This window comes from Zingiber officinale, chromosome 8B (assembly GCF_018446385.1).
Source record: "Zingiber officinale cultivar Zhangliang chromosome 8B, Zo_v1.1, whole genome shotgun sequence".
Classification (NCBI taxonomy): domain Eukaryota; kingdom Viridiplantae; phylum Streptophyta; class Magnoliopsida; order Zingiberales; family Zingiberaceae; genus Zingiber; species Zingiber officinale.
In genome coordinates this window covers 22,857,228-22,912,573 of record NC_056001.1, presented here as the reverse complement: position 1 = coordinate 22,912,573, position 55,346 = coordinate 22,857,228, and the positions used below count along the sequence as shown (strand labels likewise).

Genomic DNA, 55,346 nt, shown 5'->3' with positions numbered 1-55,346 from the left:
GCCAGAATTTAGAGCCAACTAAACAAGTAGAAATTACTAATCTTTAGTATAGTAGTAAAATTATTATCATATGACTTAGAACTTGTCTAAAAAATACAGATTTAAATTTTGAAAATAATATGACTTAGAACTTGTCTAAAATTTATAGATTTAAATTTTGAAAATAATCTCATATAAAGTAAGATAAAATTGCATATAGTATGGATTGAACCGTCTTTTTTTTATTATTCAAGAAATGATCTTTATTTTCAAAAAAATAACTATGATTTAGAATCTTCTATGTATAATCGAATGAGGTTCATGGAATTTTCTTGCTCAACTAAAGACTTGAACTTTTTCATCTCTCACCATGTGAGCTTTAGATTCACAAGACATTTGTGGTAAGTTTAATTTAGGCGATTATATTCTAAAAACATATTTCATATTTACTTTCAAATATGATTTTAATAATACCACAAATAGTTATTTTAAATTTATAAAGAATTTTTCATTTATCAAATAATTAATTTTTAAAACTATTTTAGCAAAAATATATTTGACTCGCCTAATCAGACAAGCCGATTAACTTAGATGAGTGAGGTGGGCAAGACACGTTGGACGATCTGATTTGTCTAGATGGAGCAATATGTTTGATCGAGTTGCCTAAATTTGTTAGGCCAATTGATCCATTTAGGATGGCCAACCAATCTAATTAAATTAGACAAATTAGGCGAGACAAACAATTTAGTCAAATCAGTTCGATGGAGTGGGGGCATGTTAAGCTAATTAAGTTAGGAGAGTATACCAAGTTGATCTTATTCAGCAAGAGAGTTGAGTTTCAACTCAAGGGAAAGCGGTATACATCGAGGAATGCTCAAAGTATTTGAGGAGAGGAAGATGACATTGAAGAAAAGATTAATAAACTCGAGAGTTAGAAATCTAATTTGAGAAGGTGGTGGAATGACTAAGGTGGAAAGTTTGAATCGAGGAAGAATCAAACATCGGAATATATATATATATATATATATATATATATATATATATATATATATATATATATATATATATATATATATTTTGATCCTGTCCAAATGCTGAATCAACGGACGTTGGGCACGTGACGCTCCCCGACTGCTAACGTGGATCTTCGACTGGTTGCACGAACCTCCGGCGATCCTGTACAGAAGTCGGGCCGGGAAGGGATTCCCGGCGGCGACCCTCCGACGCTCAAGTCAGGCAAGCAAACAGTGAAAAAAGTGGCTCCAGGGATGTTTTTTGCGCGTACCTCCGGCGAAGTATAAGGCTCCTTATATAGAGCGGTGAAAGAGATGGGGGGACTCAGATGGTTCCCACTGATCCGACCGCCCCTATCTCCACTGATGACGCCGCACTCGATCTTACTACTACCGATCATGCCGAGGAGGAGGGCCGATCGGCGGATGAAATCCCTCTGGTGACTCGTAAACGCCGTCGGCTAGAGCAAGCCGCTCAACAACCTCCACCAGGAGAGCAGCTTTCCGAGCGGAGCGATGATGCTCATGTGGTTTTTGAGGCGGTCTCCTCGGAGCACACTCCGACTCAGCTTGACTTGTCGCCGACCATCCCTGAGGCGCAACCTTCCGCCTCTCGGACTCTACGTCGTCTTAGGCGACTGGCGACCGTCCGGTCCCGATCGGCGAGTCCTCTGGCCATGCTACTGCATCTCAAGATAACTCGAGCGGGCCGAGGGTGATTAAAACTGTCCTAAGATTTCCCTCGGAGGAATACCTACTATCCGCCGATCGGCCATCGATTCCCGAACAGCAAATCACCCTCACCGGTCCGCTCGCCAAAGTTTGGGAGGACCCGCGCGTACGCGTCGCGCTCATGTCCCCCAGTCAGCTAGGGGACAGTAACCTGCAGCAGGCGACCGGGGTATGCCTTTCTGCTTTACTGATACTTTTTATTTTAGCTTTTAACTTAACTGCCTTTATTCGCAGAGTTGGGTAGAGCAGATCGCAGTCAGCAATCGACTGGCTGAGCTGGAGGACGAAATGAAAAAAATCAAACTTTCGGAGGCAAACCAAGGGCAATCCACGGCTGCTCTGGAGAAAAGCAAAAATCTTTTGGAGGCCGAACGGAAACGAGCTTCCGATCTGGCGAGCGAGGTCGCTCGGCTTAAAGCTGTGGTCAAACAACGGGATAAAGAGATCAAGACGGCGACCACTCGGAAGCACAAGGCAATCGACGACATGGACCTAATGAAGGTGGAGATCAAAGGGCTAGAGCAACGCATCAAGGATCTGGATGCCCTTCTGGCCACCGAGAAGGAGAGCCGCTCGGCCGATCTGCTCAAATTTGAAGGAGACTTGAAGGATCTCCATGCCGCCAACGATGCTTCCCGAGCTGCGCTCAAAGGGTATCAGGATGGGGAGTCGACTCGCTCTGACGAAGTGAGGAAGGCATTTATCCGCTCGGACGACTTCGGAGAGAAATTCACCGACAAGATTTCCCTCACTTTCGAAGAGGCGATCAAGGCGGCGGTGGATTACTTGAAGACTAAAGGTCACCTTTCCGCCGAGCTGACCATCCCCCCAGAGGATCTGGTTAGCGTGATGGGCGCCATTCCTGATGCTCTTTTTGATTTTGACACGTGAGGAGTGATCATGTTTTTGTACTCTTGCTGTTCGGCACAACTTATTTTTGCTGTAACTTCTTTTGTTTGCCCAGCGTTTGGCGTAAATAGATCATCTTTCTGTTCTTGCAACTTTTGTTTTTGCAAGAAATTTTTCTTTCGTCATGTTTAAAGTGTTCTTTAAAACTCCTCCGCTCGACTTCATACTCTAACATGAGCTCAAGCCGATTGTCTTCAAAAAATGTCTTTCGCCATGCGACTGCATAGCCGCTCGGCGCGCGAACGTCATTCGTTCACGTGCTCACATCTTTAATTCTTATTAACCATCTTTTGGATTGCACCTTACCTCAAAGGGGTTTTCCATATATTTTTGCTAAGCGAGCCGCTCGGCCGTATGTTGGCCTTAAAGAACAGGCTATGTCGTCGGTCGGCTCTTACCGTCGGAATGTATCACGTGGATGGCTATCCGCTCGGACATTTATAGACGTCGGCTCGTCTCTCGATTTTTAACGTCGGAGCTCGACGGCCTTCCGCTCGGAAGTTTATAGACGCCGGCTCGTCTCTCGATTTTTAACGTCGGAGCTCGACGGTCTTCCGCTCGGAAGTTTATAGACGCCGGCTCGTCTCTCGATTTTTAACGTCGGAGCTCGACGGTCTTCCGCTCGGAAGTTTATAGACGCCGACTCGTCTCTAGATTTTTAACGTCGGAGCTCGACGGTCTTCCGCTTGGAGGGTTTATAGACGCCGGCTCGTCTCTCGATTTTTAACGTCGGAGCTCGACGGTCTTCCACTTGAGGGTTTATAGCCGCCCGTCTCTCGATTTTTACCGCCGGAGCTCGACGGTCTTCCGCTCGGAAGTTTATAGACGCCGGCTCGTCTCTCGATTTTTAACGTCGGAGCTCGACGGTCTTCCGCTCGGAAGTTTATAGACGCCGCCTCGTCTCTCGATTTTTAACGTCGGAGCTCGACGGTCTTCCGCTCAGAGGGTTTATAGACGCCGACTCGTCTCTCGATTTTTAACGTCGGAGATCGACGGTCTTCCACTCGGAGGGTTTATAGACGCCGGCTCATCTCTCGATTTTTAACGTCGGAGCTCGACGATCTTCCGCTTGGAGGATTTATAGACGCCGGCTCGTCTCTCGATTTTTAACGTCGGAGCTCGACGGTCTTCCGCCCGGAGGGTTTATAGACGCCGGCTTGTCTCTCGATTTTTAACGTCAGAGCTCGACGGTCTTCCGCTCGGATGATGACATTCTGCTCGGCGTTGAAGTCCCTTTTTCTTTGCTTTACTGGCCGAGCGTCCGGTCGGACGTGGAGCTCATGCTGTGCTATACTTGGTGAAATTCCGGGCAGCTCATGTGTCGACCAAACGAAGACATCATGGTTTTTTCGGAGGCATTGGATCACCTCTTCTTTCTGATTCGCCTCCAGATCGGACGCGATGAATGTCGTGGCCTCCGATCGGGTCGGGTGTATCTGCACTTCCTCTTTTTCTTCATAAACTAAAGAGGGAGGCTTTTCACTTATAGCGTTCACCTCGATCCGTGGCGATTTCCGGGCGGAATTGGCTTCAGCTCGGACCATCTCGACGTAGCAGCGCCGAGCTGCAAGTTGGTCTCCCCGTGCTTCTCCCACTTTGTCCTCCACGGGGAACTTGATCTTCTGATGGAAGGTGGAGAAGACCGCTCGGAACTCACTGAGCGCCGGTCGTCCCAAAATGACGTTATATGACGAGGGAGAGTCGACCACCACGAAGTTTGTTATCCGCGTCCTCCTGAGCGGCTCTTCTCCCAGCTAGATAGCCAGCCGGATCTGTCCAACCGGCTGAACTTCGTTACCCGTAAACCCGTATAGGGGGGTTGTCATGGGTAGCAGCTCGGCCCGATCAATTTGTAGTTGGTCGAACGCCTTTTTAAACATGATGTTGACTGAACTTCCTGTGTCAACAAATACACGGTGAATAGTGTAGTTGGCTATTACCGCTTTGATGAGGAGAGCGTCGTCGTGGGGTACTTCAACTCCTTCCAAGTCCCCGGGCCCGAAACTGATTTCAGGTCCGCTCGCCCGCTCTTAGCTGCAGCCGACTGCATGGATTTGGAGCTGTCGGACCACCAGCTATGATGTTGATCTCGCCCTGGGAAGTGTTCTTTCTATTCTCTTCCTCCCGGGCGGACGGTCTGGGCCGCTCCCTAGACTGCCGGGGATTGTCTTCTCGTCTCGGTGCATGATGCCGCTCGGGAGTTTGCCTTTGTAGGCGATCAGATATAGTCCGATCGGCTCCATGAGTTCTCTGTCGCCTGTCAGACGATGGTGATCGACGACCACCACTTCGGGGAACGGGATGGGCGATCAGGGGAAGACTCCGACAATCTCTGGTATTGTGCGTGTCCGTCCGGTGGAATGAACAAAACATGGGCGTCCATTTCTTCTTTGGCCTGGGCCGCTCGGCTGCTACCTCTTGCACGTGGGACCTCTCATGGGGGGAGCGGATTGCTTCAGCCCTTGGTCCTCTTGGTGGTTGATGAGCTGTGTGAGGCTTCCGCTCGGCAGGAGGAACCCGCTCGGTTGGAGTTTCTTTTTTCCGGGCTGCTTGGGCTTCCTCCACGTTGATGTATTCGTTGGCCCGGTGTAGCATTTGGTCGTAGTCTCGAGGCGGCTTCCGAATGAGCGATCGGAAGAAATCCCCATCCACGAGGCCTTGTGTGAAGGCATTCATCATGGTCTCCGAGGTGGCCGTTGGAATGTCCATGGCCACTCTGTTGAACCGCTGGATGTAAGCTCGGAGCGATTCGCGGGCTTCCTGTTTGATGGCAAACAGATTAACACTGGTTTTTTGATAGCGCCGACTGCTTGCGAAATGGGATTGGAAGGCCGTTTGGAAGTCTTTGAAGCTTGAGATAGATCCGTCCGGCAATCTACGAAACCACCGTTGAGCCGACCCAAAGAGGGTGGTGAGGAAAACCTGACACTTTACCCCATCTGTGTATTGATGCAGGGTTGCCGTGTTATTAAACTTGCTCAAATGATCATCCGGATCGGTGGTTCCATTGTATTCGCCAATCGTCGGAGGTACGTAGTGCTTGGGTAGAGGGTCTCGTAGGATAGCCTCTGAAAATTGGCGATTAATCTGCTCGGGAGATGAGTCCGCTCGGGGGGCCTTTCCTTTTCTGTCTTCTTGTCTAGGCATTTCATTCGAAGAAGATCCCCGATCTCTATTAGTCGTCGCGACTTCGGGGGTGCGGAATAGGGTCCGATGAAATGCAACGGTGGCCTGTGGTGCTTCCGCTCGGCCACCGGACGCTGACGTTGCTTGCTGCTCAGGCCGCTTGGCTGTTGCTTTCTGTTTTTGCTCCACAAGCTTGACGGCCCTCAACTCGATCAGAGCGTCGAGTTCCTCCGTAGAAAGCGTCACCGTGTGTTGTTGTCCAGCCTCGTCCATTGTTTCCGTTCGGATGCAGGAGCGTTCCCACAGACGGCGCCAAATTGATCCTGTCCGAATGCTGAATCAACGGACGCTGGGCACGTGACGCTCCCCGACTGCTAACGTGGATCTTCGACTGGTTGCACGAACCTCCGGCGATCCTACACAGAAGTCGGGCCGGGAAGGGGTTCCCGGCGGCGACCCTCCGACGCTCAAGTCAGGCAAGCAAGCAGTGAAAAAAGTGGCTCCAGGGGTGTTTTTTGCACGTACCTCCGGCGAAGTATAAGGCTCCTTATATAGAGCGGTGAAAGAGTTCATGCACGCCTACCGAGGTAAACACGTGTCCTTAGCCTATACCTTGGTATGTGTTTGTCAGAAAGCTTACCTGACACCATACTACTATAGTCCAGGCACGTCTTCGATGGGACAGCAGAACACCTCGTCGCCAGGCTTGGGGTATGGCCTAGTCATAGGACTTGACAGCTGCCATAAGATGTCCCTTGTCCTTCTCTCCCTATCCCATGTCAGGACGTCCGGCCGGCCGGCAGGACGGGGCGTCCGTCCGGCCAACATTCATCTTACGCCCGGCCGGACGGCACTTACAACACGTCCGGCCTTCTTTCTGCATCGGCATGCTGGGGAGATCTTCGGTAAGATGTTATGTAGGGATTGCTAGCAGTATGTTACATTATGTCTTCGGCCGAGCATGACATCCGCTCGGCCCTTCGTTCCTGTTCAATCGAGCGCCGGAACCCCGACTTCTGTCGGGGCCCCTTTTGCCATCGGCTATTCACAGGCCGGCCGGCCGGGAGGTCGGCTCATCCTTCTCCGGTCGGCCACCTGACCTTTTGACTCTCACGTGGCATTGACCCCTCAGAATGGGGGTCCCCTGTTCTAACCGCTGGATCATATATATATATATATATATATATATATGAGATTTGATATGTTAAGCGACGTTTTGTGCACAACCATGAGCGAAATCCAATGTGAGTTGTCTAACGCGGCTAATTTTTTTTTTAATCTCTCTCATCTGTATACAACAACTTTTCTTTTTTTTTTTTAAAAAATTAAAATGAAATGTTATCTTCTTCCTCCTATTATTACATGCAAAAAGTTATTGTGGTAATAATGATACAACGCACTAGCTGCTACAACGGTGTAGAAGCTGCTACAACGATGTAAAAACTGCTACAACAGTGATGCAGAAGCTACTACAATGGTGGTGCAGAAGCTGCTACAACGGTGCAGTAGCTGCTGCAACGGTGCAGTAGCTGCTGCAATGGTGCAGTAGCTGCTGCAACAGTGCAGTAACTGATGCAACGGTGCAGTAACTGCTGCAACGGTACAGTAGCTGCTGCAACGGTGCAGAAATTACTACAATAATAAAGTAGCTGCTCTAACGATGCAGTAGCTGCTACAATATAGTAACTATACAATAATATTGTTGCACGTTATAGCAGCTACTATATAGAAGTTACTATAACGTGTAGCAACTATTGTGTAGTAGTTGCTACAATGTTGTAGCAGCTACATCACTTTTAAAAATTAGCAGCACAGTGATTGTTGCATGCAATCAAATGAGAGATAAATGAAAATTTTATAATTATTGCATAAAAATAAGAGAAAAAAGTTGTTGCATGCAAATGAGAAAGAGGTTAAAAAAATTGAGTTGTGATCGTGTCAAATAGCTCACGTCGGATTTCGCTCATGATCGCGTACAAAATGTGATTAGTTAAGTGGTGAGTGAGATATCTAAGGCTTAGTTCTAAAGCCATTTTGGTGTTTAAAATGAGAGGTGAAAGTGCCGTTGGATACAAGTAATTAAGCCCTTGTAATGGATTTAGTTATTTAATTTTTTACATTTTCGTCTCTCGATCTAATAATAATAATAATAATAATAATAATTATTATTATTATTATTATTATTAACCTATTAAATACACCCACAAGACGTCAGGATTTGGCTATCCGACCGAGACACCCAAAACACGCGCCGCACGACTCACCCGCCGACATAATCCAATTTCCATTCATCTCAGGCCACGTGCCCTCCGTTGATTGCTTCCCCGGTGCCCCGCTGTCGGATTTCCGATTCCTTCTCTTCCAACTGGATCAGTTCGCCTCGCAAGTTCCACTTCGATTCCGGTAAATTAAGCGATCTAACTAATAATTAAGATCCTTGTCAAGTCAGTGTCCAAGCGTCTGCGATCTGGAATATCGAAAGTAAACGACAAAGAAGGCCAAGGAGTTGCAATTCCCTCGCCGCCGCCTCCATCTTAATCTTATCCGCGACTTTGATTGATCTCCTCTCTTATCCGTTCCCCCTAAATTATTGCATCCCTTGCCGTTAAGATTTTTCCGCTGTTTCAGAACTATAAATAGCCTTCTCTGTTTTCCCACTTCGCTCAGTTCATCACCATCATCCTCGTTGTCATCGGAGAAGGAAGAAAAAGAAGAGGTTACGGATGTTGATATCGGGGCTGCCCGACGATGCCGCGCGAGAGTGCCTGATTCGTCTCCCTTTCAGTAGCTTTCCAGCGGCCCGCTCGGTTTGTCGCCTGTGGAAGCTGGAGATCGACTCCCCGTACTTCCACTGCCGGCGAAAAGCCGCCGGCAGGACCCAACGCGTCATCGCCCTCGCCCAGGTCGAATCCACCTCTGCTTCTCCCACTTCCGCCGCTAAGCCCGGCGACTCTGATACCGGTGGCTCTCCCATCGCTTCCTACCATCTCGCCCTTTTCGAGCCCGCCACCGGCTCTTGGAGTCGCCTCCCTTCTCCCCCTTCCCTCCCCCGTGGTCTCCCTCTCTTCTGCCGCCTCGCCACGGTCGGCAACGAGGCGGTCCTTCTCGGCGGGTGGGACCCTGACTCGTGGGCCGCCACCGACGGCGTCCACGTCTACAACTTCGCCTCCGGCGCCTGGCGCCGCGGGGCCACCATGCCCGGCCCGCGTCGCTCCTTTTTCGCCTGCGGAGCTGCAACAGGGGCGGCCAGCGTGCTAGTCGCCGGCGGCCACGACGAGGAGAAGAACGCGCTGCGATCGGCGATGACATTCGACGTCGGCGCGGATACTTGGGCGGCGCTGCCGGACATGTCGATGGAACGGGACGAGTGCCGCGGGGTGTGGCTGCGAGGCCGGTTCCACGTCGTCGGCGGGTACTCCACAGCGGAGCAGGGGAGGTTCTCGCCGACGGCGGAGGCGCTCGACGAGACAGCAGCAGCGCGGTGGGATGTGGCTGAGCTGGAACTGGAGGAGGCGGGGCCGTGGATGAGGACTTGCGTGGCGGGCGGAGACGCGCAGCGGCTGTACATGTGCCGGGGCGACGGAGGGGGGCAGGTGGCAGCGTTGGTGGAGGAGGCAGCACGGTGGCGGTCGGTGGGAGAGGTGCCCGCCGATGTGCGCGTGGCGACGCAGCTGGTGGGGTGGGAGAGCGGGCTGATGGTGATGGGGTTGGAGACTCACGGCGGGACACTAACGGCATACGTGATGGAGAAAAGGGAGACGGCGTGGCGGAAGGTAGCGGTGCCGGAGGAGTACTCCGGCCATGTTCATGAAGCGTGCTGCATTGAGATCTAATATCTACTATATTTTCAATTCTCTGCCTTGTTCATCATCTGCTCTTCATCTTTAATTTTGTTCAAGAAGAAGATTTTGAGATCTGTAGAAGAAAGGCCGTTTGTAAGCATAGAACAGTTTTCAAGTTCGATCGATCGGCCGATCCTATAAAAACATTTTAAAGTTGTAAACAAAGTTGCCCTCTATTTTGATTTTTGATTCAAGAATATCCATTTTTGTATTTTTTTTTTCCGTATTGTTAAATAAGGAAAGATTGAATTCGTCGATTTTCTTACGCATAAAAAGCATATTCAATGTTCGTTCTGGATGGAGAGGGCTGACACGCATATCTCCTTTCACGCATAATTATATCGAAACGATGTTTATCTTGGATTTTAAAATAAATGTATAAAAATGATAATTTATGAAAAAATTAATGTAGGAAGGGAATTAATTGCAGGGAAGGGAATTAATTTTTTTTATTTAGAATATTAAACAAAATAATTGCCATGAAGAGAAATATTTTAATAATTTTTTTTAAAAATGTCCTTTATTTTTATTATTGGTAAAAAGGATTTTATCTTAAAAAAAATAAAAGAAAACCCGATCTTACCTTTCATTCTTAAAATATTTTTATTCTAATATCATAACAATTTTAGTTAGTAGTTTTCATTGGAATTATTTTAATTAGATCAATTTTATTCTAAACTTATTTAAGATAAAGTAATTTAGTTAAAATTGCTCTATAATATAGTAATTTTGATCACTTTTAATTAAAATTTCTTAAATTATAATATTTTTTTATTAAAATTGTTATCTGTTGTAATACTTTTGACTAAAATTATTATAAGCGTTTGATTAACTTTGATTAAATGGAGATTATTTTAATCAATATTTGAGTAATTTTGATCAAATTATTATAAATCTGATGAATGTTTTTTTTAATATATATTTTCTTTTCACCATGAGATGAGATGCTATTTTAAATTATAACGAAAATAAAGTGTGTCCTATTTTTTTTCAACATTCTAAAAGGCCAAGCTTAGAATGTTAATTCACACAAAATAATAGCAAATATTTGTTTCAAAGTGTGAAATGAAGCTGCTTAATCGCTAACTCAACATGTTTTTAATACTTATCTAATCTTGTCTGCAAGCAATCTCTACAGTGCATTGACCTGAAGACCATCACAATCTGTGCATCACATTGTTATAATTAATTGTTTCCTATCATCGACTTTAGTTGGATATAATTTTTATGGTGTTTTAAGTGGAGAGATCATCCATGGTGGAGTTATAATTTTTATTAGTCAGATATAATTTGTATGGTGTTTTAAGTAGGGATATTAGCCGTCCTAAATTTTATAGCCCCGAGCGATTTAAAAAAAGACATTTTTTCTCTTTCTTCTTGTTAAACTATATTCTTATTAGATTATCTAGATTTTCATCTAAATATTCATAATTTGATCTTCAGTTATAATACATTTGTAATAATTTTTCTTCTAAATAAGAAGTACAATCAAAGGATGTTGAATTTTTGAGTTGGTCGTAACTTGCACTTTCTGATTTATCCTGATCGATAGAAAACTTTAATGAAATCAGATCGATCATTCTTAAAGAATCAATGAAACTAATTAGAATTATTTTTTTTAAGAGCTCCATGAAGTAAGGGATAAGAAGTTTAACCGAGGAGTTGATTAAATGACTCCAAGGCAAGAGGCTCTTCTCATTTTATGCCCTCAAGATTATGATATAGTGACAAAGATATTCAGTTATCTTCTAAATATTTATAATTCGATTTTTAATTACGTTATATTTATAGATATTTTTTCTCTAAATGAGACTTGCAGCTAAAAGTGTCAGGCTTCTAGGCCGTTCGTCATAAGTACTGATTTATCCCATATTTGTAGAGATTTTTTTTGTTTCCAAATAAGACTTACAACTAAAGGTGCTTGGCTTTTGGGTTACTCGTCACAAATACTTCTTAATTTATCTTGATAGTCAATGAAAATTTTTTATAGAACTGTATTAATCATTCTAAATTTAATGTTATTATTAATTAATTTTGTTATGTAAAGATTTGAAAATATGAAAATTTTCTCCTTAGACTTACACAGATGATAAAAATATGATATTCTATCTGAATTGGATAAGGATCGATCTCATGATTTCATCCCCGTCGTCATGCACTTGTCCTATGTTCTCCTGGTAAACCTCATTCCATATGATGTGGGGTCAATGTAAGAACGTTAATGTGACAATTTTTTTTTGTTTTTTTTTTTTTGAAAATATGAGAACTTTATTTGTATAATTACAGTGATGTAATTATTTGAGTAATTACATCACTAATTCCTTACTAATTTATAATAAAAACTAGTAAGTTATACAAGTTTTTATGTGAAACCATAACAGGGAAGAAATGTTCAATTTCCAACTATAATGTATTAGAGATTTTTTTTTTTTTAATGAAGCATGTAATCATGAGATGCGAGCACTTTCCTATTTATTTAATGATCGAAAAATTATTTTTATAAAATTGAATCTCCCATGTTATAAATATTACCTGGCTCATCATAATTACACGAAGGAAGAAATCAGAGAAGACCCATAATCAATGCCATTGTTCGGAGAGCCCATTCAGAAAATACATCCAGCCCTTACCAGAAATAAATTGATTTTGATTTATAAATTAAAATACATCGAAAGAATGATTTATTCAAATATATAAATATTGAAAAAAATAAAATTAAGTTATTATCTATTTATAAATCCTCGGAGTTTCAACCGATGGCAGTGAATGGTCAAGATCGGTCCGAGGGAATATCGCGTACATAGGATTTAAGCCGCACAGAAGATTTTATGAGACATTAGGCGTCGAGAAGTTTACATCCTCTGTCCTAATAACTATCGTCCAATCATAATACATAAATATACATGCATATAATTAATATATGCATATGATATTATTAAAATCAGTAAATCTTGTTAGTCAGAATCTGTCCAGCTAGAAATCTGTATCACCCAATTATAATACATGCATGTGCATACATGTAATTAATATACACATCTGATATTACTAAAATACCCCTGAATATGCATGCTTGTATACATTCTAGCTGACCAGATTCTGGCCATTTAGTACTACCCTATTAAAATATTTTTGTACATACATACATGCATGAATTCTAGCTGGCCAGATTCTGGCCATTTAGTATTACCCATTTCTTTGAGTAAATCTTGTTGGCCAGAATATGGCCAGCTAGAATTCTCTATTGTCCATCGTCCAATCATAATACATGCATGTAATTAATATATGTATATGATATTACTAAAATACATTTGTACATGCATGCATGCATGAATTCTAGCTGACCAGATTTTGGCCATTTAGTATTACCCATTTCTTTGAGTAAATCTTGTTGGCCAGAATCTGGCCAGCTAGAATTCTCTATCGTCCAATCATAATACATGCATGTAATTAATATATGCATATGATATTATTAAAATACCCTTGTACATGCATGCATGCATGAATTCTAGTTGGTCATATTCTAGCCATTTAGCATTACTCATTTCTTTGAGTAAATCTTGTTGGTCAGAATCTGGCTAGCTAGAATTCTCTATCGTCCAATCATAATACATGCATGTACATGCATGTAATTAATATATGCATATGATATTACTAAAATACCCTTGTACATGCATGCATGCATGAATTCTAGCTAGTTAGATTCTGGTCATTTACCCATTTCTTTGAGTAAATTTTGTTGGTCAGAATTTGGCCAGCTAGAATTCTCTATCGTCCAATCATAATACATGCATGTACATGCATGCAATTAATATATGCGTATGATATTACTAAAATACCCTTATACATGCATACATGCATGAATTCTAGCTGACCATATTCTGGTCATTTAGCATTACCCATTTCTTTGAGTAAATCTTGTTGGCTAGAATCTGGCCAGCTAGAATTCTCTATCGTCCAATCATAATACATGCATGTAATTAATATATGCATATGATATTACTAAAATATCCTTGTACATGCATGCATGCATGAATTCTAGCTGGCCATATTCTGGCCATTTAGCATTACCCATTTCTTTGAGTAAATCTCGTTGGCCAGAATTTGGTCAGCTAGAATTCTCTATCGTTCAATCATAATACATGCATATGATATTACTAAAATACCCTTGTACATGCATGCATGCATGAATTCTAGCTGGCCAGATTCTGGCCATTTAGCATTACCCATTTCTTTGAGTAAATCTTGTTGGTCAGAATCAGGCCAGCTAGAATTCTCTATCGTCCAATCATAATACATGCATGTAATTAATATATGCATATGATATTACTAAAATACCCTTGTACATGCATGCATGCATGAATTCTAGCTGGTCATATTCTGGTCATTTAGCATTATCCATTTCTTTGAGTAAATCTTGTTGGTCAGAATCTGACCAGCTAGAATTCTCTATCGTCCAATCATAATACATGCATGTAATTAATATATGCATATGATATTATTAAAATACCCTTGTACATGCATGCATGCATGAATTCTAGCTGGTCAGATTCTGGCCATTTAGCATTACCCATTTCTTTGAGTAAATCTTGTTGGTCAGAATCTGGCCAGCTAGAATTCTCTATCGTCCAATCATAATATATGCATGTAATTAATATATGCATATGATATTATTAAAATACCCTTGTACATGCATGCATGCATGAATTCTAGCTGGTCATATTCTGGCCATTTAGCATTACCCATTTCTTTGAGTAAATCTTGTTGGCCAGAATCTGGCCAACTAGAATTCTGTATCGTCCAATCATAATACATGCATGTAATTAATATATGCATATGATATTATTAAAATACCCTTATACATGCCTGCATGCATGAATTCTAGCTGCCCATATTCTGGCAATTTAGCATTACCCATTTCTTTAAGTAAATCTTGTTGGTCAGAATCTGGCCAGCTAGAATTCTCTATTGTCCAATCATAATACATGCATGTACATGCATATAATTAATATATGCATATGATATTACTAAAATACCCTTGTATATGCATGCATGCATGAATTCTAGCTGACCAGATTCTGGCCATTTAGCATTACCCATTTTTTTGAATAAATCTTGTTGGTCAGAATCTGACCAGTTAGAATTCTCTATCGTCCAATCATAATACATGCATGTAATTAATATATACATATGATATTACTAAAATACCTTTGTACATACATGTATGCATGAATTCTAGCTGATCAGATTCTTATTATTTAGCATTACTCTATTTCTTTATCAATTGGATGGTTGCGGGGACAGAGGATCTGAACTAGGCGTCGAGAGTGCTCGGTGCAGGGCTATGCGGACGGAGAAGTAGCAGTGTGTTTAAATACGCGTTCGTCGGAAATTATGAAGAAATAATAATAATAATAATAATAATAATAATAATAAAAGGGTCTCCTCTTTTGTTTTTTGGTTTTCGTATCCCTCGATGGAGGTGGAGGAAGAAGCAGCAGCTATTAGAAGGGGAAGGCGAAAGGGATCACGGACGATCGTTTGATGTCGATATGTTAGGAAAGTGGAAATTGTCGAGCGTCTCGTTTCTTCTCAGAGATTTGCGTTCAACTGGAGGTATGAACGGATCCGTTATCCGCCATTTCTTCCGATAACTCTTCCTTCGCATTTAGGTTTCTGGTAGTTTTTTGTTCCTCGCGGAATGGATCTGGAAAATATGAATTTAGACCTCGATTTTGTATTGTTATGTTTCTTTATTGGAAATATAGATTAAGGGAACTTTTGGATGAACAATTGTATCTGCGAATGTGAATGATAGTCATTATCAGTCGTTTTTTTTTCTATTATGGATACAAAGAGTGAGTTAGAAGCCGGATTTCTTGCACCTTCGGATCAAGGATCTTCCTCTTCTTCTTTTTGTGCGTGTGTGTTGAGTTATTGAGCTCTCCTAATCGAGTTGCAGCCTGGTATGAATGTTTTGTGATCGAATTCGTTGCGATTCGATTGGTTCGGAGATCGAAGATTCAATTTATAAGTCGGTAGACGATTCATCTAACCGTTAACCGCTTTCATTTTCCATTTATATGTTCGCCTTTGTTTGTAGGGGAATCTATCTTATTTAGATTAACATATTTTGTTTGATAGTTTGTTGTTAAAAAAAAATCCAAAAAATGCATTCATTAGACCTGTCACTATTTGGTCTCTCAGATGTGTTCTTTAATTTGCTGCCTCATCTTCTTCGGCCGTGGTGTCAGCAAAATCAACAAGGGTCATCGATGAAGGCCTTCACAGATTCGGCGTCAGAGGCATTGTAGCCAAGCCTACCTCGTCATCAGGATGCATGCAGGTTAAGGCAAATGCCCAAGCACTTCCTAAGGTCAATGGTTCAAAGGTCGGTCTGGACGCTGAATACCAAATAGTTGAGATAGAAGGTCCCTCAGCCCCGAGGACCTCCTACAACCAATTGTCAGACTGAAGCTCTCTTTTTGCTGCCATAGCTACTATCTTCTTGGCAGCAGAGAAGCAGTTTGCACTAATTGACTGGAAGGCCAGGATGCAGGACATGCTTGCTGATTCATTTTGGCTCAGGAAGATCATGCTGGATGGAATGGTTTTCAGGCAGAATTTCTCCATTAGGTCATATGAAATTGGACAGATCAAACAGCTTCCATAGACATTAATGAACCATCAACACTTTGGCTGTAGATTATTGCTTGCTTCATTTATGTTTTTATTTTTGAATTTTGTTTTTCTAACTCCATTTGATATATGCACTAATTAGGAAACTGTTCTTAACCATGCAAGGAGTACTGGGCTCATGGCTGACTTTGGTTCAGCTCCTGAAATGAGTAAGAGAAATTTGATTTGAGTTGTTACGAAGGTGCAAGTCCTTCCCTCCTGGTATATTCCTTTTGATCAGAATTTTGTGGTTTCTAGTTAGTTAAAAGCAAAAAAAAAAGTTTTTTTTTTTTAATGGTCGATCCTTGATCGTTAAGAAAGTTTGTATACATGAGTAATTTATTTTGTGCTCCATTATTTGTTTTTTGATCGCTTGTTTTTCTATTTCAATCTTGCCCCAGAATTTGAAGGTACAAATTTCCAATTATCTTCTCAGTTCATAGTAAAAATTCATTGTAGTCTTATTTGCCATGACTTAACAGAGTTGCTGAACAGCTGACAACTTGATACATCTTTATGTCTGTATTCAGCTTTGCTATGCCGTTCAAATTCTAGTATTATGGTTGTTGGAAGAAATTGCCCTCTCCTGAGAAAAAGTATTCAAGCTTGACTGTAGTGTCACATCTTTAGTCAACTTCTTTCATATGTTGTATGTGTCAGACGGACCTGAGCCTACTTAATCTTTTTGATCAAGGAGCTTCAGATTTTTTAATATTTATTTTCTTTTGTAACAACTTGATACATCTTTAGCCTTGCTTTGCTAAAGTAATTAGTTTCTGTTGATTACCTATCCCTTATATGTTCTTAATTGCTTCATTCGCAAATTGATTTGTTATGTGTTACTGCCAATCGATTACCTATACATTAAATGTTTCTTAGTTTTCAATTGGAAAATTTTGATTTGCTATGCTTGTCTCCTATGACATCCTTAGTTTCCATGGCTTATAAATTTGTATTTTCTATTTATTTCCAGGGAAAGATGTTGTTCAAGTAGATACATGAGTAGCTTCATTTGGGAAAAATGGGATGCGTCCACATTGGTATAATTGTGACTACCAAACTGTTCTGAGAGTGACTAGGTTAATTTCTGCATGTTATTTTGATATTGTTTTCATAGCAGAACTTCACTTCAGATTGTTGAAAATTTACAAGTATGAATATTTAGTTATTGTTTGACAATTTGATGTCACTTGTCATATATATATTTCTTGTTTTTCTCATCTTTATGTAGTTGTGTGGGTGATGATGAACAAGAAGAGTAGGAGATTGCCAAAAATTCCAGAGGAGGTCAGAACAGACATAGGATGCTATTTTGTGGACCACAACCCTATCATAGATGACGATGGCATGACAGAATTGTTGAAACTGGAGGATTACACTGCTGATTACATTCAAACAGGGTTTACTGTAAGTAAGCGACTTGCATTTTCAGTTCTTACTGCATGTATATAACAGGCGATCGATCTTAATTTCATCTTTTTTATCCTTATCTTCCTCTGTTATCTAATGCAGTTTCGTTGGAATGGTTTAGATGTTGACAACCAACATGTTAACAATGCCAAATACATCGGATCGATTCTTGAGGTTATTTGTTTCATTGACATCAGGAAACCACAAGTATGATATTCATTTATTTGCTGGTCGGGGCACATGGTGTTGGGCCTATGAAATAGCGCTGTAGCACCACATGCTACATTTTTTTATTATTATCTTCTGTCTCTCAATTTGAGCACATTATGGGCCCTCATTTCTGTATCATTAGCAGCAAATCTATTTGGATGATCCTCTATATTCGCTGAATATTCATCCTGTTGCTTCGAGATAATGTTTCCGGTGCCTGCCAATCAAATCATCTGCATTTATTGTGGATGCACGTTTATATTCCTCCAGCTTTCTCTGATTTTCTAGTTGCTTCGAAAGGATGTTTACGGTGTCTGCTAATTAGTTACCTGCATTTATTGTTCATGCACGTTGTGTTGGATTTAAATTAAGGATGCAACTAGGTATCATGCTTTCTCTTGGGTTCTTTATTTCTCTCGGAAGATTAATTTTTTAAAAAAAAAATTGAAAAGGCATGACTTTATCTTCTAAGAGTGTCTTTATTGCAAATTCTTTGTTGAACTTTTTATTGAGCAAGTGCAATTCATTTTTTTCTCTTGTTTTACATGTCGGAGAGTGCTTACACATAATGATTTGCCCAATTTTAGAGAAATTGTGCATCTTGCGAGTCAATTGTAGTAATATTCACTTTCTAAAGGTCTACTTGCCAACATTTTAACTAATTCTAACTTTGTTTACTTTTATGTATACCTTTGTTATATTTTTCTGTACGACAATATTTTTACTTGTTTGGATTTTAAATTTTTTGATTTAAAAGTACTATTTTTCTGTACCACATGAGAATCAGTAGATCTATCTTTTGGTTACACCACAATAGGTTGCAAATGGATACTCAATGTATATTCAAATTCTTTTTACTAAAATTAAATATCATAATTTAATTAACAAGTGATTTATTAGCACAATGAGTCTTTTGTTTTGAGGATGACTGAATTTATCTTAGAGCTATTATTGAGTGTTAATGTCAGGTTTCATTGAACTCCAGTTGGTCAAGTTTCATTGGGCTGGAGTTTAGTCCCCTCGGATGGGTCTAGTGGTTAGCGCATGAGGTGTTGTCATAATAAGTTCTGGGGTTTGAATCTTGGCAAAGCCGAGATAAATACCTCCCTTATGTGCTAGTCACTATTCCAAAGGCTAGTAGCCGCCCGTGATTTACCTCCTTCGTGTTAGCCCTGGGACGGGTTGGCGGGGGCGCTGAGGGCGAGCGTATTTGCCTTTTTTTTTTTTTTTTTTGCCACAATTGGGCTTGAGTTAAGTAAATTTTAGTTGAATTTGGTGAAATCATTTAAGTTTTCTATTTGTCTTAAGGGTTGAAATGAGTCCAAAGTTTGGGTTTGATTCATCTATTCATAGCCTAAACCCCATAGTTGTGCCATAATGAAACCTTGAACACCTCTTGACTCTTCTCTCTTGCATGTGAGAATTCACTTCCACACTGTCACAAGCCTCTTCGACGCTGTTCTTTGTAGCAAAGTATTGTAAGCCCTCTTTTTCCGCCTTTCTTGGTCTCTCTCACTCACTCACAACGCTTGTCCCTACACACTGGCGCGACCTCAACAATTCCCTACGCCACACAAATTTGAGCAGTGACCAAAAAGCCCAGGCAACCTGACAATCCTTCTTCCTGTCTCATGCTCACAACTCTCTCTTGTGCTTGATCTCATCACTATCGCAAGTAAAGTAACACTCAAGCAATTTTGAATGTCACAACCATGCGGGTGATATTTCCCTTTATTTCTCTATTTTGTTATTTTTGCTTTAGTGTTGCAACCTCTTGATCTCCACCTCTATAATTTGGTTATTTACTAAAAGTTTTTGTTTTGTGTTCTTTTGAGGCAGCAACGAGAATGGTCTCCAATACCCCTCTACTAGATGTTGATGCTGGCATATTATCTTATTATCATCTATGATTTATTGAATGATTGTTGTTTTTTTAGTTGACATCCTATATTCAACTTACACCGATTAATCAATTCACTTGCTTTCTATGTAGTATAAATCAGTCAGTGAAGCATTATCAAGGAACCAAATATATTTATCGTTGAATAAAAGGAATATATATACTAACAAAAAGTATGCATATTGGTAAGTCAAACTACATTCATGCCATGTTTACTGGTTTGAAAACAAAAGCTTAGCATAAGAGTAAATGGAAAAACAGATAATTACAGACATAGTGATCAAAGGGAATAAGGATAAGCTAAAAAGAAAACCTAATTATTATTTGCAGAAAAAGAGAAAATCATTATAGAAAAGACAGGCAGAGAGATGTCTTTTCTCTAAGTAAAAATAATAATAGATAATCAGACAATCTAAGAGAACCTGAGGAAATTGTTCAGTTTTAAAAGGTGCCATGAGTACCAGGAAATTAGATGATGCTCACTTCTCTATTACATTATTAGATATTCCACGTGGAGTAACTGCTACAATACAATGCAGTCTTTCGAGAGTCTTTTAAGTTCTGATAGGTATACTTGCAGCAATATTCGGGTGCCCCTATCATGGAATATATATCTATGACACCACTAGGGAATTGGTATGACCATTATATATGATGAGATATAACTGCGCTTGGATCAAATCAACCAGTATATATTTCGACAAAATGTCTACCCAACTAGCTACATACTTTGGCAATTTCTACCCCAAGCCAATACCAGTTACCGGCTAGCTTAGCTAGGTCTGCGCTAAGAATATCAAGCTATAATTCTGAGACAAAGAAACTTAGTCCTAGTAAACCCACATGGAGTTTTTTTTTGGCATTGAGTTATGTGCAAGACAATGTTTTTATAAAAATAAGGTCTGGTCTGATTCTATCCCTACATATATCATTAATCCTAATTGCTTTTAACACTTGTCTAACTTAAGAAATTTACCCATATCATCTTTGTATTATCCCTTGTTGGCACCAAGCATTTATTGCCACTTTTTTTTCCAGTTATTATGCTAAGTTTTTGTATCTAACCTATGCTGAAGAGAAAAAGCAAGGTTGGTGATTAAATACTATGTTGTTCAGTAATAAATCATATTATTGAAGAACAAGTACAAACAGATGGAGGAAACAGTTATTTAAGTTAGAAAAAGTCTGTCATTAAACGGTAAAAAAATGACAAAGTTTGGCCTTTTCGGTTAGTAGCTTGTATTTGAGGATAACAGGTAGGATTGGAAGTGATAAATGAGAAAAAAATATGAAACCTTTTGTCCTCATCCTTCTATCCTCCCAAATGACCGGAAAAAAAAATTCTCTCCCCTTCAATTTTTTTCCCTCCATCTTCTCTCCTAATTTACTATCTCCTACAGTAAAAAACAGAAAGGGGAAATAAATTTAATAAATGAAGATTTGTACAGGGTGAAAATCCCATAATGTAGCATTTGGATCATCTCGCTTCAAATTTAAAGCCTTTTGGGCAAAAGCATCCTCCATGAATATGCTTCCACATATTGCTTTGACTACTCTCTTTGCTGTTTCTTTCTTAGCATTTACTTGAGCTTATTTACTTGGAGAGAAAAAACAAGGAAGATAATCTAAAAGTTGATGTTTACTTGTAGAAAAAGAAAAGTGAGAAAGAAATAAATGAATCATTTTCTTACCAATCTCAAACAAAAGAAAAGTCAAGAGAGACATAAGTGACATGTTTGCCCCTCTTTCCTTCAGATGGGTTGCTTTGAGATGATGGAGGATGTCGAAGCTAGCAAGCAGCCACTGAAGCACCATGGCCGCAACATTTATTGCAGAAATGAATTGTAGGACCATGAGATATTAATAAATAATAATAATTTTTAAAATCATATTTAACATTTACAATTTATCAGTTATTCAATGAAAGCGGATACTGATGAATATATATAATTACAAGGATAAGTAATTGGTAGTCTAAACAAAGAGGAGTTTCTGGGATCTTATGTAATAATCAAGTCCTCATGCTAAAAAGAAGATTTTATAACGGTATGCTACAACTTACCATTAGTACAAATGCGTGAAATTAATATAAATAATAAATAAAAAAATATTCGAGAACAATAGGTTAAGATAGTATAAACATATTCAAAACCAACTTCTACATGTAGAAGAGTCAAATCTATCAGAGTGGAAGGGTATGAGTGGCTAGAGAACCAAAGAAAACATTAAATAATACAATAAAAATGGTTTAATTAATTCAAATATTAATAGGGATATCTCTTTGCATAGAGCTACAAGATTCATTAGTGACTCCAAATAGTTGGAACAAGTACGGCTTGACAATGATGATGAAACAATTTACGATATGCATTAACTTCAAATCTAGTGTTTATTATGAATATTTAATCTTTTGAATCATAAGGCAATTTGGTAGGATCCTAAGATCATTGGGTGTAGATTAGGATCAAATAGTGACCGTGTGAGATCTAAATCAAGTTTAGATCATGCTTGGACCTTGGATCATTTAGGCAAAATTAGTAGGATCCTAAGATCATGAAGTGTAGATCAGGATCAAATCATGACCGCACAAGATCCAAATCAAGTTTAGATTATGCTTGGCTCTTGGATACATTTATGCAAATTTGGTAGGATCCTAAAAATCATAAGGTTTAGATCACAATTTTGACAACTATTGTCTAGACCTCCATGCTAGAGCAAGTGAATAATGAAAATAAGGCTGCTGCCAACATGATGGCGGCAACATCTAAATATTTAGAATATAAAAAAGTCCTTTAGAAACTCCTATCCTATTGGCAACATGAACTCAGGCAAATACTAATTGCTACAACAAAGTCCTTCATCTGATAGCAATGTCGGCATGAAAGGAGGGGCTCCCTATAGCATGAAGGTGTGAGGAGCAAAGACAATGTGACCATGGCAAAGGTGATAGCAAGAGGCAATAAGCATGTGTTCGATGGATTACAGCCAGGAACCGAGAAGAAGGTTGTTATAAAGAGAAAAACAAATGTTTTTCTCCTCATATTTTATCCACCTAAGTGAACATGATTTTGTTTTTTCCTTTTTTATGTCTCTCCCTCACCATCTCTCCTAACTTTCCTTCCTGTCAAACAAAAGACAACTAGTGAAAATCAACTGAGTACTTGATAGCTGAGACAAATTTACATAAAGTGAAGATCTTATTTGTAGCATTTGGAACATCACTTCAATAAGCCTCTATATTTAAGTTTTCAACAAGACTGCTCACATATCTCTTTGGCTCTTTTCTTCCTTCCATTTACTTGCTCTCCTATCTGAAAACATGGTGAGGTCACATCTTCTCTCATATAGAATTCACTTGCAATCCAATCCTCCTATATCTAAAGTATAACTTTATCTATAAATCTCCAAATAGGGCTACTCATTTATAATAAATCGTTCTATTTTTCATTTCAGCAAAGACCCACAATGGGTAAGACCTAGTCATATTCAAATCAACCTGCACCAGATAAATCTATGACAGAGATAAAAAAGAAATGAGCATATCCTTTCATCTACTTTGTGCTAACCAATATAAGATACCTGATCGTGAACTTGAGGAATCATAATACATGTACCATGCTAATTGTCATGCCTTTCGATGTTTCCAATTATCTTCTCTTTTTTTTTTCTTTTTTTTTTTTTTCACATGGATGAAATGGCCACATGCTCATGCGAAGACGATGAAAGGATAAACAAGGCAGTAAAGATTTGATATGAGACCTATAAATCCCTCCAGTGCTAATTCTTACTGAGACTGATTCGTGTTTGGAAATTAAAAGATATTAACGAATCACATACCTATCCTATAAACAAACAAGGTAAAAACAAAAATTTCAGTTGCGAAAAACAAAATCAAAGACAGAAGAAGAAACAAAGAACACCCAAATCAATAACAAACGTCATTCATGGTAGCGACCAAAAGGATATACCAAGTATGCTCCGTGAGCGAATGCAGCAGCCAAGGCGCCGAAGAACAACCTCTCCCTCAGCACCGGTTTGTGCCTCGGACCGATTCGAACTACTGTATGATGTCATCACCGAATTTAGAAGAAAAAACAATCAACACTAACAAAAGAGCAAGGACGAAGAAATAAAAACACACAATGAGAGGAAGAACTCGAGCGTATATGAGAGGAACTAGGAACTTCAACAGAGGCCCTCTGTCTTGCCTCTTGACAACGCCAACTCTTCAACAAAACAAAAGTGAACAAATTCATCAGCTCCATGACCGAACTGCGAACTCCAGTTTCAACAAGAAAGTGATGGGCTAGATGATTACCCAGTATAGAAATCATTGGAGGACGAAGTCATCGGGGGCGTAAACGGAGAGATCGAAGCTTAGATCTCCGACGAGGAGGAAGCCGTTTGCGCCTTCTTCTCTTTCGGTCGAGAGGAGGAACGCATAATCTGGGGCAGTTCATATGTTATTTCTAATCTTATAGCAGAAAGTTTGGACGGTCCAGATTGTATAGATGAAGATGATCAATTTGTGGGCTTTATATGGGCTAGGATAATTGGTCTTGCGCAAGGCCGACTTATTAATGGGCTTCCCCAGTTCATTAGAATACAAATACATGATATTGTGTATTTTTTTACAGTGTGAATCAAAAGAAGACTCAATAAAAATATATAATTTATTTTAATATAATAGGGTAACAAAAAAAATTATTGCATGTTCAAATAATAAAAAAATAAAAAAAATACCTTTTAATTATTATTTTTTCATATTTTGACTTGTGATAAAAAAAATAATAATTTCATACAAAACTATTATTTCTTGTGTTGGGGAGAAAAAGCCACTATCCTTGATTATCAATAGCTATCCTATTGCAAGAATATATTTAGAATATAAAAAAGAATAATAGATCCAATAATTACAACAACTAAATAATTTTGTACTAAGTTGTCTCTTTCTCCTTTTAGGAGAAAAGTAGAAAACTAATTTGTCCCTATTATACAAACAATCATCCAATTGCAACATCATAAATAATTCACTAAACAACAATATGAATAAACTATAAAGTATATTTTTTATGTGGGCAGATGATCAAAGGTGAACAGTTTAGTGTGAAAATCCATTCCTCCAACAATAAATAACCATGTTAGAAGAACTAATTTATCAAATTGGTTCTTTTTGAATAAAAGTGAACTATTTATTACACATGGGCTCTTTTTGAATAATTTCACCTGAATAATTACAGTGACAAACTTAAAAAGAAGATTTTGTGGTGGAGAGGATTCTAAGGAGTGTGCTTCCTTGTGGTTTGGCAAGGGAGAAGATATTTAGGAGGGAAGAATTTTCACAGAAAAGTTTGATGAGATAGGCATGAAAATGAAGAAGAGGGTTTTAATTAATTTGATTTGGAGACAAGGAAAAAATCTCGAGAAGGAGAGAAGAACCTTGAATTACAATGTGTTTTTGAATATGCAATTGATGGATCATACATTATGATTTATATTATTATTATTATAAAACTTTTTCATACATTAGAATTTTTAAATCATATATTATAAAACTATGATTGAACTATGAAAGAGTTTTTGTAGGGCTTTACATAGTTTTAGATTTATCAAATTAAGAATATACTTTTTTTTATTTTAACATTTTCAAAATACTTTTGTAAGTATTTAAATCTCTGAAATTATAAAAATATTTAAATAACTTTTGAGTGGTTAAAGTGATAATAACAAGTATGAAAGAATTATTATTTTAATGATTATTAAATTGTTTTTTGAACAAAATACTTAATATATAGGATAAAAAAGATTATAAGGCATAACAGACAATTTTCATAATAACAATTTTTACTCATAAAGGGTGCGCATACAAGTTTGTGTGCCTTTTGTCGTGCGTTTGATTTGTTTATGCACGCACCGTCTTATTCTTATTGAACAAAGCCCGTCGTCATGATTAGAGAGACGTGGTGCAAATTGAATGAACTGACACGACGTAGTCCATGGTGGCCCTGCAACAAAGGGCCATCGACGTCGCCGCTTCCTCCGCCACTCCATGGTCGGTCGCCGCTCCACCACTCGCTGCCGGCACAACGCTACTACAAACAAACTCCAGTGCACATGCTTTCATCCCGCCTCCGTAGGCTTTGCCCGGCTGCCGCTCCGGCCCACACGTCGCCGGCGGGCCCTCCCCTCCCGCCTACTTCATCCACCACCGCTTGCTTCGTGGAGATCAACGCACCGCACGGCACCGCACCATCGGCCGTGGATGGGATTGCGAACGCGCGCCGATAACCTGTTTGTCCTAATTCCTCTATGAGTCGCACCTTGACAAGTAAGTGTTCATCCCGCAGCACGTTAGCAAGACATCGGCATCATCACCAGAGGAGGTATTTAATTCCAAAGTAGTGTTTATGTTAAACTTTGCCTCTGATGGGGGGCCATTGAGCATGACCCAGACGGCGCAGAACAGGGGCTCACCCAACCCACCCCATACTGGCGCAGACAAAAACATTAAATAGAAGAGACAGCATAGCTACAAGGATGCGGATGGAAGACAAAGATGGTGGGGATTTTGGAGGTCCCCATTGTCGGCGGGTGGTCGGAGGCAACCTCCACATGCAATAGCTAGCTCCTTCTCTTGATATTATTTGAATGTTAAAGATTCAAGATAACGACATCTGTTTGGCACATCTCCATCAGGTAGTTAAAGCATTTTTAGATGTCCTAATATCTTTCAGTGTTCTCTTTCAATAAATTCTTTGATTTGGAATTTACATCTTAGAGTTGGACTGTGAGTGATAAATTTTGGCAACTAGTAATGATACTTTCGTATAACTAAATATTGCTCATCGTGAACTTGGAGTAAAAAAATATTTACTTGTTGTTCTTGTGTAAGGAATCGAAGATAGTTCTTGCCTTCTTGGAAGAATGCCACTTGCAGAGTCCCTGTACTTTTGCCCTTCTTACTCGCTCAAAAGTGGATCGACCTGAAACAAACCATTCAGTTTAGAGTACTACGATGATGATGATGATGATCATCATCATCATGCTCCAAAAGTATGTGAACTTAATATGGTCTCCTTATGTCTTGTCTTGCATCAGTCTTGATAAGGTATTAAGGTGTGGTCTCCTCTCCTCTTAGTGTTAGGTTTATGGACCAGCCATTTTTTGGACTTATTTAGCAGCTTACTTTTCTTGTTATGCTTTGAGATCTTTATTATAAGAACATGAATCTGTCAAAATCATTGTAGGAAGTTGCAACTCGCCAGGTTGGAAAAAGTCATCAAGAAACTATTGTAAGGTTCTCTTGAAAGCACACACTATAAATAAATAGAACTTTTTTTCTACAATTCATTTAAGAATTTTAAGTTGAATTTTTTAAACTGTTTTCTATGCTTATATAACCGTTTGGGTGCTTGTTCTTGCAGCTTGTATTGGATTGATAAAAGAATTACTGGCAGCATTGCTTTTAAAACCTGATGCATTCCCCTTATAGAACTGGATTAGTTTGACCTTCAAATTCTGGTTTAACCAGCCAATCCAGTGTTACAAGCACTGAGTAGTAGATCATCAAAACTGGCATGGGTTAGTTCAGGTAGAATTATTGAACAACCTGTTCGATTATAAACCTAAGTGTGGAATAGTATTGTTCAAGCATGGTGTATATCCTGAGGGATCAGTTACTTGGACAAAACTCCTCTTCAATACAGTGAACCTGACATGGAGGATAAGTATACCACCTAAACCATCTTTGAATTTGACACTGCAATTCAAATTTTTAAAGATAAAGATGGAAATTGGATGAATACATTTCCACACTTCTAGAAATGCATTCAGAATATTAATTATCTCTTTGTTCAACTCATCCAGTTGAGTATTCTTTGTCTATGTTGGAGTATTTTTGTTGCTATATAACTACATTGGTATTTTAGCTTCACCATTAGGCTGGAACAATCTTGTAGTTTGCCCATTTTCCCTTTATTTTCCTCCATGTATTTCATAGATTATAATATGCATTCTGGATAGCATTCTCTTTCAAAAAGAAGAAACCAAGTAGTAATAATTGAAGAACATTTCGATCAATCATATATACTGTTGTTCACGTTTCCTTGGGATCATGAACAATTAACTGAGAGAAATCAATGCCCACATTACTCCAGTCTGTTACTTATAACCTATTCTCTTGGATCTGATCTGTGGTTCTATATAAATAGTTGAAATTTTGCTACCATCCAGGATCATGAACTGACCTTAGATTTAGATGCGTTTTGGTTATAAGCTAATTCTTGGGAAAAATGTCACTCAAGATGCACTTTACTTTTTACTTTAAAAAAAATGGGTGTTCCCATCACCTCTGATATTCCCATCACAGCTTCTCTTTGTTTGAATTATTGAAAAGTGGACAATTTCAGTGAAACTGTAATTGTAATTTTTCATTTGAAATTCTGAAACAAACAAAGTGAAGAGTTTCAGTAAAGCTGAAAAGTCCTCCTAACTCTACTTGTGAATACTTTTAGGATGGCTTTTCCCTCAAGGCAAAAGTAGCTAATTTCAATGAAACTATTCACTTTTTAATAAACTAGCTTAAAGAGGGGCATAATTAACATATTAGTGCTTAATAAACTCGCATAAAGAGGGGCATCATGAACATATTAGAGGTGATGAGGTGTTCCTTTGGTAAAATTCAAATCCCTTTGGATAATTTTGAAAATAAAAGCCGCCCTTTTAATTTTTACCCTTAATAACTACAGATGCAATGATTGCCCCTTCAGCTATTCAATGATTGTGGATCAATAGGCACATCAAACTATGAGCAATGCCTAAGGCTTATCAGTACTTGTAGGCATGTAGGTGAGGAAATCCTATCAAAGGCAACTTGCTAATTTAGCAACCTAGCTAGAAGGCCAGAGGGTATTGATCTGGATTAAATGACTGACTACTCTTCCATTACACTATTCCATAACTTTTCTGAACAGATTAGTAGTACATGAACTCAAATATTTTGCACTTCCCTTTTCTCCTTTCTTTCTTTTCTTTTCCTGATCAAGCGAGACTTCTGAATGCTAATGTCCAATGCTTTCATACAAGTTTTGTTTAAAATTCACACTTGGACATCATGTTGCATTCATATGCATGTTTTTAACGTTCATGTCACGAGCATCTCACAAGGGAGGGGAATCCAGCTCCTGTTGTGAAAAGATGGAGCACCTTCAAGCACACATCTTTCATTGTTGCAGATTACAAGACATGGACATCCTGACAAACTTGTGCAGTATATGTGTTCCAACAAGTACAACCAAAATAAGCATCGCACAAGATGTGCCCCTACCCATCACCTCCATCTTTTCACCAATAATTGTCACGTCTATCCTCTTCCTGTTTTTCTTTTTTCTTCTCCTCGACTACTTGCCTCCTCTAGCCTTTCACTCCTCTGGAGGATCCAATGCGTTGCATTAAGAACAATATCTTCTCTTGTTTTTTAATGGGAAAGAGCCATGGGAGTGATTGACAACTTCTTTATAATATACATATGTCAATCTATGGGCCGGTAGTAAATTAATTCAACATCAAATCTTGCTCTTCTTTTTAGGTTATTAAGTGGTGCAGCTATTTTGCAGGAAGCAGAAGGGCAGAGGTAGTTATATAACTCCTTTAATATATAAACTAACCTTACGTAGCACCTGTAAGCATCAATTGTTTTTAATTTTTTTCTCCTTGAGTTAGATTCGCATGCACTGCCAAATACTGAGGTGATTGAATGTTTGCATGTATCCAACTTTAGGATTCGTAAAAGTATCTCTACTATCAATGATGCATGGTTCTAGTGACAAGGCAAACGGACAGGTCTGTTGTCTTTTATCTTCTCTGCAAAAGTTATTATTTTAGAGAAGTAATCAAGAAAATAAATATCTTGTTATTCTCCTTAGTTTATCGAGTGCTTAGGCATCTTGTTACCATGCTCTGCTTCCATTTGGACACAGGGCTGCCTGAGCATGGTAAGATATCTCTTCCATGAAGGCATAGATGTATCGACACATTTTCATCAACCTTTTATCTCTTTGCAAGAATAACCTCTCAAAGTTACTTGTACATATGGCTCCAGGTGTTGTTTGTTTGACCTTTCTCCTTTTGTAACTTCATCTAGAGATCTATAACCATGCAACCTTCGGCTTTCCATGCTCATATGATGTACAGATTTGAATCTTACAATCTCAGTGTCTTGATTTAAATCCTTGTCTATTCAAAGAAATTGTCTTATTGTTCATCATTTTGCATGTTAAACTTGCAAAGCTGAATCAATTTACTTGTTTATCTTGTGATATCTTTCTGAATCCTAAATCAATTTGTTTGCAATGAAATGCTTCCATTTTATCCTCTATTTGAAGCTCCTCTGCTCACTGATTAGCCCTTTTCCTATATTTGCTTGCCTTGACTATTCTTGTCTTTTTGTTGTGTGATACGACTCATTGCCCTTTCTTTCTTCTACTCTTCCAAAAAGATCTGCGCAGCCATTTTGTCCGATTCGTTTCCACTTCAGATGAGAAAAAAACTCCCCTCGTTGACCTTTATAACCCCTGTTCTGCCTATATAAGCCGCCACTCTTATCCTTTCTCACATCCATCTCTCTCTCTGCTGTCGCAACAATTCTCTCTTTCTGTGAGTTGATTGTGAAGAAATTAACAAAGGATCAAGAGGCATGCTGTTGGGGTGGTGGTCATGGTGGTACTGTTTGTCGCTGGTTCCAGTGGCTTGCATGGCGGTGAAGATGTTTGAGTTGTTGTGGTGGAGGCCGAAGAGGCTGGAGAAGCAATTCGCGGAGCAAGGCATAGGAGGCCCCCCGTACCGCTTCTTCCTCGGCTGCCTCAGGGAGATGGTTTCCATGACGCTGGAGGCCTCCTCTAAGCCGATGATGCCTCAGACCTCTCACAATATCCTCCCCCGAGTTCTCCCTTTCTATCACCATTGGAAGAACATCTATGGTGCTTCAATTGACCTTCTCTGTGTGTTTCTTCGACGAGATTTTGCTTTAATCTCTGTTTTTTTTTCCTTGCAGGTTCCACGTTTCTGATATGGTTCGGCCCCACGGCGCGCCTCACCGTCGCCGACCCCGACCTCATCAGGGAGATATTCCTCTCTCGGTCCGACGTCTTCGAGCGCTACGAGTCGCACCCGCTGGTTCGGCAGCTCGAGGGCGAGGGCCTGGTGAGCCTGCGCGGCGAGAAATGGGCTCACCACCGGAAGATCCTCACGCCGACCTTTCACTCTGAGAATCTCAAAGTAATTTGTTAACCGTTCGACTGCCTCTGTTTTTTATGCCTATAGTTAGCGTCGGCTGACCGATTGATTAGCAACGCGTGGATCAGCTGTTGATACCTTTCATCGGCCGGACTGTAATGGATATGGCGGAGAAGCTGCCGGCGGTTCCCGGCGTGGAGGTGGAGATTGACGTATCCGAATGGTTCCAGACCGTTACAGAGGACGCCATCACGCGCACCGCGTTCGGAAGGAGCTACGACGACGGCAAGGCCATCTTCCGGTTGCAGTCCCAGCAAATGGAGTTCGCCGCCGATGCCTTCCGCAAGGTCTTCATCCCCGGCTACAGGTATATCTGTTTATACGTGTCTCGTCAATCGATTCCAATTATACTCTGTTCTTGCTTTAACTTCGACTATTAAAAACCAGATTTTTGCCGACGAAGAAGAACACAGACTCGTGGAAGCTAGAGAAGGAGATCAAGAGAAGTCTGATCCGGCTCATCGGTCGGCGGAAGGAGCAGCCATCCGGCGAAGCGAAGGATTTGCTGGGCCTGATGATCAATGCGGCCAGCGGACCAGGTGCTCGACTCCGCGCCCCGACGACGCCGTCATCGGCGGTGACGTGCTCTGCAGCTGCGCCGATTACGGTCCGGGACATCGTGGAGGAGTGCAAGACGTTCTTTTTCGCCGGGAAGCAGACCACCTCTAGCCTTCTGACGTGGGCCACGGTGCTCCTATCCATGCACCAAGAGTGGCAGGAACGCGCGCGAGCAGAGGTTCTCTGCGTGTGCGGCCCACTGGACATCCCCTCCCGCGATCAGCTCGCCAAGCTTAAGACGGTAAAATCAAATTCTTCGATTGTATTGATCCATACGAATTTCAAGGGTAAAATTTAATCGCTGCTCATCGCCGCAGCTGGGGATGATCCTGAACGAGACGCTGAGGCTGTACCCGCCGGCGGTGGCGACGATACGGCGGGCGAAGGAGGAGGTGAAGCTGGGAGGGCGTCGGATCCCGCGCGGCACGGAGCTGCTGATCCCCATCGTGGCGGTGCACCACGACGCGGCGCTGTGGGGGGAAGACGCGGCGGAATTCAACCCGGCGCGGTTCGCGGACGGGGCGAGCCGGGCGGCGCGCCACCCCACGGCCTTCATCCCCTTCGGCCTCGGCGCGCGGATGTGCATCGGCCAGAACCTGGCGCTGCTGGAGGCCAAGCTGACCCTGGCCATCATCCTCCGCCGCTTCGCCTTCCGCCTCGCGCCCTCCTACATCCACGCGCCCACCGCGCTGGTGCTGCTTCACCCGCAGCACGGCGCGCCGGTCCTCTTCCGATCCTTAGGATCTCATCTGTAATCGAAGGAAGATGTAGCATGCATGCATGCATTTCTCTGGGGACTCTGTTTTTTCTTTACCGCCGTAATTTGCGTAAATTACAGAGGGAAAATTAACAAAATTAAAAGAGCAGGCGATTGAATGGCGAAGATGAAGACGATGATGATGATGAGGAGGAGGAAGGAATGAGGATGTTGGTTTCCTTGTTTCTTTCGCTGTCACAGTGGGAGGATGGATGCGGTGTCGCTAATTCGGTACGTCGGAGAGGCGACAGAGAGTCGGCACAGTGACAGGCCGCATATAGTGCCTGGTGAGGTCGACCCCAACCGGAACATGTCGGCTGTGTCCTCTTCTCAGCCTAACTAATTGGGATGAACGGTCCACGTCCTGTCTCCACCAGCACTAGCATCACTACTCACCCGACCACTGCCTCCTCCTACCTGGTTCACATCCAGCCATTCGCCGCTACTTTCCATCCGGTCCACCGCTCCAGCTCACAATTAATTCTTTTTGTTTTTGTTTTTTTTTTTTAATTTTTTAATTTTTTAATTTTTTTTTTTGTAAAATTGAGAAATTAATTAAATCCTCGACGAGAGCTATTGAAGTCAGTATTGGTCGATTGAACAACAACTGACTAGTGTCGAACGAAGTTAAAGCTAGCGAGGGACTCGAGAGTAACTCACTCTTAAAAGAGTTGAGAGTTTCTTTAGCGGTCTCAATCTGCCATGGTCGAATGTCATAACAAGCTCCATTCATGGTAGAGTTGACATTCACATTAGTAGCTAGTGGGATGATCTCACTCTCAAACAATGGTACTCTTGTCTCCAAGCTACCCAACCTCTGAACTCAACTTGGATGCACAGTGCACTTTAGACTTTCCCATAACACTCCACTTTGAATGTCTTTTTGCTCATGGCCTCCGATGGCTCAAAAAGATATGATGGGTTTGGACCACCTCAACAAACACCATTATATATTCATTCCATTTTCTTAGCGATAGCAAGACAATCCACTCCTCTTCGAGCTAAGCGAAAGTCCATATCTTGAAAGTGAGTAATACTCATCCATCAACTTGTGCCACTTTTACATCCTTTCCCTCGCCCTAACACCCATAATGTACCTATCTATCAATTCGTGCCACCTTCACATAATTTTATGAGTTTGAATCGTAAATAAGACGGCCATTTCGTGACCGTTCTAGCGAGCGAGCGAGCGAACAAGCATGTAACGAACTCCATTTTTAACTTTCTTTTATTGGTAAAACTCTCCGAGCAACAAAACTTACCTAAGCGTACGATTGTTTATACTTAGTGTCCTTGTATAATGGAGAGGACAAAAGAGCTTACGGTTCTCTTGGAACAAAGGATAGCTAGATTAAGGTGTTTAAAGGATCCCTATGCCCAAAGTAGGAAAGCATATCGAACATGGAGTCGACATCACTGTAAACTACCTTGTGTAGGCTAACTCCATATGACCACCCCATGTGACAATTGAATTCAATGTTAACAAACTACTTGGAAAAGCTCTTGGACGGACCACCATCAACCGACTTGAAATAAGGAAGAGAGCTCAATCAAGATGAGACAAATTCAAATGCCCGTCATGGTAGGCTAACCATGAGTAGTCCAACTCCATATGACCCCATGTGATTCGAATTCAATGCTCGCGAGCTTGTTGGAAGAACTTTTCAGATGGACCACCGTAAACCGGCCTCGAATAAGAGAGCACTAGCATGGTGAGATAGATCCAAACGCCTATCGAAGCAATCTAAGAATGAACAAATCCAACTCCATACGATGCCCATGTGATTCAAATTCAATGCACGCGAATTAGTTCAAAAAAAAAAACTCTTAGACGGACCACCGGGAACGACCTCAAGCTAGAGAGCCCCAACATGATGAGACAATCCATATGCCTAAGTTGTCGGTGCTTGTCTAAGCAAATCGAGAATGACTTTGAAAAATATAAGTGAAGTCTAGTGTCTATGAACCAACGAAGCATCCATAAATGAAAGTGTTATTTAAGAGATCGATCATTTTTTTATAATTGCGGTACAATAAGTAAAACAAAAAGTGGCATATCAATTAAAATTAAATTCATTTTTTTCTTGGAAAAAAATACATAAAATCTTATCCTTCGTCCTCAAATAGTTTGTATTTCCCGACACGAATCACTCGTCGGCTCAAAGATCCGTCCAATAGAAAACCAATCCATCCTTTTTTTAGATGAAAATCTAGTCGAGCTGTGGCATTGCCATAGCAGGCATAACGTCCATTATCTCCTTCCGTTTCTCTTCGTTGACCTCAATCAAATCCAGAATCCCGCAGAACAATCGTAATCCTTCTATCTTGATACGGCGTATTATAAATGACCACAAGTTTAACGTGATGTTGATATTCAAGATAATACAATGGTTAAAATTAAAATAAAGTGACAGTTAAATTAGGATGTATGTATTTAAACGAACAATCTCTTAGAAGAACTTCTAGTATAAACTTGATTGATCATAGAGTCGGCTAAACGTACGGGACTCAACTCCTCATTCTTCATGAACAGTTCTTTCTGTATAAACTGGGATGACGATAGAATCGACCGGACCTACAGAACTCAGCTACTCACTCCTCATAAACAGTTATTCCCACATAAATCCGAGCGGCCATATAGTCAGCCGAACCTATGAGACTCAGCTTCTCACTCTTATGAACCGGGCTTCCTGCATAAACTTGGGCGACCATAGAGCTAGCCAAATCTATGGGACTTAGCTCCTCAGTCCTCGTGAACAGGACTTCCAACATAAACTTGGATAACCCTAGAGCCGGCCGGACATATAAGGCTCAACTCCCACTTCTCCTGTGCAAGTCTCTTAGCATACAGTAAATCGGACCTATAGCCGGTTGGACCACCAGACTCAGTTCCTCATCTCTCCTGGGTGTGGCTCCCAGTCTACATCCGCACGACCCCAGATTCGATCAGACCTCCAGACTCAGTTACTCTTCTCTTCTGGGCACGACTGCTAGTTACATTCGCTCGATCCTAGAGCCTGTAGGATCTCCTCTAGGAGACAACATTCACCTAGAATAAACTCCCAACTCGAAGTCTTTCCTCTGTTAATGCTCCTGTAACCTCATCGGTCGCCCATCTTCTCAGCTTCTAGATATGATCAAATTTGACGTCGTCTGTAAAAACATTCACCTGTTTCGGAATGTAGGATGAACATAGTCGAAAAAATATCAACATTGCCATGACACCGGAGGAATAGGAGTTTTTTTTTTATAAATGCTAAGGCACAAGTACTGTCTCGAGAATAAGCCACAGATTCTTACCCACATCAGACACCTATAGCCTCAGTAGAGGAGTATCATGGGCCAAAGAGAAGATCTAAGCAAAAACAATTGTTTGAATTCCCTGAGCATTTTTCTTAACGCCTACTGAGTGTTGTACAAAAATTGAGCGATTGCAAGGCTCCTCAGCAATGAATTCACCCTAGAGGAACCCTAGGCGAGACAAAACTCCTGCCACCCGGGAATCCCCTGAACAACCTAGTGTGTCTTTCTCTCAAGAGGTACTAGATGAAAAGTTGCCTAAGCGTTTTTGACCTTGTCGGTTGGAGAGTATGGTGTAAGGAAATTAGCGCGCTAAACACGCGAAAACGCAACGAAAAACATCTAATTCCTCCAGAAGATCCATGCGAAAGGAAACCATATACTAACTATTAAGATTTACATGAGAGGGAGTTATACCTTTGTTGCGTGTCCTTCGCAATCCCGATAGCAACATTTCATTAGATGCGGATCTTAGCGTGATCAAGTGGTCGCGCCTCTATGGTATCCACATAAACAAGCCTCGTTTGTCTCACAAACTCACAAAGTGGAGAATGAAACAACCAAAGATTGTGCTAGCAACCCTTCTTGGGAGTTTCGGCCAAGTGGAAGAGAGGAAGAGGATGAAGAGAAAGAACACCAAAATCTCATCATGAAAATGAATCCAAAAATCCCTTTTTGTAGATTCATGGAATTGCCCCATGCCTTAATGTCAATTGCCTTAATTGCCATTAATATTTGTCTTCATCCAATGAATCAAATGCATCCAATGCATGAGCAATTCAAGTTGTACACTCCTCTTTCTTCATGAATTCAAATTCATGAAATCACTTAATGAGTCTAACTCATTAATCATCAATCCAATTGACTCAATGAGTCTAATTCAAATTGGACTCAATCCAATAGTTGGATCCAATTGAGTCTAACTCAATGAGTCTAATTCGAATTAGATTTAATCCAATGATCCATCATATGAATCTATCTTCATTTGCTTATTCTTTGTGTGTGACCCAATAGGTTCTCGTAATATTGGTAATGTATCCAAATCAACATTTAGATACATAAGCAATGAGTGACATCTACCAAGGCATCATTGCTACCCAAGTGACGAGAATGTCGAGATCTGATTTAACCTTTCCATGACTATTATCTTTTATGACTCAGCCCCTCTATCCTTGATATCTAGATTGATCAATAAGGCATAGACCGTGTCATCCTCTTATTAATCTTTGTATTTCTTGATCTCTAAGTAGACACACTCAATAAAATAAGCTCAATATCGCATATTGACTCATTTAAGCATGACCATGCATTCTTGTGTCCTACTAATCAAGGGGTCTACAGATATCACTTCCGTTATATGAAAGGATAGATCCCATCTACATCACTCACATCCCTTCGCATAACTTATTGCATACCCAGTGATCGACTTTATGGTCCACCCTGTTACGGGTGATCTTTGTCAATACCAAAGTATACAATTCTTTATGTAGGGAACCGTAGTGACTTCAGGTCTAAGGACTATTCATACTAATAGTCACATGAGAATATTTATGACACTCATATAACGATCCATGAAACATTCTCATAACGGGTCATTCAGTATATATTCTCTAATATATACTCATGTGTCAATCTGATATCTTATATCCATGACTTGTGAGATTAAGTCATCCGTTGACCTACATGCTAGTCTCAACGCATTAATATTGTCCTTGCATATTAATGCTTGACCAGGAATATTTAAGAGTAGTATTCTATGCATATCTACAATATCTCACTATCAATTCATCCAATTGATATATTCTAGATTAAAACTTTCTATTTAGGACATTATTATACTTATTCATTTGACACTGAATTAAAATAAATATAATAATCAACTTTGTCTTTATTAATAATGAAATATGATACAAAAATAGCTCTTTACAATCATCTCACAATTGGTACTAGGGCTAATACTAGCATATGGAGGTAACACTGATCCTGAGGATCACCTCTGAAGATTCGAGAACACCGCTCTACTGCACCAATATAGCGACGCAATAAAATGTCGAGTGTTCCTGACTACTCTATCAGGCACGGTGCAAAGATGGTTCGATCGCCAGCCAGATCTATTATTTGATTTAAGAAATTTAGAAAAGTCTTCTTACACCACTTTACCAGCAACAGGAGGTATCAAAAGACCAACTTGAGTCTATTCACACTCAAGCAAGCTACCAAGGAATCTCTGCGAGTATACATCAAGCGATTCAACCAAGTGGTGCTAAATGTTCCATCCGCCACTTCCAAAATATTAATAAGTGCTTTCTCTCACAGCCTTTTGAAAGGAGAATTCTTTCGAGCCCTCATTAGAACGCCAACCAAAGGACTTCAATGACCTGCTAAGGAAGATGGTTAAATATATTAATGTAGAGGAAGCCTAGGCCACCCAACAGAAGGAGGTGACTGTCCCAGCTCCGACCGACCATGCCGATTAGGGACCCCCCCACCACCTCTAGTACGCTCTAGAGACCCTCGACTGAATCTTCCGCCAGTCTGAGAAGCGAGAGCATTACCACACGTTGAGGCCATTCAGACCTCTTTTACCGAACGCCTCTAGTGGATATCTCAATATTGCTCTTATCATCAATCCTATCATCATTCTACGTGTGAATGCCATCAATATGCCAAGATACTCCGTCGACTGGCGGAGTCAAGAGAAGCGAATAAAAGATCACCCTCGATTTCCTCTCGAGGGTCCCCTTCGAGAACATAGCAAGAAGAGTTGACGCTCAAACTAAGTCCCGATCGACAGTTCACAATTGGTAGTGCCGATCGGCTCAACTTTAATCCGCTTCCTTCACTCGGCCGGTAAGGTTGGAAACTTTACTTTTACAAGTTCAATTCAAAATATATCCCTAGTTTTTTAGCACAACAAAAAGTCCAAGCTCAAAGGCATTTGGGTCATATAACATGCCACCCATCTCTAAGGCATTCGGGTTATACACCGTGCCACCCATCTCTAAGGCATTCGAGTCATACACAGTGCCACCCATCTCCAAGGCATTCGGGTCATATACCGTGTCACCCATCTCCAAGGCATTTAGGTTATACATCGTGCCTTCCAGCTCCCAGGTATTCATATCATACACTGTGTCACCTATCTCCAAGGCATTCGGTTCATACACTATATCTCGCAGCTCCAAGGCATTCGAGTCATACACCTTGCCACCCAACCCTAAGGCATTCATGTCATACATCGTGCCTCCCAGCTCCAAGGCATCTAGGTCATACATCGTGCCTCCCAGCTCCCAGGCATTATGGTCACACACTGTACCTCCCAACTCCCAGGCATTTGGGTCATACACTGTGCCGCTTAGCTCCAAGGAATTCAGGTCATACACTGTGCCGCTTATAAGCTCCAAGGCGTTTGGGTCATACATCGTGCCTCCCAGCTTTCAAGCATTCAGGTCATACACTGTGCTACCCATCTCTAGGGCATTCGAGTCATACACCGTGCCTCCCAGCTCCCAAGCATTCGGGTCATACACCATGCCGCCTAGCTCCAAGGTATTCGGGTCATACACTGTGCCTCCCATCTCACAAGCATTTGGGTTATACACCATGCCTCCTAGCTCTAAGCATTCGGGTCATACACCATGTCACCCAGCTCTAAGCATTCGGGTCATACACCGTGTCACCTAGCTCCAAAGCATTCGAGTCATACATCGTACCTCTAAACTCCCAGGCATTAGAGAGGGCACCATACCCTTACTTAATCTTATGTATATTGAACGAATATAAACAAGCTCTCACCAAGCTGAACACCAAGCTTGTTCACAAACGCTTGGTTCATTTACAGCCCTATCGGTACCCTATATTACGATATAATCCTACTAATATATGGGTTGAAAATAAACAATCAAGCCCCCAAGTTACTAGTCACCTAGCATTAATATCTCGACTAATTCAATGGAATCATCGCAGATATAATAAACAACAAAATCAATATCAAGAAATCCTAGGGGCTGATTCAAAGAGGAAAATTTAGTGGAATACACTACCCTTTTGCTAGGGAGTGATTTCCATCAAGTATAGGTCGGTATAATCTCACTAACATATATGCCCTCGCACTAGTATACAACTATACTACTTATAATATCAGTGATCTATAGACACGAGTCTAAATATATAACCATACTATAACGTAAATTCACGAGCATAAGTTATATGCCTAAATAACAATAAGGGTCTATTAGGATACTCAATATCCTACAATACAGCATGAAACAATAAACGAAGGTTTAGCAAGATGCTCGATATCCTATACTACAGTATGATCATCCTAACAATAAACACATAATCAAATCATCTACTAAGGGGTCTAATAGAATATCCATTGTCCTACACTACAGTATGGTAATATCATGCATATTTATAAACACGATCATGAATATTAAACATAATTACATAACTATCAACAAATGATCTACACATAAGGATAACCAATAAGGTATCAAACTCAGAAGTAATATAGGACAGACTTAAGGTAAACGAGTATCTGCGACCTCATCAAAACATAGCAGTAAATAATCATGTACTATAATCAAAACTATCAAGAAGATAAGTAAAATCTACCCACCTTAAGCGTAGAATATCTTAACCATCTTCAGGTCCAAAGGTCACATCAAACTTGAATCCTATAAGTATATGATACAAAGCCAATCTAAATACTAGAATAATAAAACTGGTTTATCACCCTATAGATTAATTATTACATTCATTCATTAATCTATCCATCAATTGGTTAACCTTTCGATTGAATTATTTTAATCATCGATTAATCAACCTTTTACTAATCAACTAATTTGTCAATATATAATGATCTTGTTCTAATCAATTTATTCTAACTATTAATAGATTAATTAATCAATATTAATTAATTAATCTAAACCTTCATTTAATCATATACCAGCTTACATCAATTTATTAACTAAGCATTAAATTAGTTACCACTGATTAATTATCTCATAAAACTTGTTTAGCTATCTAATTAATCAAACAACTTTCACCGAACCTGAATCAACCAAGTTCATCAGTTGTTAATGCATTTATTAGCCCCTGATTAAAAACCCCAACATAACTCAACATTACCTCTCTTCTCTTCCTCTTTGACGGTAAGTCAGTTGCTACAAGTGGCCGACAATGGCCACAACATAACAGTAGCATCGCGGCTACTGCTCGTGGCACATTGGCGCGACCACGAACAGTTGTTCTCGGTGGCAACGATCACAACAGTCGGAGGAGACCACGACCTGTGTGTCCCAGCGCCCCGAAGAAATAATGGAGAAGGCAGCAGCGACAGTAGATCGGCGTCAACAGAGGTGCGCGGTAGCCTTCGTTGGGCTGCAACATGACGTCGGTGACTTGCACAGAGGTTCGCGGCAGTGGATCCAGCGGTGATTTCATAGTTTCTCCTCCAGCGACAGCTCACGGCGATTCAGTAGTCGGCGTTGGCATGAGTGTCGGAGACGTTGGTGACGACGTCGGTGGGAAGAAAAGGCCAGAACAATCGGCGATGTGAGTTTCCGGGACATCGCGCGGCAGCTGAGAGAAGACGCGGCTTTCAGCACGCGTGAGCCCGGTGAAATCGGAGCTTCACCGACGCAAGGTGGCGACGCTGGGAGTCCGTGGCCAACGCTAGGAATGGCAGAAGTTGTAGGTCGGCGATCGCGGCGTGCGTGAGGTGAGGGAGGCAGCGCCACGAAGATCAATAGTAGGGAGAAAAGATTAATAATAAACTTAGGTTTATACAATTAAAACATAGATTTATATTTCCATCAACACCCACTTTAATTGGGTATTTAAAACAGGCCTTATATATTACCCATCTATTCTCATAAATATAAAAATGACTCAATAAAAATTGAGAGAAATCTCAGTAAATCTCTAAAATTCATATATACTCCTTTTTTTTTTGGATAAATGATCACTAAAATATATTTATTTTCCTTAATAAATTTAATTATATCACATTTTAATCATTTTACATCTTTCATCCTTTTTTTTTTTATATAACACACCTATGCCCCATACTCTCGCGTCGTCCGACCGAATTATAAGTGAGCATGTCCTTGACATGTCCCAGACTCATCGAGTTATAAACGAGCTTGCTCTCGTGCTTATGTCCCATACTCTCATGTCGCTCGATCGAGTTATAAGCGAGTATGCCCTCGCACCTATGTCTCAGACTCTAGTCCCAGTTGTGAGTTATAAGTGAGCATGTTCTCGCGCTTATGTCCCAGATTCTCATGTCACTTGGTCGAGTTATAAGTGAGCATGCTCTCGCACCTAGGTCCAAGACTCTTGAGTCATTCGACCGAGCTATAAGTGAGCATGCCCTTATGCATATTTCCTAGACTATTGCCCCAGCTGCGAGTTATAAGCGTACATGACTCACATGAATTATTTATTTGGGCATGACTCCCAGTACTAATTCACTTGGGCATGACTCCCAGCATCTAGGGATGGAGCCAGAAATTTCATATCAAGGGGACAAAATGTATGCGTTTATGTTGAGGGGAGGCGACCATGGTGTTGCCTCCCATTCGTGTGTCTTTCATCCCCTATTCCTATACCTCATATACTTCTTATACTTAAAAATTGAGGAGGGATGACCGCCTCCATCATACCCCCTTGGCTCCGCCCCTACCAGCATCAACCCACTTGGGCATGACTCCCAATGCTAATTCACTTGGGCATGGCTCACTAAGGCATTACTCCCAGTGCTAATTTACTTAGACATGACCTCCAACATCAACTCACTTGAGCATGACTCCCAGCATTTGTACTTGGGTATGACTCTCAGTACCCATTTACATGGGCATGACTCCCAGCCGATCGACACTCATCATCAAATGACGTCCGCTCAGCACACTCGTATCTCTAGCTGATCGACACTCATCAACAAATCATCGCCTACTCAACATTCATAAATCGCCGCCCGCTTGACACTCATAAATCGTCACCCGCTCGACACTCATCATATATCCCCGCCCGCTTGACACTCATAAATCACCCCCGATTGGCATTCTCCATTTCCATCGTCTGCTCGACATCGTTTTCACTACTCACTCGACACCATTACCGTCACTTGCTCGGTATCACCACAGCTACTCGCTCAATGTTATGCAACAGGCCCAACGGTTTAACTTTGTGGTCAGGAGCGATTCAACATTTGCGATAGGTTTTCTAGTCTGTCGGACTCGCGCCCCCCTTTGACTAGACTTGAAGGGGGGCTTGTGATACGACGTGGTATGAATGACTCCAAAGGCAATGTGGGGTTGATAGTTAAGATAATGTGACAGTTAAAGTCAAGATGAGATGGTAGTGAAAGTCAGGGTGTTCAAATGAACCACCTCTCAGAAGTAGAGCTCCTAGCATAAACCCTGCTGACCATAGAGCCGACCGGACCTACGGGACTTAGCTCTTCACTCCTCATTAACAGTTCTTCCCGCATAAACTCGGGCGGCCATAGAGCCGACCGGACCTACGAGACTCAGCTCCTCCACTACAAGAAAAACCCTCATAGACATCGGTGGAACAACAACAGTTTTAAGCAAAAATCGATGTCTTTGAGTATTTTACACCGGTTTTTCCAAAAATCGGTGTCTATGAGCGCAGATTTTCGCTCATAGACATCGATTTTTTAGCCGATGTCTATGAGCGCCTTTTTTTTTGTTAATAGACACCGATTTTAACAGCGGTTTTTAAAACCCGGTGTTAATGAACCAAAAAATAATAATTTAATTTTTCCACCAGCCAAAATTTACAACACTTCGTTCCCTCAAAACCTAAACTAATATCGCGCCGCTTCTCTCAGCCTAAACCTAAACCTAAACCTAAACCTCCTAACCATCTCTCTCAGCCTCATCTCCCTCTTCCCCTTCCTGGATCTCTTCCCCTTCTTGGATCGATGCCCCCCTCAATCGGATCAAAACCACCTGCTTCTTCTCCACGCTCGCCGGCACGATCTGGCCGGGCCAGTCCGGCGGCTCCGGCCTCACCGGCACCCACGGGGGCTCCGTTGAAGGTTCTTGCTTGCTCAACGACGGCGGCGAGCTCATGTTGAGGCAAAAGGAAGCAGAGAACAGGGATGTGTCTCCTCCATTTCCTTGTTGCCGTTGAAGCTCGAGAATCGATTCCTCCAACCCTGAGCAAACTCCTCCACATTATCCTCCACCGCCCGACCATCATCGACGCCGCCAGAAGGGAAGCACTCGGTCCTGGCGCCGAAGGTGCGGCGGCGTAAAAAGCCATGTCCAAGCGGCTGCCTTCCTCAGCCTCCCCCAACCTCCATCGATCGAGTCCGCAGTAGCCTGGCCGATTCGCCAACCCCAAGGAACGTGCAGCCCACGATGCCCTTCCGCTTGCCGGACACAACGGTGGAGACAACGGCAGCGAAGACGGCGGCCTGCGACGGCGTCGTGGAGGCGGACCACGTCCCAGCGACCTAAACACCCATCTCCTCTCGATGTCTCCTCCGCCTCTGTGCTTTCAATGAAGTCAAACCTTACCTTTTCGTGACTGAAAACGTAGGCCTCCTCTCACCCTACCCGCCCATGGAAAGTGTTCATCAAGAACAATACTAAAACCGAACACTATCGCACGGTCTGGCACCAAGGAGATCTAGTGAACAATTTGGGCACTATCACACGGTCTGGCACCAAGGAGTTCATGGATGCACTCCAAGCCGGCGTGGATGTGAGCATGATTGGTCAATTTGGTGTCGGTTTCTACTCCGATCTCGTGAGGTATCTCGCTTCGGGTTGCAAGCCCAAGGAGAAATGGAGGTATATACTCTTCATCTGGCTTTTCTGCTATGTCTGCTAGTCCTTCCTGGGATCGTTGGTGGATAAATATGGATTGCCTCTGATCATGCATTTGGTGTACAGAAGTTTATACAGGATCTCTATTGATGTGATTTTGTTTCTCCTTTCCAATTATTATGTTTTTTTTTAAAGTTTTCTTTGAACGATTAGTATATGGAATTCTGTAGGAACTAAATACATATCCTGTTAATTATCTAAGTCGAGGAAGACTTGGCTGGTTGTATTAGTTACTGTCCTAGTATCCTTGTGAAGTACAGGAAAAAGAAGATTTTTTTCCTTCGTATTAATATTGCAAATTAATCTTATCCATTTATTGTACCCTGAATAAACTGCTTTATTTCCTTATTTAAGGCTCCTTGTTTATGAATTTGTTTTTTTTCCCATTCATTTCCTTACATAGATGTCAATGTTGAGAAAAGATCCATGGAGCTGGCCTCTAGGAATCAATAGTTTATCGATGTTGTTTCTTATGAAAATTAATTTCCTTGTACTTATTGAATTGTTTCATTTTTTCTATTCCATATGGAAGGGATGCCTCTTTGTTTATCTTTGAAGTTTAAAGAGACGTTTCACTGTCGTTGGTCATATTGTTATGATGACTTGTATGTTTTTTTTGCTGAAACAGAATTGGTACTGAACATGAAAAGTTTGGTTTTGAAGTTGATACTTTGCGCCTAATGAATTATGAGCAGATCGCAGACTTGCTAAATGGTTTGGCAGAGAGGTTTGATTGGGATAAAGTCATGGAAGAGAATTACATTATTGGTCTCAAACAGGTGATAAAATGTTTCTCTTTTAAGTGTTTAAGATTGCATAGTATGGCTTTGGGTTACTTCTATGATCAGGTTCGGCTCTATATATTTATCATGTATGGCTTTGGGTTCCTTCCTCCTCGTGTTATAACATTTGAGCAACAACATCAACGTTTTAGTGAGTCATGATCCTGTGTATCTTGGGCATGTTCAATTATGCAGCGATTTTATTATTACATGTATTTCTGCACATAACTGTTTTTTTGCTTTACGTTTCATCTCACTTATTTTAACAACTAAATTGTGTACAACTTTGTTGGACCAGCATGTACCTTCTGCGTCAGAAGTTTCATGATTTAAATCTATTTCTCATATGCTAGTCTTCCTAATCATTTGTGTTTTGGTGAACTTCTTGATGATAATTATGAAGTCATTTCTGTTGGACTAACTACAATTTAACAACTTTCATTATGCACTTAGTATGTGTATGATATGAGTTACTTATGAAGTATACAATAGTCTTTTGTAAAGTATTTTGTTCTTCTTGAAAAACTTTAAGATACTGTAAAGTGCAATTGAATGTCTTTTCTGCATAATGCAGCAAGTTTTCTATAGTAAATCCAACATATATGAAAAGCTGATTAACTTATTTTAACCTTCCCGATCAACTTGTTTCAATTAGACATAATAGGGTTTAGTCTATAATGTTTCTAAACTATTGAAAAGTTATAACTGTTTTCAAAAATTTTTATGCCTTGTGACTTTCTAGGATACTCTCTAGCTACCATTCCTTTGATGTTGAATTCTGAATGCTATATTCTCAACACACTTCATTTTGGCGAAGTTGAATTTGTAGACAAGCCTAGTACCTAGACTGATTTTGTTTCTTCTGCTTAATACAATGTTAAATCCGATTGGATGATTATCTGCCCCATGAGCTTAAGCTGTCAGTAAATCACTTGATTTATGCTATTTTATGCAATATAATAAGTCATTCCCCTAATTTATATTGTTTAACTTGTGTGCCTGCAAACAATTGTGAATTTTCCTCCTTTATAGAGAATTATATATCTGCTTGCAGGAAAAGAACGATGTTAAGCTTGAGAAAATTCTAAAGGAAGCACCTATGGAAAACAAAACAGTAATATTAACAACTTTGAATGCTGCCTGAGCTTCTCCTGGTTCTATTATAGATTTGTTTTTTCAAAGTTTTCGGACAGGAGATGGACCACGCAGACTCCTGGACCATTTGGTAATCATTGCCTTGGACAAGAAAGCGTACATAAGGTGCATATCCTTGCATACTCACTGTTTTGCTCTTTATACTGAGGGAGTGGATTTCTCAGATGAGAAGATTTACATGACTGCTGGATATTTGTCAATGATGTGGAGAAGGATAGAATTTCTGCGTGTTATTCTCGAAATCGGATACAACTTTATTTTCTCGGTAAAATTCTCCTTCCTATGATTGGCCTTTATAATATTCTGTTTGTTAAAGTACTGATGTGTGAAAGTGACCATACCTTCTGGATCTTCTTGTTCTCTAAGTATCTATTTCTATGTAGACTATCTTGCCTTTTTTTGTTCATAGCCAAGTTTGCAGGCAATGCTCTATTGTTAAACTTTGTTCCTTGTTTCTTGTTTGTGCAACATATTTTGTTACCCCTTCTTTCATCTGCTGCAAACGCATATAAGATAGAATCATATATATCTACAAATTTATGCATGGAATGCATGCCTAGGATAATAGTTTGCTCGAGTGTATGAAAGTTTATCCAATGGGATAGGCATTAAGTTGTCCATATAAGCATCAGTATGTGACAGACTCATTGTTATCCATGCTCTTACTGCCTAATATTCTTTATATAGCTTTGCATATAATTCTGTTAGCAGGAACTGCTAACATCTTGTACTACTGATACTCTGCATTCTGTATCCTTTTTAGTCTTGGTTTACTAATATATTATTTATGTGTTTTTACAGTTTATAAATCTCAAGTACTCCAGAGTTGAAATTGATGAAGTGCGGTTCGAGTGGGCTGAATGCATACTAGATTACATTTGAAGTGCATTTCTACCTTGATGTGTTAAAAGAATGTTCTACCTTGATTTTGATATCTATTAGCTAGCTTTTGATGTAAAAAGAATGTTTGGGTATTTTATGGATATTGTTGTAAGAAGATTATTTATATAATTTGTGAATATTTGTGTATTTTATGGATATTATTGAATGAAGAATATTTGTATAATTTGTGAATATTTGTGTATTTTTTTTGTTATTGTGGGTTTTTTATTGTTTCGGAAATCAAATTTGTGTTGTTAAAAAATATACATATTACATCGGTTTTCCACCGTTGCAAAACCGGTGTTATTAACTAATATTATATCGGTCATTTACCGCTGCCAAAACTGGTGTTATTAACATATAATATTACATCTGTTTTACATCGTTGATGAAACAGTGTCGTTAAGTGATACTACACTGGTTAATAACCGATTCGAAGACCGGTGTCGTTAAGTGATACTACACCGGTTTTAACCCGATGTCTAAAATGACAGACTTTTAACATCGGCTTCATAGACATCGGTCGAAAATGAAATAGACACCGGCGGAAAACCGATGTCTATGAAGGTTTTTGTTGTAGTGCTCACTCCACTTGAACAATTCTTCTCGCATAAACTGGGGTGGCCATAGAGCCGACCGGACATACGGGACTCAGCTCCTCACTCTCATGAACAAGGCTTCCCGCATAAACCCGAGTGATCACAGAGCCGACCAGACCTACGGGACTCAGCTCCTCACTTCTCGTGAACAAGGCTTCCAGTATAAACCCGGGTAGCCCTAGAGCTGGCCAGACATACGGAGCTCAGCTCTCCATTTCTCATGTGCAAGTCTCTTAGCATACAATTAGTCGGACCCAGAGCCGGTCGGATCTCCAGACTTAGTTCTTCATCTCTCCTGGGCACGACTCCTAGCCTACATCTGCCCGACCCTAGAGTCGGTCGACCATCCAGACTTAGTTCCTCATCTCTTTTGGGTACGACTCCCAGTTACATTTGCTCGGTACTAGAGCCGGTCGGATCTCCTTTATGAGACAACATTCTCAGGGAATAGTAACAACTTGTCAGAGAATAACAGCTACTCGCAGAAAAATATTCCCTTATTCTAGCATATACACGCAATGAAACCTTTCTTTGCCTAGAGGAAAACCTGTTGTATATACTTTATCACCCGACATATTTTGACATCAGACATTCTATGACGTCTTATTATTACGGAGGTTATGAGAGTCAGTATAAAAAGAGGTTCTCTCCATTGGCCAGATATGCTTACATACGCATACTCATGCGTACTACCCACACAACCACACATTTATTGTTCTACTGTTCATTTTCTTCTCCATTTTGACTCAACTACTGTTTTGACTTGGACGTCGGAGTGTCTGCGCCAAGGACCTCTCCTTGGTTCTCGCTCTAACGTTCCTATTATTTCTGTCTGTGGTGTGCGTAGGTCCATAACTTCCAACTCAACAACTCCAAGCTCGAAGTCTTTCCTCCGTCAACGCTTCTGCTACCTTAACGGCCGCTTATATATATATATATATATATATATATATATATATATATATATATATATCTTTCACACCCATTCGATGTACTCCTGAGCGATCTTCACGCATCCGGACGCCTGGTGAACCCCAGCCGACCCGATTCTCAAAAATGAACCGGAGTGTCTAGAGATGCATCCGACTGTCTAGACTTGTAAAAATCGTCTAAGAATATGCACCAAATATGTGTATATATATAGTCTGAACGTGGTGTCAGAGTTCAGCGAGCCACCGATCAGACGCAACAAAGGCATGGGAGCTGCGAGAGCAGCCCCCAGAGGCGGCGCTATCTGCATAAGCACTGCCGCTGGAAATAATGGCGGCAAAGACAAGGGGCCAGTGGCCGCTGCCGACGTGTGCCTTCTCCCAATGTGCCTGCTTGCCTTTGCTACGGATTCAATACGGGGAAGCAGAGCTCGAACAAGCGAGCCAGGAAGAGAAGGATATAAATCGACTGGGAATTAAATTAACATGTAATTTGATCAATTATATACATATTTCTCGTTTTTCCTAATCTAATTTTATTTTATCTTAAAAAAACAATCCAAGTTCTTAATAAACACGTGAAGGGTACTAAAACTACAAAACTACAAACATATATATACATAGAGATTATAGGAATCGTTTGCACTTATGAGATAGATGGCCATTGATCACATTTAATAGCATAGTGAAATATAGAGTTGTTCCAGAGATGATCGATCATACATAACAAGCATGACTGTCTACGATAAGATATAAAGGTGGAGGATGCCTACCGAGAACATGCAGTGCAAGCACTTTTCTACAGAGACAATTCTTGCTCAATTATTTTACTCGATCTTAAGCATACCATGTCAGATCTGGCTCATTCAGTCAGAGTCGATGACACGCTGGGGCAATGGTTGAAGCCATACCAGATGCCATTGGGAAGGCGAGATCCATAGTAGAAGGTGAGGGCACTTTGAGCACCAGGCTCATAGATCTTCACCCACTCGGGAGTCCATCCATCCTGACCATCGCGCCGTAAGTACAAGTAGCAGACTCCATATCCGCATGGTCCTTGGATCTTGAATGTATCGGTGGAGCAACGCTCGAATGCTCCTGATGAAGGATTATCTAGCCTTGGTGCATATACCTTCAGAACAACAGTGTTTTAAGAGTTGTAACAAAGAAGAGAAATACTGGTTAAATAAGAAGCAAACACCATAATGTGAAAATATCAATTAGTCCCTTTGCTTTTAAAAAGTTTATTCATTTTTAAGACTATAAACACTTTTGATTAGCTCACACCTGCCTACACCAGACTAAACTAGAATGCCACACCTCATTTGATTTCCCTAAAATGTAACAAAGAAATAAAGATGACCTGAAGTAAGGAATAAGGGAAAATGCTATGTCGCTAACATGCAATTTCCCAACAATAACAAAGTAAAGAGGACCTATACAATTACACCATCAATCCTAATTCTTCCATGTTTAATCACAAAACCACTATTTAATTGTACAAAATTAAATCTAAAAAACGTCTAGATCATTTTTCATAAGAAATACTCTTCTATTTTATAAGACCAGTTATAAGTAGAATACCAAAGTATGTATTATTCTGCATTATGTTATTTGGATCAGTATGTGAAGTTGGCTATTACTACAATCTGATAAGGGTGATCAATTCAATCAGATTATCCAAGAACCGAAGGCTATTTTGTTTCAATTAAAATAATAGAAACATTTCAACAATAGGATGTGGATGCAGAGGGAGGGATAATGGTAGAAAGCCATATGCTGCTCCCTACATTCAAAGGAAGGAGAAAAATCTGCCATGTTTTGGTTTGAGAGTTGGTGACAAAACCACGCCTAGGATTAACAGTTATGTCTATTATTCTTTGAAAATATGTTACATATGGAAAGGTGGGATTGACATTTCAGGTATAGGGTTGTGAGCATATTGTATTATATATAATGTGAAAACTAATATTAACACACAAGTCTTAGATAGATGGTATTAAACACCTGAGATATCCTACTGCAATCACTTACTGATGTTCATTTTTCATTTTCAAGTACATTCCATTATGAAAAATGTATGCGCCATATATTTCTCAAGTAAATTATTCTAATAGCAATTCATCAGAACCAAAGGAACTTACATTTCATTTCATGATATGACAGTGTCTAAGGTGATAACCTAAGGTACATTTCAAAACCAACAAAGGGCACTGCCATTTCTGATCCTTGAAGAAACAACTGATAGTTATACTGAGAGTATTTTTTGCTTGGTACGTCAACAGTTGATGGTATAGTCTTTCTAACATTCCTGCAAATTAAATTAATTGATATGTCTATTACATTCCTCGTCATATTGTATTGGATACCCTTGTCAAAAATTTAAGTTTGTTTTGGAAGATGTTTCACACGTGACACAATGGTGTTTGTATCAGACAAGAATCTCAAACCTTGTGTTTCTCTTCGAATTTAGACTGAAATCTAACCCTCTGTTTGGATGGGGTGAGGCAAGGTTCATTAATGGAAAGGGAAGGGAGGGGAAGGAAGGGAAAGTAATATATTTATCTTACCCTTGTTTGGAAGGGAGGGAAAGTTCATTTGAAAGGGATGGAAATGAAGGTTAAATATACAAATTTACAAAAATATCCTCTTATTTTTTTAATAAATCTGCATGTGAAAAAATAAAGAAGGATAAAATTGGAATAATTTCTTCTTCCCCTTCCTTACACCCCAAATTGGGGTGTAAGAAATTTCGCTGATTCCCGAGCATGCAAGGGGAAGCTTTACCCTTCTCTCCCCTTACCCTCCATGACTCACTCTCTCCCAAACAAGTGTAAAAATTCTTTTTCCCCATGTTTACCCTTCTCTCTCCTTTACTCACCTCCTCCCAAACAGAGGGTAAGATACAAAAAGTGCAGAATTGTCTAGGAAAAAGATTAACTAATTCCTAAAAGTAATCTTCTTTATAGTCTTTTCTAATGATTGATAATAATATTAATATCATACCATATGCTTCATCGACCCACTTCATACCCTTGTATGGATACTGACACTCGGACACTCACATGCAAGTAGACTCTCGATATTTCTATAGACCTATAAAATTTTTAAAAATAGTCATGTGAGACCCTTTGTATCCAAGTCCAACTAACATAATTGCAAAAGATGTGTAGGTGTTCAAGTCATTTAAACCTACTCAAGTTTCATAAGGATGCTTGATGTTCAAATCAGTTCTATGTGAGCAATTTGAATTTCAGTCTCTTAATATGTCTCCTTCCTAGAGATTAAGTTGCAGATGAATTTCATTCCTCTTATAAAGAGCCTCTGTTCAATGAGCAGTCTCAAAAGAAAAGAAAAGCTTCCTAGTTATTTCATGCTCCACGATCTAAAGATTTTTTTTTGATGATTTACACAAATAATAACATCCATCTACAAATATATGGATAGTAATCATGGACATAATGAGTCTAATGTATATGAATGAACTATAAAAATAAATTAATAGTTTTATTTATAATGGAATTACATTATCTTCTTTCCAACCATCTTATTTATTTGGGTGAAATCGAAAGGAAAAACTTCATTTCCTTCCATTTCTGCATTATTTGAGAATAAAATAAACGAAGGTTAATTGGGCAGTTAATTCTTTCCTCTTCTACTCCTCTCCAAGTTAACAATAGGTATTAACCGATTCATTTCTTTTCCCCTAGCTTTTGTCCAAGTAAACTCGTCAAAAACGATTTAAAAAACCTTTCTTTTTCTAAAAAGAAAGCCAATCATTACCAGAGGTATGCAGCAGAATGAACTCCGTGTGAAAAAATAGTGCTTAATATATACATAAAAATCTATCTCCAGATTAAGAAAACAAAAGGCAGAAAAAGACCTGATTATTGTATGCGTCGCCAAAAGCAAGGCTGATCCAGTCTCTGGTATAGCTAGGGGAAGAGCAGCTGGTCTTAATCTTCACAGTGTAGGAACAGCTACTCCTGCCCTTCTCCTTCTGTAAGATGACAACCAATCACATCAAAATGAGCTTAAGAACAAAAACGAGATAAAGAATGTCGGCGATTCAGAGCGATCAAAACGCACCTTGATCTCTTGGATCTTGAAAGATCGGAGCTCCCGCGGCCGGGGATCGACAGCTTCGGAAGCGCAGAAGGCGAGAAAGGATGGCGATGAGAGGAGGAAGAGGTGAAGGAGCAGGGATATCGCCATGGACTTCGCCATTTTCCCTTCCATTCTTTCGACAGGCGAAGATGGCTTTGCAAAGTTGGGGACCACATCCAAATAGGATTCAGTTTGTGTTCGACTCTTAGAGCATCCCGTACACGTGTAGACATTCCATTTTCGGGCCCGTTAATTAAGCGAACCATCACGCGGGTACGTTGTCGAGTTTTCTTTGTGGTTTATCAGTAATGGCAAATGGCATCATGCCACGTGTTGTAGAATAATTAATTTTGACTTTAAAAGAGATGCTTTATTTTTTTTTTAAAAAAAGTGTTTTAGAGTAAAATGCATCCCTCACAATATTAATTAATGAGAAAAAATCTTTTAGATAAATATTTTATTGATGGAGATTTTTTATTATGGAAATTAAATTATTATTTTAATTTTTAGATAAAAGATTTGTATATAATTTTTTTTAATAAAAGAACTTACACACTTCACAAACTTCACATGTATCCTCACATATTAATATAATTATGGTAAAAGACGAATACGCTTACTTTCAGCGCCCCCGTCAACCCGTTCTAGGGCCAACACGGAAGAGGTAAATCACATATTAATATAATTGATATTTATGGAGATGGTTACTTTAATAAGTATTAAAGTTAATTTTTAATAGGTATAAAATATCTTGTTGGATGCCTTACTTTTCTCATACAAAGGGTCACTACGGTAGTATAAATGTCTTCATGATTTATCATCTTCCAGAGGACATGAGGTCGTCCTAGAAGAGTCGTTAAAGTGATGACTTCACCTTTTGCTCCGACAAACTTAATACGCGTGGATGATTTATTATCAATTTCTACCTATAAAGAACACAACTTCATCTTTATTTTTCCACTTTATATAACCTTATGTAGCAAATAATTCTGCCCAGTGGGTGTAGTCGAGTTGATACTCGGACAAAATTTATTACCAATGAGGCATGGTTCAATTTTCGATAGGTACAAATAATATTTTGGATTATCTCGTATACTCTATCTAAAGGACCGCTCAACTAAGACTGAATAAACCACTTGATTTATTCCCTTTTGATCCTGTCTGAGAACGCCAATGGTTTATTCGTCAGTGATTATATGTTGAGGTTGGCTATCATGTTGATCACCTGCCCGTGTGGTCCTATGAAACTTCTACGAGAGGGGGGGGGGCACGCTAAGAAGAAGAGGTTAGAATGACAATTAGGGAGTTCTCTAGCGTAGTCACTTCGAAGCTCTAGTAAGTGTTCAGAAAAGAGATAGAAAATATGTAAAGGAATTAGGGTTTGATGCGTTATGTACATGTATCTTTTCTCATGAAGGTCGGCTACCTTTTATAGGGGCATGACTATTCACCACGTTCTTCTCGTGTCCCTTGTTTCTTGCGATCGTGCATTACCATATTTTCGAAAATAAACGATCATTGCTGTCCATTTATTTCAGAGTGAATAGCTGTTGATCTTGTCTGAAATCTGTGAGAAGGTGTGTTGATCCTGATAAACGATGATTTCAAGGAAGATGAACTCCTAGAGATCTAGAAGAGCCCCTCAATGATTCTGCGCATAGTGAGACGAGCCAACAAAACGTTAGTGACATAAGACCGAGGTGGGGATCCCTGGCTAGGCCCTCCAACGCTCAAGTCAGTTCTCTCTATCGAAGGTGGAAGAAGAAGCAAAAGTACAGTAGTGAAATTACTCAAAAGTAGAGTTTTGGATGTTAGAGTTGCATATCTTGCCAACAGAGAGGATCTCCCTTTTTATACTACCTCATATAACCTCCGTAGTCATGAGGTGGTTCCTAGTTTGTTAGAGTTTGTTAGAAGATGAAGTACCACTTTAGGCTTCGTGCAATAATCCCTTAAGGAATCTTTTTTACCCCAGATGTACCTCTTTTGTCATTTATGACTCATATTCCTAATGAAGCATGAATAAGAATATGTCCCCGTAACTGAAGAAGCTTCTAGAAAATATTTCCCGCAAAATTAGTCAAACTATCATAAAGTTGTTCACTACTTGTATGTCATCCTCTGTTAAACATGTCTCGGCCGGTCATTCAAGCCGGTTGTGTATATATTGAGAATACCTTCTGTTAAACATGTTTCAATCGAGAATGTATTATAAGCTTTACAAGGCTGAGCGCCTTTAAACTTGATCGGGCTTTGTCCAGCCGAGCACATATAAGCACACTGGTTCTCTCTCGACCTTCATTCGACCGGTAATATATTAAA

At 40.3% G+C, this 55,346-nt stretch overlaps 4 protein-coding genes and 1 long non-coding RNA gene across 16 annotated transcripts; 3 read left to right on the top strand and 2 right to left on the bottom strand.

Moving 5' to 3' along the window:
* Nucleotides 1-8,413: 8,413 nt before the first annotated feature.
* On the top strand, nucleotides 8,414-9,798 carry LOC122015482 (F-box/kelch-repeat protein At1g80440-like). The gene has a single exon (XM_042572393.1). The coding sequence runs from the start codon at nucleotides 8,483-8,485 to the stop codon at nucleotides 9,590-9,592; it is 1,110 nt and encodes a 369-aa protein (XP_042428327.1). The 5' UTR covers nucleotides 8,414-8,482; the 3' UTR covers nucleotides 9,593-9,798.
* Nucleotides 9,799-15,052: 5,254 nt separating this feature from the next.
* On the top strand, nucleotides 15,053-18,157 carry LOC122015470 (palmitoyl-acyl carrier protein thioesterase, chloroplastic-like). Of its 10 annotated transcripts, XR_006120897.1 has the most exons (6): nucleotides 15,056-15,214; nucleotides 15,806-15,989; nucleotides 16,096-16,498; nucleotides 17,250-17,355; nucleotides 17,508-17,683; nucleotides 17,789-18,157. XR_006120897.1 is itself a non-coding variant. In XM_042572375.1 (3 exons), the coding sequence occupies exons 1-3, from the start codon at nucleotides 17,298-17,300 to the stop codon at nucleotides 17,897-17,899; spliced, it is 306 nt and encodes a 101-aa protein (XP_042428309.1). In that variant the 5' UTR covers nucleotides 16,505-17,297; the 3' UTR covers nucleotides 17,900-18,157. The 10 variants fall into 10 exon arrangements, 1 of the variants encoding a protein (XP_042428309.1); XR_006120904.1 differs by having other exon boundaries at nucleotides 15,053-15,214; nucleotides 15,806-16,446; nucleotides 17,250-17,316; XR_006120901.1 differs by having other exon boundaries at nucleotides 15,054-15,214; nucleotides 15,853-16,498.
* A 2,901-nt stretch (nucleotides 18,158-21,058) lies between these two features.
* On the bottom strand, nucleotides 21,059-24,244 carry LOC122015471. 2 transcript variants are annotated; one of them, XR_006120907.1, is made up of 5 exons: nucleotides 24,115-24,244; nucleotides 23,938-24,022; nucleotides 23,765-23,856; nucleotides 21,488-21,599; nucleotides 21,059-21,393 (listed from the first exon to the last, which is right to left on the bottom strand). It is a non-coding gene; the product is annotated as an uncharacterized LOC122015471 (long non-coding RNA). The 2 variants fall into 2 exon arrangements; XR_006120905.1 differs by having other exon boundaries at nucleotides 21,059-21,599.
* A 2,074-nt stretch (nucleotides 24,245-26,318) lies between these two features.
* On the top strand, nucleotides 26,319-32,507 carry LOC122015402 (cytochrome P450 734A6-like). Of its 2 annotated transcripts, none has more exons than XM_042572271.1 (6): nucleotides 26,319-26,492; nucleotides 26,689-30,772; nucleotides 30,847-31,070; nucleotides 31,157-31,395; nucleotides 31,476-31,887; nucleotides 31,964-32,507. In XM_042572271.1, the coding sequence occupies exons 2-6, from the start codon at nucleotides 30,490-30,492 to the stop codon at nucleotides 32,399-32,401; spliced, it is 1,596 nt and encodes a 531-aa protein (XP_042428205.1). In that variant the 5' UTR covers nucleotides 26,319-26,492; nucleotides 26,689-30,489; the 3' UTR covers nucleotides 32,402-32,507. The 2 variants fall into 2 exon arrangements, with proteins under 2 accessions (XP_042428205.1, XP_042428204.1); XM_042572270.1 differs by having other exon boundaries at nucleotides 31,142-31,395.
* A 17,056-nt stretch (nucleotides 32,508-49,563) lies between these two features.
* LOC122017159 (embryo-specific protein ATS3A-like) lies at nucleotides 49,564-53,198 on the bottom strand. The gene is made up of 3 exons (XM_042574698.1): nucleotides 53,007-53,198; nucleotides 52,801-52,917; nucleotides 49,564-50,049 (listed from the first exon to the last, which is right to left on the bottom strand). The coding sequence occupies exons 1-3, from the start codon at nucleotides 53,154-53,156 to the stop codon at nucleotides 49,780-49,782; spliced, it is 537 nt and encodes a 178-aa protein (XP_042430632.1). The 5' UTR covers nucleotides 53,157-53,198; the 3' UTR covers nucleotides 49,564-49,779.
* Between the last annotated feature and the right edge of the window lie 2,148 nt (nucleotides 53,199-55,346).

Bases quoted from the DNA above. Each gene is read 5' to 3' on its own strand.
- LOC122015482 (XM_042572393.1), top strand. From the start codon at position 8,483: ATGTTGATATCGGGGCTGCCCGACGATGCCGCGCGAGAGTGCCTGATT.
- LOC122015470 (XM_042572375.1), top strand. The intron at 17,684-17,788 runs GTAAGTAAGCGA...TATCTAATGCAG, and splicing joins ACATTCAAACAGGGTTTACT to TTTCGTTGGAATGGTTTAGA.
- LOC122015402 (XM_042572270.1), top strand. From the start codon at position 30,490: ATGCTGTTGGGGTGGTGGTCATGGTGGTACTGTTTGTCGCTGGTTCCA. The intron at 31,071-31,141 runs GTAATTTGTTAA...CCGATTGATTAG, and splicing joins TTCACTCTGAGAATCTCAAA to CAACGCGTGGATCAGCTGTT. The intron at 31,396-31,475 runs GTATATCTGTTT...ATTAAAAACCAG, and splicing joins GTCTTCATCCCCGGCTACAG to ATTTTTGCCGACGAAGAAGA.
- LOC122017159 (XM_042574698.1), bottom strand. From the start codon at position 53,156: ATGGAAGGGAAAATGGCGAAGTCCATGGCGATATCCCTGCTCCTTCAC. The intron at 52,918-53,006 runs GTGCGTTTTGAT...GTCATCTTACAG, and splicing joins TCAAGATCCAAGAGATCAAG to AAGGAGAAGGGCAGGAGTAG. The intron at 50,050-52,800 runs GTCTTTTTCTGC...GTTGTTCTGAAG, and splicing joins GCGACGCATACAATAATCAG to GTATATGCACCAAGGCTAGA.